The 60,948-nt window shown below is 37.8% G+C and overlaps 1 protein-coding gene across 4 annotated transcripts; it reads left to right on the forward strand.

Moving 5' to 3' along the window:
* Positions 1-24,076: 24,076 nt before the first annotated feature.
* Positions 24,077-59,409, forward strand: LOC150078248 (pantetheinase-like). 4 transcript variants are annotated; one of them, XM_090384194.1, is made up of 3 exons: positions 24,077-24,346; positions 47,233-47,446; positions 57,897-59,409. In XM_090384194.1, the coding sequence occupies exons 1-3, from the start codon at positions 24,333-24,335 to the stop codon at positions 59,220-59,222; spliced, it is 1,554 nt and encodes a 517-aa protein (XP_090240320.1). In that variant the 5' UTR covers positions 24,077-24,332; the 3' UTR covers positions 59,223-59,409. The 4 variants fall into 4 exon arrangements, with proteins under 4 accessions (XP_090240320.1, XP_090240319.1, XP_090240322.1 ...); XM_090384193.1 differs by lacking the exon at positions 24,077-24,346 and adding an exon at positions 27,290-27,381; XM_090384196.1 differs by lacking the exon at positions 24,077-24,346 and adding an exon at positions 27,420-27,448.
* The last annotated feature ends 1,539 nt before the right edge of the window (positions 59,410-60,948 follow it).

A 60,948-nucleotide genomic window follows, 5' to 3' on the forward strand; every position in this document is an offset into this window, starting at 1 on the left:
AATAAAAAAATGAAGAAACAAACTTCGATTATGAGTTATTTTTCGCCCAGCAACCCATGTTCTTGATATGTTTTTGAAAGGTTTGTTTAAAATGTCTAATAAATATGTACAGTATTACATTTAATAAATTGTTTCTTATTTTCATTTCATGCCTTATGCTTGTATTTTTCTATGTACTCTCTACGTTTGTCTATGTACATAGTCATATTATGTAGGTAAATACACATAATACGTACAGACAAAATTTTAGACTAATTTTTGTTATATATTTCATACTTTGGAACGGAACCCTTTTATTACTATGGGCGCCACAACTCAGTATTCGCGTTTTCTGTATTCGCGGAATTTCTCAGGAACATAACACCTGTGAATAGCGGGGGGTTACTGTGTATATATATATATATGAAAGAATGCTAAATTACTTAGTTAAAGATAATAACTAACTCAGTAATAAGGCAGTCAAAATTTAGCCACAGATAATTGTGTTCCAAATTTTCCATTGATTCCTGATTCTTTGTATTTTTGTGTAGTATACAAAAAAAAAAAAAAAAAAAATTATTAGTGGCTCTGGTTAGCAGTTAAATGATACAGAGTTTTTTTAATAGGATGCCAGGCTGAAAATAATAAATAAATATTATTTATTATTTTAGTGTGTAGAAAAGAATTAAATAAAAATTAAAACCGAAGTCAAAAGAAGTTCAGTTCATTAAATCAAAACCTAAAACAAGAGTTACCAGATGTAGATTTATGGAGTTAAGATCAAATAAGTAATATTTTAAAATATAATGGCCAGACATTGGCTAAAATGCAGCCTAGAAGGAGTTTAAGGTGACAGTCATGTGTGCCAGTTGCAATAAACATTAATAAATAAAGAATTTATATATATACTACTGTATGTAAAATTGTGGATAATTATAGCAGGTTTCAGTACAGTAGTAGTGTCATTGTACTGAAACCTTTTATTATTACATACCTGAACCCAGTAGCGTGTACATAAAATTCTGCATTTATTAATCTTTATTGTAACTGGCACACATGACTGTCATCTTAATCTCCTTCGAGGCTAGGTGATAGATGACTTTCATCAACCGGTGAAATACCACCACTTTGCTTATTGGAGGCTTGAAGTGGTGAAACCCATGTTTAGTCTCTAGAGCAAAGTTTCCAGCACCCCCCTTCCCCCATACTTCTCCTTCAACCCATGCACGGTACTAAGTACTATAGGTTTTGATACCTTTCTTGTTTGGGGTTTTCATAAAAAAAAAAAAAAAAAAAAAAAGCTACATTTTAGCCAAGTGCATCAAAAGACCATTAAAAGTATTTCTAAAAAATTACTTATTAAATTATTATATATGTGTGAAAACATAAGCAAATGCATATTACACTGAAGAAATAAATATGAAGTATGAGAAGGAGAAAAAAGGGGGGGGGTGAAAAAATGTATGGGTGAAAATAAATGGATTTGAACTGAGGAAGGGGAAACCCCTGTCTGCAATGTTCCCACACTACTATCATAACCGTTGTTTCGAAGACGAAAGAAGATATTTGTTGACATTAGACTTGAACTTCTGTAGACTGTAATTTTCAGAAAATACATACGAAGGAAGGTTGTTTCAGAAAACAGCAGTTGAATGCATTAACGAGGAAGATAAAAAGTTGTTTCTGTGAGTTTGAAGTTGGACAGTAAATGGATGTTGGCTGGTGGTGGCACGTGTTTGGACTGTTTTGAAAGAGAGAATTATAGAAGCCAATTAAGAAGAATAGTGCCCATGGAAGTATCTGTAGAGAAGGCATGCGGCAGAAACAGTACATCTATGAGACAGAGAGTGGAGCAACTCTGTTAGAGATGAATCATTAATTAATCTAACTGTCCTCTTCTGAATGGAATCTAGACGCCTGAGAGAGGTTTTGGGGGCACTGCCCCAGATGTGGGAACAATATTCCATGATAGCACGTATTTGCAATTTGTATAGAGTGAACAGCTGTTTGGAAAAAAAAGTAATGCCGAGAGTGAAAGAGAAAACCAATTTTTTTAGATGCAGAGGAAGCAATATTTGTAATGTGCTTGTGCCAAGAGAGATTAGAAGTCAGGGTAATCCCCAAAATAGATATATCATTTTGCCTAGAAATCAGAGTGTCATCAAAGATAAGCATAGGAGCAGAAGAATCCTTTTTGTGAGATATAAGACAAGACTAAGTTTTAGAAGGATTGAAATCAATCAAGTTGTCTTTGCCCCACTGGAGAATTACCTGAAGATTGGCATTTAAGGAATTGGTAGCGGATATTCGAGAAGTTGAAGCTGACTGAGCAGGGCAAGGTTTCTCAAAATGGAAAATGGAATGCAATGCGCTATCATCGGCAAAGCTATGGATAGGATTTCCAGTCAATGGAAGAAGGTCATTAATATACAAGAGGAAAAGAGTGGGGGAAAGAACTGAACCTTGGGGGAAACCAGCATTAGTGGAGAAGTTAGAAGACAGAGAGCCATCTACCATCACCCTCAGTGAGCAATCAGAGAGAAAACTGGATAACCAATTACAGAAAACAGTTTGCAAACCATAAGATGGAAGCTTGTTTAGAAGACCTTTATGTCAAACACAATCGAAAGCCTTTGAGATGTCAGGAGCAACTGCTTGTGTTTCATCGAACTTTTCCATTGAATTTGTTCATAAATGGGTAACATAAGCCAGAATATCACCAGTGGATCGACACTGACGGAATCCATACTGGCGATCATTGATCAAACTGAAGGTTTCTAGGTAGTTTAAGAGTTGGCGGTTAATTGATTTCTCCATTACTTTAGAAAGAGTAGAAGTAATTGCAATGGGACGATAATTGGAGGGGAGGGATTTGTCACCCTTCTTAGGAACTGGCTGGATATGAGCAAATTTCCAAGCAGAAGGAAAAACACCTTTGGAATAAGAAAGTGAAAAAAGGCGGCAAAGAACAGGAGCAAGTTCAGGAGCAGAGGTTTTTAAGAGCAAGTGGGGAAATATCATTAGGACCTGAAGCTTTCTTAGCATCAAGGATCATCAAAATCCTTCTGACATCCTTTCAACGGAAGACCATAGGAGGCATTGAATGGAGTGTGTTGGGAAGGTGGGAGGTGTTTTAGTTGCTAATGCTCCTAAAAATCAAATAACAAACAAACTACAGTAATATATATGAATTATGTTAAATTTATAAAATAACTTATAATATTAATTATATACTTACAGAATTACACAAATCAAAAAAGTTAAAGGGTGATACTTATTCCCCACACTGATTTATACACTGATATGTTAAAACTGGTACAAAATTTTACTCGTTTTGTGATGAGAAAAACTGTTAAACTATTTACCTGTTCAAAAATAAATAAATGCACATGCTTAATTAAAACAATATAAACAATAGTTTCACTACGAATTTAAAAGAAAAATATAAAAAATGAAACCACTCAACTGTATTTAGCAGAGTAAAAAGTGGCCCCACTGCAGCTAGTTCATGTACACTCAATAGTTTTGCAATACAAATTAAAAAAAACCCTGATGATCACAGTCTTTTTAGTTTACAAACTAAAAAGACCATGATAGTCAGAGTCCATTTAGTTTGTAAGGAAATTTGTTTCTCTAGATAATCCAGAGCAAAATTGGATATTAATTTTTTTTAGCTTGTCAGGATGCTGACTAGAACAATAAATCACAAACCTGAAACTTTATTCAAATATATAGTTTTTGCATTTATACTCTTCTTCAAAAATCAATCATTTGGATGATTTCTGTATGATTGGTTTCACGAACATTACAAAGTTTAACATTGGTAGAATCAACCATTCAGAAACTGCAACTACTGGAGACATGGTAAATTGTCGAGAAACACTGCAATTAAATTTTACAGTCAGAGCCAAGATTTCAAAACTATGCCCTTATATATAAAAAAAGATAAAATAAATCCTACAAAAATGGTTTATGTATTATGACACAATTCCGTACTCCACGGAGTGTTGCATACATTATCGGAGCCACTCCAGCCACACCCTGGTCCCAGCTTTGTTTTCTGCAATCTAAAATTCTAAATTCAGGAATGAACCCATCTTTCCAAAAGAGAATATAATGAAAATTTTTTTTCATACACTCTCACAATAATTAAGTCATTAATAAAAATTTAAAAAGTATATAAAAATTTATTTTTAAAAAGAGATAAAAAAAAATGCAAATCCACAAATATATGGTTGTTAAACCAATTCAAAAAAAGTTAAAACAAAACCTCCCCATAAAAGTTCCTTTCAGTCCTGCAGATTGTGCAGGACTGAAAGGAAATCATATCCCTACTTTACATTCCTACCCACATGCAATCTCTGATAGCACTAACATGAAGATGATGCCATTCTCTCTATCTACTGACTATTCTTTCTCTAGAGCAACAAGATATTACTGAAACACATGCAACCTACCCCCTCCCCAAGCTCACCCATAAGTAACAACTGGCATCACACTTCAGTTATGTTTAAGATTTGAGTGTGTTGCCCAAGTAATACATAAATTTTGGTCTCATAGAATGCATTTTCCAGGATTCAGTAAAATTCCCACCTTTTATAGCAACGAATAAAACATTTTTCTAGAATGTAGGATAGCAACATTCATTCTCCCAGTTACGGTGCATATATCATGGCCAACTCATCCAACCTTTTAGAATTTTCCACTGCTTATTTCAACACATGATAATGTATATTCTAAGAAAAAGGATATTACAAAACCTAATTTTGTAAAAAAAAAAAATAAATAATTTGTATATCCTCAAAAGTATCATTAGCAATTCAAGTGTGCAGCCACCACCAAAATTTGATACTTCTCGATTAGGTTACATTCAGTAATGCTATTAGCTACAATAAAAAAAATAATAATAATAATAAAAATAGAATTGATAGTTTTATTAAAAGAAACATGATGAGCATCGGTGCAAGAGCTTGGCTGTTCACTGGGTTAAATTTAATTCACTAACTTGTTTCAACTATCATCCTTGTACTTCACTTTTACCTTCTCCTTTGGTTTATAAATAACATAGCTTCCATCAGTATTTCTCTGGTACTTTTCAAAATAACCATCTGACAAAAGATTTTTGTTTCTTGATAACTTTAAATAAAACAACTTCTTCTTGAAAGCACTGAACATTACTGTCACTTGATCTTCATGGTTTTTCTGAAATAAAAAAAAAATTAAAAAAATCTGAGGTAAATAACCTATTATAAAATTCACACACATTAAAATGGCTAAATTTTTATACAGCATGGCAAGTATCAAAGGGGTCTTCTTTTTTATTTTTAACTGGCAACAGCATCATTTTTGTAACATGAGCAGTATTGCCTATCCTGACGGTCCAGGACTTTTAATATTTAGAAAAGTATTCAAGTTTGTTGAATTGTGTTAGTGTAATAAAGCATGACTTTTTATCAATAAATTGCAATTCTTTTATTTTTTTATGATAATTCAAAATTTTGTAAATGTGTTTTTAGCCAGTGAAATACTCACTTTTAATTTGAAAAAGTTTATTGATTATGCTTAAAATTTTACAAAAATGTTGATAACATTTTTTTTCAAAATAACAGAGAGGAAGAAATAACATACAACTTAAGAACGGAAACAACCTGAAGATTCTGCTTTTTAGCAAAGTCACCAAACAGAAAAACATAAAATAACAGGCACCAAAACTTAGTACTACCTTCCTATAAATATCAATAATGCCAAAACACTAAACCAGTTCAAAGTGCTACTAATGGAACACAATACCAGGGATTCCTGATTTAAAATTAGCTTCTTACCAACTCCTTAATTTTCAGTAAGGTAAAGCAAATGTGTTACCAATATTAAAATAATGTAAATATGTTGGTTAACTGTACAGTGGTCAAAAATTTTTGAAATTGTAAATGCAGATATTTCATCATTTTAAATTGTGGATACTTCATAATTCTGGTTGTAAAAAATGTTTGCAATTTAATTGTAAATAACCTTTTCCTTCCCACTCTCATAACTTTTGACTCCTCAATATCTGTCACAACTTTCCTTTAGCCTATTACGTAATTTTTGCAATCCTTCCTTGGAATCTACCACCAGTGCCATATCACCTGCAAATCTAAAACTCTCAATAACTTTTCCCCTCATTTTCACCCCATATAATTCTCCCTCATTCATATTTCCTTTAACAAATGCTTCTTTAACCATTTCTTCTACATAGACATTAAATAAAATAAGGAACAGAAAACAGCCCTGTCTCTCACCTCTTACTATTTTTTTTTTTTTTTTTTTGGCTGCATAAGCCTCAGGCTTCCTTGCACCATATGGCTATTAATAATAATAATAATAATAATAATAATAATCTCTACACTTTACAGTGTTACCTTGTTATACTATTACTTTTTGGCCCCATTTTAATCTACTAATCATATTTCCATCCTTCCAATTCTCTATCCTTTCCAACATATTCAATAATTTAACCCAGTCAAATCAAACAAAAGCCTTCTTCAATTCTATAGAACATACACCTTTGTTTTTCTTTCGCTCTTCCCCTACTGAAATCAAACTGTACTTTTCCCTACATTTTCCTCAGTCCTTCTTAACATCCTTCTGTTTAATATTAACATTATCTTTGCTTCATGTGGTACCAAATTTACAGTTCTAAAATCTTTGCATTTCACTGCATATACAGTATACCGATATTTATAATGACAGTTCCCTTTCCAAACAAACCCACTGTGGCAGAACAAAGGCATCTAGTTATACTGAAACTTACTTGGTCACAGTCGATCGAAATTGTTAAAGAAATATGACAGATGCTGATACTTTTCTGTTTCAATAGATGTGTCTAATAGAGTTAATGAAATGTGTTTTCCTTTGGTAGTAACCTATTTCGTACCTGAATAAAAAACTAAGAGGAAAATTTTAGATTTTTTAAGCAGACAATTATCAATCCTCAACAGTCATTTATAACAAGATTATGGGATGTTTAAATGAGCTGGATTTGTTCACAGACAATGTAACTGCATTTATTTTTGTTGACAATGAGAATAATTCAGTGTTCCAAAAAATAATTTTCCCTTTATAACAAAGGGAAAAAAAAACCCTTTGTTATAAAGCTATTTGCAATTGCGACGTTATTCATAACGCTGCAAAACATGTGCAAAGTTATCGTTAGATTTAGAAATATTCATCAATAAGATTTACTCAGAGTTCGACAACAACACCGCACACAAAAGAAAACTGAAACACTGTTTTGATTTTTTTTACAATGAACTTTGCCTAAATTATGAAAAATGTACAAACCTGGTAGTTCAGTTTAATCAAAGCAGTGGACAGACTCATTTCCTCTTAGCCCTCTATTAAACTTATTTTCTACAACAGGGAAAAGAAAGCTGTGGTCCCTTCCTTTGGAATATATTTATGGAATTAAAAGATGAAATAGAAGAAGATATGAATTACCATCTATCTACGAACTCCATATTTTGCTTCACTTTTTAAACTTAATGAATGAATATATTTTAATTTAGAAAGCTTACATATCATCAATTTTAATTTAGAAAGATTACATATCATCAACGGAATTGCATGACATGATACGAAATCTAAAATAAGAACTGAGTATAACTTTTTTTGTGGAAAATGCTAGATTTTATACCAAAATAAGAGTAATACCAAAAAGAAAAAATTTATCTGAGAAGTGAGCGGAGTCTACACTTGATTATTTATGTCGAAAGCACAAATTTGAGTACTATGGGTAAATATATTCAAATCAATGGAAATAATAGGTGTTAAAATGATTGCTGAAAAGTCATGAGTAATTTATTCCCATAAGCAATGCATTTTTAGAAAGGATATTTTCCATTAATCTACGAGTATACAGTGCCTTTTTAATGCAACAAAGAATGAACTGTATTAAGGTGCTAGAAACACATGTTTAGGGTTGCATCTTGCATGCCTCTTGCTGTTCACACAAAGCATACTACTTTTCTTGCTACTAGTAGTAGTAATTAGCAATAGCATTAGTAGAGGCATATGATGCAAGAAAGCAAGCTTATGCAGCATCAGCCAAAAATAAAAAAAAAAAAAACACTTACACTTCTCACCCCTCCGTTCGTTCGAAATACGTGTCCAGCTGAGCCTTAAATTTATTTAGGCTATCAATTTCCACGACAAGGGATGGAAGTCTGTTCCACCAACCAACTACCCGCTGGCTAAAGGCAAATTTCCGCACGTCTATCCTACATCTGTCTTTCCTCAATTTGAATTTATGCCCTCTCAGATGATTATTCTGAGCAATAGGAAGAATCCCATCAGCATTGAGCATACTCAAACCATTCAAGGCTTTATACACCTCTATCAAATCACCTCGCTGGTGCAGTCTCCAGACACAGTAATTTGCATAACTTAAGCCTTTCTTCGTAAGAGTGCCCCTTTGTTCCATTCACTAATCTTGTTGCCCTTCTCTGTACTCGTTCCAGCATCTCTACATCCTTCTTGAAATGAGGCCTCCAGACCTGTATACAGTACTCTAGGTGCGGTCTGACCATTGCCTTATACAAGGGAATAATCACCTCCTTATCCCTGCTAGAAAAATTCCTGTATATCATTGACAAGACACCATGAGCTACTCTTGCAGCACGTCTGCACTGATCAGACAACTTCATATCTGCCTGTACAATTACCCCCCAGGTCCTTTTCATTCTCTACCACTGTCAGTGTAGTACCACAGAATTGATACGTTGCTCTGGGGTTTCTGTTTCCCATATGTAGTACTTTACATTTGTCAATGTTAAACTTCATTTGCCACTTCTCAGCCCATCTGCTCAACCTTTCCAGATCCTGTTGCAGCAGCATAGTGTCAGTAGTGTCCTTGACAACCATGCCAACCTTTGTATCATCTGCAAACTTGGACATTAAGCTTGATATACCATCATCAATATCATTTATAAATACAGAAACAATAATGGACCCAAAACTGAACCCTGAGGGACTCCACTAATAACATTAGTCCAAAATGAGCATTGTCCATTGATTACCACTCTCTCAACAATTTGACTCCAATGCCACACTGCTCCAATTTGTACAGCAGTCTTCCATGTGCAACAGTATCAAAAGCCTTTCTAAGATCCAAGTATATAATATCAAAGTTATTCCCTGCATCCAGTTCTTTTCTGACTGCATCATAGTATCCAATCAAATTGGTCAGACAAGTCTTCCTCTTAACAAACCCATGCTGTGTCCGAGCTATAGGTGAAGTCTTGTCTAGATGATCCTGCAGTGCTTCTTTAACCAGTGCCTCCATTAATTTTCCTGGAAGTTAAACTCACAGATCCATAATTACTTTGTCGGCCTTTGTGAATCGGAGTCAAATTCCCACATCTCCAGTCTGTGGGTACCTCCCTTGAGTCCAAGGAAGCTCTCATAATTATGGCTAAGGGTTTGCTTACTTCCTTTGCTGCCTCCTTTATTATAACTGGATAGATCCCAACCATCTCAGGTGCCTTTCTTGTGTTTATCTTCAACAATTTCTCCTCCAATTTACTCTGTTATTACAAGATTCTCTAGCTTACTGCCAGAGTTGAATACACCTCTGTTGAATTCATACCCTTTCTTCTAGAGCTTACATAAGTAAAGAACTCTTTGCTGTTTCTCTTTGCATCCCTTGCCAAAGATTTCTCGTAATCTGCCTTTGCCTGCCTAACCTCCTTTGTAACTTGGTTACAGATCAACTCGTATCTATCATAGTCTTCTGTGTCACGTGTTAATTTATATGTATCCCATGCATTTTTCTTCTCTGTCATATGTCTCATTAGTTCATCTGACATCCATTTAGGCCTAAACCTTGAACTATATTTCTGAGTTGGTATGTAAAGCCTAGTAGCTTCCAAGTTCTTTGAATGCTTCCCATTTTGAATTTGCTGTTTGTAACATCTTCAGTTGGTTCCATTGTATAGAATTTAAATACTGTCTCAGACCATCGTAGTCACCTTTACGAAAGCAATAACCCTTCCCTTTACCCCTGATGGTAGTTACCTCTTTGAGTAAATCCCACTTCAGCACACTGTGATCAGTGCCACCTAGTGGTTCCTTTATCTGCAGATTCTTAATGCATAAAGAATCACTACTGATAATCAAATCAAGAGTATTACTCCCTCTAGTTGCCTCCCGAACATGCTGATGTAGAAAACAGTCATCCAATAAATCCACAAAAGCCTTGCTAGAGTGTGAGTGACCAACCCACAAATTCCAGTCAATATCTGGGAAATTAATATCCCCCATTATAAGACTCTGATGTACTGGCCCACTCTATTTCCCTGTACAGTTTCTTATTATACTCATCAGAGTCATTAGGCCTACAGCACATTCCTACTCCCAATTTTCATCTCCCAATGCTTATGTCACACCAAACTGACTCGACACTGCATTGTCCAGTGATGTCGACTGGCTTCACTTCCTTGGATTTTATGCGTTTCTTAACTAACAGCATAACCCCTCCTTCCTTCCTATCCTGTCTATCCTTTCTGTAGACGTTGTACTCCCCAAATTCCAGTTCTGCATTCCTTATACCTGTGTGACACGTCTCTGATATCCCAACAATATCTGCCTTTGATGCTTTGAGCAATACCTGAAATTCATCAAATTTATTTACCAAACTCCTAGCATTGGTGTACACGCAAGTATACATGCACCTGTTTCTATTCTTAGCTACCCTAACACAACCCATGTGTTTACTTGTACCGCAATGACTCCCAGCAGTCTCTGAAATATCCTGCATCTTGTTTTTCAGGCTTCTACTCATTCCAATAGAAGCAGTACAAGAATCACTTTCACCTCTGCCAGTGGCTACTGTTAATCTATTAGTCTTTGTATCCCCCCAATCTAGCAGTTTTCCGACCCACCTAACACTGCCTCAATAGGATTAGCAAATATTCTTGCACCCTTTCTATTTAAGTGTATCCCATTTCTGTAGAAGCAGTCTCTCCTGTTAACAAGTACGGTCGAGGCTGAAAAAAATTCTACCCCTTGAGCCTTGCACAATCTTTCCAGGGCCGAAATGATCGACAAGGCTCTCATCATATACTCCATCCTATCGTGTCTGGGCAGAATTGCAGACACTCTCAATTTCAACCCTAATTCACAGCTTTTTTTAAAAAGTGACCTGTACTTGTTAATTAATTCTGCGGTTTTCCTACTCTTGATATCATTAGTGCCAACGTGTACAACTATATCACCTTATTGTGCCCTTAAAAGATGATATCCACTCTACGTCATCAGCCTTTGCCCCTGGCAGACATCCCCTCACTAATAGTGGCATGTGATGCAAGAAAGCAAGTGTATGAGCTTATGCAGCATCAGCCAAAAAAAATTCGCACAACCATTCCCTCTAAATGTTTGTCCAGTTCCTAATTAAATTTATTTAACCTATCAACTTCCACAACAACAGATGGAAGTTTGTTCCAGCAATTAACCCGCCGCTGGCTAAAGGCAAATTTCCGCACACCTATTCTACATCCGTCTTTCTTCAATTTGAATTTATGCTCCCTTAAGTTTGTAATCTGAACAAGTGGAAGAATCCCATCAGAATTCAGCATGCTCAACCCATTCAAGGCCTTATACACCTCAATCAGATCACCACGCAGGTGCCTAGTCTCCAAGCGCTGAAATTTGCAGAACTTAAGCCTCTCTGTTGGTAATATCATCCCTTCATTCCCCTCACCAATCTTGTTGCCTTTCTCTGTGCACACTCAAGCAAATTTACATCCTTCCTAAAATGAGGCCTTCAGACCTGTATGCAGTACTCAACCGTGGCCTGACCATTGCCTTATACAGAGGGACAATCACCTCCTTTTCCCTGCTAACAAAATTCCTGTATATCATTGACAACACCCCATGACCTGCCCTGGCAACCTGTCTGCATTGCTCAGAAAACTTCATATCTGACTTCACAATTACTCCCAGATCTTTTTCATTTTCTACCACCTTAAGTGTTGATACACAGTTGATACATTCCTCTGGGGTTTCTTCTACCCATATGCAGTACTCTGCATTTGTCAATGTTAAAATTCAGTTGCCACTTCTCAGCACATCTTCCCAAATTTTCTAGATCCTGTTGCAGTAGCACACTGCCATTACTGTCATTAAAAACCCAATGAACCTTTTATATAATCTGCAAACATCGACACTAAGCCTGACATACCTTCATCAATATCATTGATAAATATACAAAACAACAGTGGACCCAACACTGAACCCTGTGGGACTCCACTAATAACATTAGTCCACGAAGAGCAGCACCCATTGATTACCACCCTCTGTCTTCTCCCACTCAACCAACCTTTTATCCATTGTAGCAACTTACCCTTAATACCACTCTGCTCTAATTTGTACAGTAGTCTTCCATGTGCAACAGTGTCAAAAGCTTTCCTGAAATCCAAGTATATGATATCAAAATTATGGCTAAGGTAAAGAAAGCCCACGCGAGAAGCATGCAAAAGTTCAATGAAATTTACCGGTTTGGTTTGGTTTGGGTTTTATTGGCGCATCAGCAACTGAGGCTATAATGCGCCAAATACCGGTCATATGTAAAAGGTTAAAACATTCAGTGACCTAAGTAGTTAGGCCACCATGTCCAGATATATAATAACAGATATATAAAAAATAAACCAATAAAGAGATAACAATAACATAAATTTTAAATACAATTAAAAACTTTTATTGATTTAAAATAGCTAAAAACAGCAGGCACGTTTTCATTGTCGGATAAAATCTGACTGGGCGTATAAGGCTCAGTCAGATGACTAAAAGCGGTAAAATGGATGCTGCTAAAATCTGGACAGTCAATTAAAAGGTGTCTGATCGTTAAGATTGTGCCACAGGACACACACATAGGAGGGTCATCAGCCCTCAGCAGAAACGAATGAGTTAAATGACTGTGTCCTATGCGGGTCCAGGCAAGAACAACTTCCTCCTTACGATTCCTGCGCAGACTAGACTGCCACGGTTCAATTACAGGCTTTATATGATATAATTTATTCGCAGTCTGTCTATTCCACGAATCCTGCCATTGGGAGTGTATCTTCTCGTGTATTATTTGCCTGTAGTCTGTATAGGGGACTGACAGCAGCGATTATTACTAGGAATTGCTGATTTGGCTGCGGTGTCAGCCAAATCGTTTCCCATAATCCCAATGTGGCTGGGAATCCAGCAGAAGAGGATATCATATTCACGTTCATGGAGGAAAGTGAATCTTCTGCTGAATGCTAGACAGAACTGGATGAGAATTATATCTCACAGTTATTAAAGCCTGTAACACGCTGAGAGAGTCAGAATATAAAATGAACCGTTGGTATTGGCATTTACTGATGTGATCCAAGGCTAACTCTATAGCGTGCAGCTCTGCAGTAAATATGCTGCATTCAGAGGGAATCTGCTCCGATGTAGTGCTGTCTGTAAAGACAGCAGCAGATCCCACATATGATTCCGACTTCGAACCGTCTGTGTAAACTGGCGCGAAGTCAGAATGTTCAGCTCGGTGTGCTGAATAAAGCTGCAGGTAGACTGATGATGGAGTGTCCGACTTTCCCCAATTTCTAAGGGATAAGTCACATGCCGGGACATGAGCATGCCAGGGTGGAAAGGGTTGCTTTGGTGTTTGGGCAACCTTGTCTACCTTGATATTAAGTTCTTTGAGTAGCTCTTGGAGACGAATACCAAAAGGACGATTGGCAGTCTTACGGGTATTGTACAAATTTTCCCATCGTGGCTCAAAAACGAATGGCCACGTTGGATGGTCTGGCAGGGATTTCAGTTTTTTTAAAGCGTACTTTAAAGACAACTGCTTACGTCGAAGCGATAACGGTGGTTCGTTTGCTTCGACGTATAAACTCTGGACAGGAGATGTTCTATATGCTCCAGTAGCGATACGGAGAGCTTGATGATGGACAGGGTCCAGCCATCGAAGGGCGCTGTCTCTGGCTGAAGAATATACCTGGGACCCATAATCTAATTTGGATCGCACAAGTGCACGGTAAAGCCGTAAAAGGGTGCATCGGTCTGCACCCCATGATGTAGAGGAGTGCGAGCGGAGAATATTAAGGCCTCTTGTGCACTTTGTGCGGAGCTGACGGATATGATCCAGAAAGGTCAGCTTTTTGTCAAATCTGAGTCCCAAGAATTTTGTGTCCGCTGCTACTGGAATAGCATTTTGTCCGAGCCTTAATTCAGGTTCGGGATGAAGATTACGCTTACGACAAAAGTGTACGCAAATGGTCTTCTCCGGCGAGAACCTGAAGCCATTTGCAAGTACCCAGGAGTTGAGGCGATCAATGGATTTCTGCAGTTGTCTTTCAATAACCCTCATGTTGCATGACTGACAAAGATGCTAAAGTCATCAACATAGAGGGCACTGTTTACAGTTGCAGGAAGTTGTTCTGTGATGGAATTTACTTTGATGGCAAAAAGTGTGACACTTAATACTGATCCTTGTGGTACTCCCTCCTCTTGGCTGAAGGGACGAGAGAGTGAGGATCCCACATGAACTTGGAAAGATCGATTGGCTAAAAAGTTTTTAATAAAAATGGGGAGTTGCCCCCTAAGACCAAGGCTATGCAGATCTTTTAAGATGCCAAATCTCTAAGTTGTGTCATACGCTTTCTCCATATCAAAGAACACCGACACCAAGTGTTTGCATTTTAGGAAAGCATCCCGGATAGATGTTTCCAGTCTAATAAGATGGTCCAAAGTGGACCGGTTCCTTTGGAAGCCACACTGAATGTTGGAGAGAAGGTCATTTGATTCTAAGTACCACATTAAACGAGAATTAACCATTCTCTCCAGGATTTTGCACAGACAGCTAGTCAGAGCAATAGGACGATAATTGGCAGTGAATTTCGGATCCTTTCCTGGCTTAGCAAAGGCAAGAACGATTGCCTTGCGCCAGGAATCCGGAAACTGCCCTTCAATAAAAATTCTGTTATATAGAAAGAGCAGATAATCCATAGATTTTGGTGAAAGATGTTTAATCATTTCATAATGGATGCCATCTGGTCCAACAGCACTTGCTCTGGAAAGAGCGAGGGCTCTTTTCAGTTCCTGCATAGTGAATGCCCCGTTGTAGGGATAGATGCTCTTAGACTTAAAATTAAGTGCTTGTTTTTCTAGTTTATGTTTCAGGACCAGGAACTCTGAGGAATACGAAGATGTTGCAGAGATGTTAGAGAATGTTTCCCCAAGAGAATTGGCTATTGCATTTGGATCTACAATAGAGCATCCATTATAATCTAGGATTGAAGAAGGGTGGGATGTATATTTTCCCTTCATTTTCCGGATTTTATCCCAGACTACCTTAGAGTTGGTAGACTGGTTAATAGATGAGGTAAAACGGATCCACGATTCCTTTTGACTCTGACGGCAGATATAGCGTGCTTTGGCTCGTGCACGTTTAAAGGCTATAAAATTGGTCGTGGTAGGATATCGGCGGAATATCCCCCACACTTTGTTTTGAGCCTTTTTTGCTGCTGTGCATTGGGAATTCCACCAAGGTTTGGGAAATGGTGGAAACCGGGTAGATGTTTTTGGAACAGTATTCGCAGCTGCTTGGACGATAATTTCTGTGATGTACGTTACTGCATCATTGATCGGCTCCTGACTGACCGTACTGAGGTCAAAATTTGCCTGATGTTGGAAGGCACTCCAGTCAGCCTGATCAATCTTCCACCGTGGTAACCTGAAGGGAAGGCATGGGCTCCCACTGTGTAACAAGGTTATCACAGGGAAGTGATCACTTCCGTATGGATTCTCCTCCACTTCCCAAGTGAGTGAAGGGAGTAGAGAAGGGGAGCAGATAGAAAGATCAATGGCAGAAAAGGTACGGGTAGGCATGTGGAAGAAGGTATTTGTTCCAATATTTAGAAGGGAAAGGTCATTGTCATTGAGCATACACTCTATGACTTGTCCCCTTCCATTGATGTTAGCACTACCCCACAGGGTATTAGGTCCATTAAAATCCCAGAGAAGTAAGAAAGGGGGATCCTGCATTACAAGATCATCAAGGTCTTCCTGGGAGATGTCAGTCCCAGGTGGCAAATAAATAGAGCACACGGTTAATAAAAATCCCACTGTAAGGCGAATTGCAACAGCCTCTATGCTGGTTGTAATTAGCAAGGGCTGAACTGGGGTCTGATTACCCACAAGGATAGCCACTCCTCCATGAGCAGGACCATCCGCAATTCTATCCTTACGAAAGATTGTGATGTTATGCATGGTGGGATCATCATTTGCCTTTAGATAAGTCTCCTGCAAGCAAAAGCAAACTGGCTCGTGCTTTTGCAGGAGGGCCTTGATGTCATCAGTATTTCGCCGGAATCCACGACAATTCTATTGTAGGAATTTAGCCATTACTTTTGGCTTGGTGGGTCCATCAGGCGGCTTCCGAAGTGCTGAGGGCTTACTTTTATCAGTCTTGGCTTTATCTTTTTTGGGGAAGAATGGACACTGTCCCGTGTCCATTTCTTCCTCCGCAAAGAGTTCCAAGACTGATTCATCCTGTACCTCCTTGTTCTCTACATCCATTGTTTCTGTTATTACTGGAGGCTCTTTACCACTTGGTTTTGGTAGTGCACTAGGAGGTACGGATATAGGAGTGGCAACTGACTGTGTTTTTTTGGTGGGCTTTTGTGAACTCAATAAATAGCGTGCAATCGGGGTGAATGACTCTTTTGGTGGTATAGTCATCTCAGTTTGTGTCCCGACAATGTACTTAGCAGAAACCTTCTGGGCATATGAAGGTTTCCCGCTATTTACTGGTTGGATACATTTTCTGGCCTCTGGGTAGGAGATATTCAGCTCTGTTTTTAACTTTTGGATCTCTTTTTCATCCTTCCACCGCTGGCATGCTCTAGAGTAGGTGGGATGCTCTCCTTGGCAATTGACACAGATAGGTTTTGGAGCTGAGCATTCCTTGCTCTCGTGGTCTTTAACACCATATCGAGCACAGGCAGGGTTACCACGACGAGATGTTTGTGAGTGGTCGTATTTTTGGCATCTAAAGCACCGCAGTGGGTTTGGGATATAAATCCTCACTGGGCAGTTTAGATAGCCTGCCTTGATGGAACTTGGAAGCCGTGGGGCGTTAAACGTTAGGATGAAGAACTCGGGTAGGGACGAGATTCCCATCCTTTCTCATTGATATTCTTTTGACAGCTGTCACTCCTTGTTCTTTTAATTCAGAGCAGATCTCTTCTTCAGAAACATGAAGAAGGTCCCACTCTGATATGACACCTCGTGAAGAGTTCAAAGTTTTGTGGGGGAGTTACGATGATAGGTATTCCCCCTATTGATGTGGCTTTTAGGATTTTTTCGGCCTGTTTTATATTTATAGCTTCAACCAAAAGATCGCCAGAACGCAGTCGTTTTACAGATTTGGGTGATCCTGCCAACCCTTCTAATCCTTTCTGGATAAAGAAGGGTGACATCTTCCCAATTGACTGCTCTCCAGTCGAATGGAGAATGAGGAAAAGTGGTGTTACAGATGGTGTTTTATCCTCAGTTCTGGCTCTTTTGACAGAGGTGTTGTCAGTGTTATCGTCTCGGTTAGGTAGGGGCCTTGTTAGGGCCCCAGAAGAAGTAGAATTTAAATTACTCATGAGAGTAAAAAAAAAAATGTCTGATGTCTAAGTACCTCACCCACCACGGAGCCCTACGAGGGGATGCCCACTCGTGAACTAGCAGGTACTGCGTACACGAATGGGACGCTGGGTTTGCTTAGAAGCACCATACCCACGTTACCAATAAGTCTTTATCCCGTCCCAGGACCATAGGGAGGGAGACTTATTGGGAACGCAGTTGACCCTAGCAGTAAGAACCACCCGCCGATTGATCCCAGTCGGGCCGGTCCGGGACCACCTGTCTTGTCGAAGCAGGGGCCAAAGTGGTGTATTAAGGCTGGGCCCCTCAACCACCAGGATCCCCCTTTCCGAAATCCACGGGTCGCGGCGCACGGCTGCACACGCCGGATTCCACAGATGTAACCCTGGAACCAAGGTATGGGCGAGATCCCAGCGATGCTAGTCTGGAAAACCAGCAACATCACTGGGAGGTCCCCTCACCACGTACAGGTGCCCACGCCGAGGGGGAAATTTACCGGTAAAAGTACTTTTCCGTAACAGCATTTGTATTGTTGCTCGCTCAGACTGTGGGTGTTATCGGTCTGGAGTAGAAGTTGAATCCCATGGGAGCCTGAAACCCTCCTGAAGTGAGGTAACCTGACCCTTTTTCTTTATTATCACTAATTGAATTAACTAATTTAATCACGAACAGAGTCATATTGGAAGGTCTGGCGTCATAAAAAATGTTCGCAACGTAGTTTCCGATAAATTTTTTCTAAGTTTGCCATGCTTCTCGTGTGGGCTTACTTTACCTTTGCCTTTTTTTTTTTCTTAATAAACAATTTATCCACTAGTCCACCAGTGATTCTAAAGAAAAAAGTTCAGGTTACCACCTCCACTTCGGGAGGGTTTCAATTTCTACTCCTGACCGATAACATCCACTATATGTTTACTGAGCAAGCAACAATACAAATGCTATTACAGCAAAGTACTTTTACCGGTAAATTTATCGAACTTTTGCATGTTTCTCGTGTGGGCTTTCTTTACCTTCACCAAAATTATTTTTTGCATCCAGTTCCTTCGTAACCACATCAAAATATCCAATCAAATTTGTCAGACAAGACTTTCCCTTAACAAACCCATGTCTAAATTATTGCTGCAGTCTTGTCTAGATGATCTTGCAATGCATCCATTCTACTCTTCTAGTTTAGTCTAGAAAATTGTCATTTTTTTTTCACCTTATTTTTAGCTGTTTTTAATACATCACAAGGTTCTTCAACACCTAGGTCATTTTTCCGTTTTAGCCTGTGGTTTCACAAATGTGTGGTATTTTCAACATCCAGTTGTTTCTCAGTCAGTCGTGACAGTCATATGTTCAGTATCGTCTTCAGTCATCTGAATAATGACAAACAATAACTAATATTAAAAGAAATCCTAATGGGAGTTTTATACATAATAAACATTAACATTTTTTTTATTTTATGTTTTTTTTTTAAGCGCTTTCGACATGCGAGAAAACGTGGCTACAAATTGCCTAAGATTTCAATGACAAGTGGAATTTACCTCTTCGCTGTTGTAGATGCGAATTATTTATTCCAATATGCTATTAACAATGGGGAGTTGCATTTGCCAGAGCTGACTGAACTTCGAAGGACTGATTTAAGTCTGTATGTGCTAGTGGCTTACGAAGTATTTCTGGTTACAATTATAGTTTCATCATGAAACTATTTTCTACAGATTTGCCCAAAGGATCTCCACAAAAAGTAAATAATTATCGGTTGTCAAGAGGAAGCCATTTTGTGGAAAGTGCATCTGGTTTGTTAGTGTCAGTGTCCAGAATATTTCTTAAGCCATTTGCAGTTAAAACTTCTACAGCTGAAGATATTTTGCTAATTTGCATAAACCTACACAACTGTACAGCCCACCGGGGAACACTAACACTAGACCAGAAAAAACATGGATGAGGGCTCGTTGATAGGTGTTTGGAGGAAGGTTATTGAGAATGACAACAGGATTAAAAATCTACAGAGAATACCAAGAAAATCTAGTAATGATGCTAAAATTATTCCAAATAATTTCATGATTAATTTTATGTTAAACGAATTAATTGCCTAAGAGCGTGTTTTACCACACTGTCATGTGTTGTTTCTTTTCCGGTCCGTAGCTCATCTCCCTCCAGTAAAAACAGAAGTCATTTTGAAGCGAACCAGCTGGATTTGCAAACATAAGCAACAAACTAACCCAATGTAGTAAAAATCAAGTTAAAAGGAATAAATTAAATCCCCATAAACACCTCCGAAACACATCACACCATACGAACTGCCGCATTATGACCCACGTACACCATGCGCCACTAAACTTCAATACAAACAAACAAGCTGGATTTCCAAGTATATTATAGTTTTCACTTTTTTTTTCTTAACCCAAAAACTAGTGTTATTCAATATGTTGCAGAGAGAGATTCCCAACTGCACTGGAATGTGTAGAAAAAGGTACCTGTATTCTCATTCTCTCTCTCTGCATGTTGCCGAGAGAAAGCACTGTCATGGCACGATTAATGTCGCGCAGTGCCGTACCTAGGTACGAGCCGTCGCCCGGGGCTGTAGGGGACCCGAATTTCGATATATATATTTTTTTAAATATAAAAAAAAAAAAATGTTTCTTTATATAATACTTTAATTATACATAGAGTCTGACCTCTATATAATTTAATTGACTGTTTGCTTTAAAAATTCGTTAAACAGAAATTTCGTTATAACGAAATAGATAATAAAGAAATAAAGTGCAATATAAACAAAATGGCAACACCTTATTATTATTATTATTAGCCATATGATGCAAGGAAGCCGCAGGCTTATGCTGCACCAGCCAAAAAAAAAGAAAAATTTCTGAATTACCCCGAGAGAGAGTTAGAGAGAGAGAGAGAGAGAGAATCACCAAGAAAATGAAGATATCCAGCTCAGGACCCTGGGTGTACCAAGCCCATACTCACCAGATGCGAGCCCCTGGGGTTTGAAGGAATTCTCACTGGCAAAGACTTCGATGCCAAAGAGTTACATCAAGAAATCCAATCAAGAAATCCATCAAGAAATCCAACGTAGTTTCCGATAAATTTTTTCTAAGTTTGCCATGCTTCTCGTGTGGGCTTACTTTACCTTTGCCTTTTTTTTTTTTTTCTTAATAAACAATTTATCCACTAGTCCACCAGTGATTCTAAAGAAAAAAGTTCAGGTTACCACCTCCACTTCGGGAGGGTTTCAATTTCTACTCCTGACCGATAACATCCACTATATGTTTACTGAGCAAGCAACAATACAAATGCTATTACAGCAAAGTACTTTTACCGGTAAATTTATCGAACTTTTGCATGTTTCTCGTGTGGGCTTTCTTTACCTTCACCAAAATTATTTTTTGCATCCAGTTCCTTCGTAACCACATCAAAATATCCAATCAAATTTGTCAGACAAGACTTTCCCTTAACAAACCCATGTCTAAATTATTGCTGCAGTCTTGTCTAGATGATCTTGCAATGCATCCATTCTACTCTTCTAGTTTAGTCTAGAAAATTGTCATTTTTTTTTTCACCTTATTTTTAGCTGTTTTTAATACATCACAAGGTTCTTCAACACCTAGGTCATTTTTCCGTTTTAGCCTGTGGTTTCACAAATGTGTGGTATTTTCAACATCCAGTTGTTTCTCAGTCAGTCGTGACAGTCATATGTTCAGTATCGTCTTCAGTCATCTGAATAATGACAAACAATAACTAATATTAAAAGAAATCCTAATGGGAGTTTTATACATAATAAACATTAACATTTTTTTTATTTTATGTTTTTTTTTTTTTTAAGCGCTTTCGACATGCGAGAAAACGTGGCTACAAATTGCCTAAGATTTCAATGACAAGTGGAATTTACCTCTTCGCTGTTGTAGATGCGAATTATTTATTCCAATATGCTATTAACAATGGGGAGTTGCATTTGCCAGAGCTGACTGAACTTCGAAGGACTGATTTAAGTCTGTATGTGCTAGTGGCTTACGAAGTATTTCTGGTTACAATTATAGTTTCATCATGAAACTATTTTCTACAGATTTGCCCAAAGGATCTCAACAAAAAGTAAATAATTATCGGTTGTCAAGAGGAAGCCATTTTGTGGAAAGTGCATCTGGTTTGTTAGTGTCAGTGTCCAGAATATTTCTTAAGCCATTTGCAGTTAAAACTTCTACAGCTGAAGATATTTTGCTAATTTGCATAAACCTACACAACTGTACAGCCCACCGGGGAACACTAACACTAGACCAGAAAAAACATGGATGAGGGCTCGTTGATAGGTGTTTGGAGGAAGGTTATTGAGAATGACAACAGGATGAAAAAACTACAGAGAACACCAAGAAAATCTAGTAATGATGCTAAAATTATTAGAAATAATTTCATGATTAATTTTATGTTAAACGAATTAATTGCCTAAGAGCGTGTTTTACCACACTGTCATGTGTTGTTTCTTTTCCGGTCCGTAGCTCATCTCCCTCCAGTAAAAACAGAAGTCATTTTGAAGCGAACCAGCTGGATTTGCAAACATAAGCAACAAACTAACCCAATGTAGTAAAAATCAAGTTAAAAGAAATAAATTAAATCCCCATAAACACCTCCGAAACACATCACACCATACGAACTGCCGCATTATGACCCACGTACACCATGCGCCACTAAACTTCAATATAAACAAACAAGCTGGATTTCCAAGTATATTATAGTTTCCACTTTTTTTTTCTTAACCCGAAAACTAGTGTTATTCAATATGTTGCAGAGAGAGATTCCCAACTGCACTGGAATGTGTAGAAAAAGGTACCTGTATTCTCTCTCTCTCTCTCTGCATGTTGCCGAGAGAAAGCACTGTCATGGCAAGAGTCTGACCTTTATATAATTTAATCGACTGTTTGCTTTAAAAATTCGCTAAACAGAAATTTCGTTATAAAGAAATAGATAATAAAGAAATAAAGTGCAATAGAAACAAAATGGCAACACCTTATTATTATTAGCCATATGATGCAAGGAAGCAGTAGGCTTATGCTGCACCAGCCAAAAAAAAAAAAAAAAAAAAAAAAATTTCTGAATTACCCCGAGAGAGAGTTAGAGAGAGAGAGAGAGAGTTAGAGAGAGAGAGAGAGAGAGAGTTAGAGAGAGAGAGAGAGAGAGAGAGTTAGAGAGAGAGAGAGAGAGAGAGAGTTAGAGAGAGAGAGAGAGAGAGAGAGTTAGAGAGAGAGAGAGAGAGAGAGAGAGAGTCACCAAGAAAATGAAGATATCCAGCTCAAGACCCTGGGTGTACCAAGCCCATATTCACCAGATGCGAGCCCCTGGGGTTTGAAGGAATTCTCACTGGCAAAGACTTCGATGCCAATGAGTTACATCAAGAAATCCAATCTTTGCAGCACGTTTTAAAAGGGTGCGGGAATGCGGTTTGCTTAGAATTACTGACATTTATTCAAGAATAAAACTTAGTTGAATTATGTCCCAACATCGCCATTACTCTTCGGATATTATTAACGTTACCAATTATGGTTGCATCAGGAGAGCGGAGTTTTACAAGGATAAAAACATATTCCAGAGCAACAATTGGCCATTATGTCAATAGAACAAGATGTACTAAAAATATATATAAAAATATCAGACGTTAGACAAATTTATATAAAGCAAGTTAACCCCAGGGATTCACATCTGGTGAGTATGGGCTTGGCACATCCAGGGTCCTGAACTGGATATCATCATTCTTCTCTCTCTCTCTCAGGGTAACTCAGGAATTTTTTTTGGCTGGTGCAGCATAAGCTTCAGGCTTCCTTGCACCATATGGCTAATAATAATAATGTACTTGTCGGGCCCAACAAGTCTAGGTCCGGCACTGATGTCACGTGATCAGCTTGCGAGGGCAACGTGCAGTTTGGGGGGTTCTCTCGGCATACACTGTAGTGCTACTCCACTATCATACTTGGAATGTGTAGAAAATGATACCCGTATTCTCTCTCTCTGCTTCTCGCCGAGGGACAGCAACTGCATGTCGGCAACTGAGGGAAAGCAATTGATGTCACGTGACTAGCTTACGAAGGCTAGGCCGTTCCCTTGCCACAAGTGTCATCACGCGATCAGTTGGGAGGTGCTCCGCTTGCATCATGACACGCCTTCGGAAAAATCCACTGCAGGAAAACCCGATTGGAAAGCTTAACCAAAGTAAGAAGATGTGCAATTATAAGCACATCTGAAATTGATTGTCATTTATTAGCTTTCAAAGAAAAAGATCATGTCCCGAGTTCACAGATCGCCGAGTATGAAGCACGTGAAAAAATAAATGTCGTAAATTTTTGAAATATTAATAATTTTGTTTTAATCAATCTACTACAGACCACAGAATTACTACTCTGTGATACAGACTAAGAATAAGAAAGGAAATTGGACTGAAAATAATCTATATGATGCCAATATTTTGGCAACACATTTAGGTTAAGATCAGAGATCAGTTTTGGAAAGCTGTGGACGGAATTTTCGAAAGTTTTCGCCAAATGGCATCTTTGAGAGCATGCTCCAAGGGATCACGCGGTGCAATGTGCTCTGATGCACAGAGTAATAACATATCATGTGTTAAAAGTAAATAATGTGTATTACGGATCATTTTATCTGTCGACTTCGTTTGGTCTAGATTCTAGCGAGCAAGTATTTTTCATATAACGTAATATTTGTTTCAAATGATGGAAAACAGGTAAGTAAGTTCAATATTTTTAAAAGTAATAAATTATAACTCAAATCAGATACATGTTAAATATGTTTAGATCTATACAGTATGATGTCCGATGTAGCCCTCCATAGAACGTCGATCGGCAACCTATGACATCGCAATTTAGCTGACCAGATAATTAAAAATTCCAGTCAGAAAAAAATAAATAACTGTAAAATATTTCTATATTGGAAAATATAAAAACTGTACACCGAAGGCGGTAAACTTTAGAACAGGGTCCCCCCCCCCCCTTCCAAAATAGCGGCGTGAAGAAGGCAGTGATCAGGTAATCCTGCATTTTAGTGTCGTGAATCATGGTCAGCCCGCCAGTCACTGCAGCTCGGAAATGTCGTGAATCGTATTCTGACGGGCAGTTCCGACTTGACTGAGCATGCGCAACACTCACTCTATCTGGCGGTTGCCGCTGTATCTGCCTGTCTGTGCTGGGAATTGTCACGGAGCATGCGCGACACTAACTATATCTGCTGGTCTATGTGTATATGTGCTGTGAATTGTCACGGAGCATGCGCGACACTCACTATACACCAGCAATGTACTACATACGCGCAGTATTTTTTTTTTTTTTTTGTTTTCAGAAAGAATAAAAACAATTTTCTGACTACATAAAAGAATATGATTAGAAAAATAAAAGTAGAGAGTGATAAAAAAACAATAATGGACAAACATATATACTTTTTTTTTTCGTTTTCAGAAAGAATAAAAAATCAATTTTCTGACTAAAGAAATTGATTTTAAAAATGAAAATAATATGAGTATATTTTGTGATTATTTATATATATTTGTAATAATTTGTGCACATTGCACAATTAACGTATAGGACACACTTTCCTTTCAATCGTAAGGTCCTTGTCCTTCTGTGGGCGACACTTACCTTTCTGTCTTAAGGTCCTTCTGAGGGGAAAAAAAAACACTTATAATAACTTTGTACTTAAATTTAATGTATAGAGTCCCGTTAAAATTAAGTTCAAAGGGATATGCTGAGGCAATTCAGCATAGCCAGTTCTGTGTGTTGTGGCATAGTGTTTGGGTCAGGCGCCACCTGTGGTCTCCCACGTCTGCACCATCAGTAAAAGCCAGAAAAGTGTTGTGTAGTTTTGTGTAGATATGTAGATATGTGTAGTTTTGTGTCGGGTTCTGACTGGCTTCTTGGCCGCAGAGCCCCTAGTGAAACTCCACGTTGTCCGCCACCATCGTTGGAGGTGAGAGCCAGGCTGTCCACAGTACTCTGGCTGCTCTACGTCAGGGATCGCCTGAGCTTCCTGACGGACAACAGAAAAAAAAAAAAAAAAAAGAACATTAGTGAAGGAGTTAGCTGAAAGATGGGGGTAAAAAGGCGTCAACTGCGAACACTGTATTTTTCTTCGCTTTAAACGTTTGAATTAACGAAATGCTGTTTTTCCCTAGGCTAGTGGAGAAAAGAAAAGCAAAGAATAAAGATACTTTCTTTGCCTTCATCGATTTAGAAAAGACTCCGTTCCAAGAAAGGAATTATGCAAAGCCTTTCAAAATATGACAGTTGACCCAGAGTTTGTGGAACTGATTAGGGTAGCGTTTCCCAAACTTTTTTAGTCACGGAACACTTTTCATCTCGCTTTTTTTTCTTTTTTTTTTTCATCCCACTTTCATTTCTTTCTTCTATTTACGGAACATTTACGAAACGCAAGTTTTTTTTTTAGTGGAATAATAGTAATAATAATAATAAACTGTTGGCTAAAATTTTTTTTGTCATACGACGCACTGGTCGTCCAGAAAGAGCATCTTTATTTCCAACACATGTAAAGTCGAAATTCAAATAAAAATGTTCTTGTTTATACTCCGGCACGACATCAGAAAAAGACTTTTGGAAATATGTTTGCTGAGAAAAGTACCCAAATGTAAAAAAAAATTCTCCTGACGACCAGTGCGTCGTATGTCAAAAATATTAGCAAAACGTTCTTTCGCTTCTACTAAACTTGTATTTCTTAAGTGTTCCTTTAATATATTGTAAGATGAAACGTGTTCCGTGACTAAAAAAGTTTGGGAAACGCTGTCCTAATCAGTTCCACAAGCTCTGGATCAACTGACATATTTTGAAGGGCTTTGCATAATTCCTTTCTTGGAACAGAGTCTTTTCTAAACGGAGCCTTTTTCTAAATCGATGAAGGCAAAGAAGGTATCTTTATTCTTTGCTCTTTTTTTTTCTCCACTAACTTAGGGAAAAACAGCATTTCGTTAATTCAAGCGTTTAAAGAGAAGAAAATACAGTGTTCGCAGTTGAAGCCTTTTTCCTCTTCTTCCTTTTAACCCCCATCTTTCAGCTATCTTCCTCACTAATGCTCTCTCTTTTTCTTTTCTTTTTTTTTGTTCTCCGTCAGGAAGCTCAGGGGATCCCTGACGGAGAGCAGCCAGAGTACCCTGGACAGCCTGGCTCATCTCCCAGCGGTGGTGGCGGACAACGTGGAGTTCTACTAGGGGCTCTGAAAATAACAATAATTACATATTTCCTTTATTGTTTTATAACTGTTTACTTTCATTTTTAAAATCGATTTCTTATGTAGTCAGAAATTTGTTTTTTTATTCTTTCCGAAAACCAAAAAGGTTTATCCATTATTGTTTTTATCACTCTCTATTTTTATTTTAATAATCAAATTCTTTTATGTAGTCAGAAAATTGTTTTTTATTCTTTCTGAAAACGAAAAAAAACATAAATAAATACTGCGCGTACCTAGTATATTGCCAGTGTATAGTGAGTGTCGCGCATGCTCCGTGACAATTCGCAGCACATAGACCAGCAGATATAGTTAGTGTCGCGCATGCTCAGTGAAGTCTGAACTTCTCCGTCAGGATGCTCCGTGACAATTCCCAACACAGACTGGCAGCAGAGTAATTTGCGCATGCTCAGTCAATTCGGAACTGCCCGTCAGAATACGATTCACGACAGTTCCGAGCTGCGATGACTGGATGGCTGACCGTGATTCACGACACTAAAGTGCATCATTACCCATGCCTAACCCGCTAAGGTTAGCGTAGTTCAGGTGTTTATCCCTCCCTCCCCTCCCGGGAACTCTTTTGAAATTTTAAAACGAGGTGAGAGAATAAACAACCTAAGACTGAGGCAGTCTGGAGGGGAACCCAATTCTTAATTTCAGGCGATTTATTAAAGCTCCCATAAATGAGCTTCATTTATGGAAAACGTGATTATCGAAACTTTCCGAAACTGAATCGAGTACTGCAGTTTGGGTTGCCACTGTATTCCATTACGCTGAACTCATACTGTGGAATTGTGCAGCGCGCCATAAATCGATAAGCTGAGCAACATTATAAAGATACTAAAGTAGTAAGAACCTTAATTTTAAGTTATGGGCGACTTCAACTTATCTCTTATTGACTGAAAAGTGTGGACCAGCAACACAGTGAGTAGATCAATTTTTTAATCAACATATTTACGCCCTACCAGCGCTAGTATGGGGCAAGGAGGAAACGATTTTAATACCTTTGACCTGGTGCTTCACCAGTGACCAAAGCTGTATCACAAATATGTCAATAGAGGAGTCATAATAACATAAAATGGGTGGTATACAAAGAAATTTTCATGGTCAAAAGTTAAAGTATGGATTCCAGTTTATGGGGGATTGAGTTCATTAGCTGGGATCATATTTCTTGTAATGCATTTTCATATACATTACAAGAGATGTTAAAGATATTTATTGAGCTCATTAGCTGGGATGATATTTCTTGTAATGCATTTTCATATACATTACAAGAGATGTTTAAGCAAATTATATCTTGGATGCCACAAACATTCGTTTCAGACTATCCTGTGATACTGATTCATATATATATTTTAAAGAACATGTTTAATAAAACCACTGATGGGAGCAATGCAAGTGAAACTGAACATAAGAAATCACCAGGCGAAGAGAGCTAAGAATGCAGACAAGAATGCGAGTACAAAACAAGAAAATAATAAATCAGATAGGGCCCTTACAAGATGAAAACATCAGAAACATAATCGAGTTAAGCTGTAGATGAGTTGTTTATCCTTTCTGTACACATTGTACTCCCCAAATTCCAATTTAGCACTGCTTATGTCTGTGACACCACGTCTCTGATATCCCAAAAATATCTGCCTTTGATGTCTTCACCAACACCTCAAATTCATTAACTGTACTCCTAGCATTGGTGCACATGCAAGTATACATGCACGTGTTTCTACTCTTAGTTACCCTAACACATCCCATGTATTTACTTGTTCCACTATGACTCCCAGCAGTCCCATTGCCTTGCTTTCCAGGCTGTAGCTCAATAGAAGCAGTGCAAAAATCACTTTCACCTCTAGTAGCGGCTACTGTTAACCTATTAGTCCGTGTATCCCCCCAAGCTAACAGTTTTCCGACCCACCTAACTCTGCCTCGGTAGCATCAGCAAATATTCTTGCATCCTTTCTATTTATGTGTGTATCCCATCCATGTAGAAGCAGTCTCTTCTGTTAACAAGCACAGACCAGGCTGAGAAAACTTCTACCCCCTTGAGCCTTGCACAATCTCTCCAGCACCAAACTGATTGGCAAGGCTCTCGTCATATACTCCCTCCTATTGTGTCTGGGCAGAATTGCAGACACTTTCAAATTATTATTATTATTATTATTAGCTATATGGTGCAAGGAAGCCTGAGGCTTATGCTGCACCAGCGAAAAAAAATTCCCAAGTTACCCAGAGAGAGAGAGAGTGAGAAACAAAAGTAGAAAGGAATCACCAAGAAAGAGAAGAATGATGATATCCAGCTCAGGACCCTGGGTGTGCCAAGCCCATACTCACCAGATGTGAGTCCCCGGTGTTATGAATATTAAGTTGCAACTTATAAAATCATTAACTAAATTAAAAGTTAGCTAACATATGTGATTTGGAAAATTAAAACATTTATAAAGCACAAATTAGTATGTTAAGTTAATTTAAAACAAAATTTTAAAGAAAAGAACAGGTGACTGACAGAAAAATAAAAAGGAAACAAGCAACTACCAGAAAATTACAGAGGAATTAAATACAACACTGAAATTGTATACCAAGACAATATCAGAAACATTAAAATTATACATTTTAGTGATGGAGTTAAGAAAAACCAGATCATGCATAGATGCAATATTTATGATAAAGCAGATAAGATAAATCAGGATATAATAGACCTTTGTGTTTTATAGATTTAACAACACTTTTTGATAGAAAAAATAAAATGTGTAACAGAAATTTTTCAATTACATAAAGTACCTCAACAATTAAGAAGTATTTACATATACAGTAACCTAACATTAAAATCCAGACACTTCTTCACTGATAGTTGGTCAGATCACACACAAGCACTGTGTCGGAGAAATATATATACAGGCAGTTTCCGACTTCATGAGTTAATTTGTTCCTAGCATGTGCTCAAAGCGAGAATTTATCTCCCATAGACATTAAAAAACATGGGTTACGTTCTCAACAGTGAAATTTGACCATAGTAATATTAAACAAGGTCAATAAAACAATTTATGCTTAAACAATGAGTCATTGATTCAAAGAAATGAAAACATAGCCTTTAAAATCAAGCAAATGATAATAATAAAGAAATTATTTATGTCATACAAATGTTAAAGAATATTTATTCTTCATCATCATCGACTAAATGCCCACTCGCTGATGATTCTTCACTCATTGTTGCAAGATAGTCTTCTCTTTTCTTTATAAATTTCATGATAGCATGCATAAGCATTTTTTTTTTTTTTTTAAATCTGTAGCAACTTTTCTAGTGCACTCAAAATAATTTGAAATTAGTGACTTGAAACTTTCAATTGTTTTTTTCTATGTGTTGAAAAGATTCGTCAAGCCCCATGAGAGAGTGAAGGAACGAACAGGAATTTCAGTTGTTAAATCTTCTTCCTCAGCTTCTTCACATTTTGCCATTTCAAGGAGTCTTCCTTTGTGAGCACTCTATGGTGTGTTTGAAGCAGATCAGCCCTAACTCATGGCTTTTTTTCAACATTGACCTGTACTTGTTAAGTAATTCAGCCGGTCTCCTACTCTTAATATCATTAGTGCCAATGTGTACAACAATATCACCCTTTGTGCCCTTAAAAGATGATATCTGCTTTACAACGTCTACTAGGCTTTTCATAACAACTAAGAAATATAAGTAACGGATGTAGAGCGGTTGGAACGAGTACAGAGAAGGGCAACAAGATTGGTGAATGGAACAAAGGGTTTAGGCCTAAATGGATGTCAGATGAACTAATTAGACATGTGACAGAGAAGCCTATGATAGATGTAAGCTAGTCTGTAACCAAATAACAAAGGAGATTAGACAGGCAAAGGCAGATTACGAGAAATCTTTGGCAAAGGACGCAAAGAAAAACAGCAAAGATTCTTTACTTATGTAAACTCTAGAAGGAAGGAAGGGGATGAATCAGATTGGTCCACTTGATATCAATGGTTCAACTGTTGATGATCCTGCTCAGGTAGCTAACAAACTAAATGAATATTTTGCATCTACATTCACACATGGGGAGTTATTTAGGGAAGGGAATGCCAGAGATGTATTAAACTGTGGCAGTAAGCTAGATAATCTTGTAATAACTGAGAATAAAGTAGAGGATAAATTGTTGAAGATAAACATAAGAAAGACACCTGGGGTGGATGGAATCTATCCAGTTATATTAAAGGAGGCAGCAAAGGAAGTAAGCAAACCCTTACCCATAATTATGAGAACTTCCTTGGACTCAGGGGAGGTACCCACAGACTGGAGATGTGCAAATGTGACCCCAATTCACAAAGGAGGATCAAAGGCTGACACAAGTAATTATAGACCTGTGAGTTTAACTTCTGTTCCAGGAAAATTAATGGAGGCACTGGTTAAAGAAGCATTGCAGGATTATCTAGACAAGACTTCACTTATAGCTCGGACACAGCATGGGTTTGTTAAGAGGAAGACTTGTCTGACCAATTTGATTGGATACTTTGATATAGTCAGAAAGGAACTGGATGCAAAGAATAATTTTGATATCATATACTTGGATCTTAGAAAGGCTTTTGATACTGTTGCACATGGAAGACTGCTGCACAAATTGGGGCAGTGTGGCATTGAAGGCAAATTGCTGCTGTGGGAGAAGACAGAGAGTGGTAATCAATGGACACTGTTCTTCGTGGACTAATGTTATTAGTGGAGTCCCCCAGGGTTCAGTGTTGGGTCCATGTTGTAGTAGTAGTAGTACTGGCACATGATGCAAGAAAGCAAGTGTAGGAGCTTATGCAGCATCAGCCAAAAAAAAAAAAAAATCACACCATTCCCTCCAAATACCTGTCCAGTTCCTCCTTAAATTTATTTAACCTATCAACTTCCACAACGACAGAAGGAAGTTTGTTCCAGCAATTAACCACCCGCTGGCTAAAGGCAAATTTCCACACATCTATTCTACATCTGTCCTTTCTTAATTTGAACTTATGTCCCCGTAGGTTCGTAATCTGAACAAGTGGAAGGATCCCATCAGAATTCAGCGTGCTCAACCCATTCAAGGCCTTATAGACCTCAATCAGATCACCGCGCAGGTGCCTAGTCTCCAGCCACTGCAATTTGCAGAACTTAAGCCTCTCTTGGTAAGAGAATCCCTTCATTCCCCTCACCAATCGTGTTGCTCTTCTCTGTACACGCTCAAGCAAATCTACATCCTTCCTAAAATGAGGCCTCCAGACCTGTATGCAGTACTCAAGGCGTGGCCTGACCATTGCCTTATACAGAGGGACAATCACCTCCTTTTCCCTGCTAGCAAAATTCCTATATATCATTGACAAAACCCCATGACCCACCCTAGCAGCCTGTCTGCACTGCTCAGAAAACTTCATATCTGACTGCACAATTACTCCCAGGTCTTTTTCATTTTCTACCACCTTAAGTGTAGTACCACACAGTTGGTACGTTTCTCTGGGGTTACTTCTCCCCATATGCAGTACTTTGCATTTGTCAAGGTTGAACTTCAGTTGCCACTTCTTAGCCCATCTGCCCAAATTATCTAGATCCTGTTGCAGTAGCACACTGCCATTACTGTTATTAACAACCCTGCCAACCTTTGTGTCATCTGCAAACTTCGACATTAAGCCTGATATACCTTCATCAATATCATTGATAAATACACAAAACAACAGTGGACCCAACACCGAACCCTGTGGGACTCCACTAATAACATTAGTCCATGAAGAGCAGTACCCATTGATTACCACCCTCTGTCTTCTCCCACTCAACCATCCTTTTATCCATTGTAGCAACTTACCCTTAATACCATTCTGCTCCAATTTGTACAGTAGTCTTCCATGTGCAACAGTGTCAAAAGCTTTCCTGAAATCCAAGTATATGATATCAAAATTATTTTTTGCATCCAGTTCCTTTGTGACCACATCATAATAACCAATCAAATTTGTCAGACAAGACTTTCCCTTAACAAACCCATGCTGTGTTTGAATTATTGCTGCAGTCTTGTCTAGATGATCCTGCAATGCATCTTTAACCAGTGACTCCATTATTTTACCCGGAACAGAAGTTAAACTAACTGGTCTGTAATTGTTTTCTGTATTCATTAATGATATTGATGATGGTATATCAGGCTTAATGTCCAAGTTTGCAGATGACAAAGGTCAGCAGGGTTGTTAAGGACGCTACTGACGCTATGCTGCTGCAACAGGATCTGGAAAGGTTGAGCAGATGGGCTGAGAAGTGGCAAATGAAGTTTAACATTGACAAATGTAAAGTACTACATATGGGAAACAGCAACCCCAGAGCAACGTATCAACTGTGTGGTACTACACTGACAGTGGTAGAGAATGAAAAGGACCTGGGGGGTAATTGTGCAGGCAGATATAAAGTTTTCTCATCAGTGCAGATGGTCTGCAAGAGTAGCTCATGGAGTATTGTCAATGATATACAGGAATTTTTCTTGCAGGAATAAGGAGGTGATTATGACCTCGATTAAAGCAATGGTAAAGCCACACCTTGAGTACTGTATACAGGTCTAGAGGCTTCATTTTAAGAAGGATGTAGAGCTGCTGGAACGATGCAAAGAAGGGCAACAAGATTAGTGAATGGAACAAAGGGTTGCTCTTACAAAGAAAGGCTTAAGTTTTGCAAACTACAGTGTCTGGTGACTAGGCACCTGCGAGGTGATCTGATTGAGGTGTATAAAGCCTTTAATGGTTTGAGCATGCTCAATGCGGAGGGGATTCTTCCTCTTGCTCAGAATAATCACCTGAGGGGGCATAAATTCTAATTGAGGAAAGTCATTTGTAGGATAGATATACGAAAGTTTCCCTTTGGCAAGCGGGTGGTTGATTGCTGGAACAAACTTCCGTTTGTCATTGTAGAAGTTAATAGCTTAAATAGATTCAAGGCAGAACTAGACAAACATTTGGAGCGAGTGGATGGATCAAGTGATTATGGGATGAATGAAATGATTAGGGTTTTTTATTTTTGGCTGATGCTAAATAAGCTTGCTTTCTTACATCATGTGCCTTTACTAATGCTAATGCTATACATGCCCCTGTTCTTACTCTTAGCTACCCTAACACAGTTCATGTTTTTATTTGTTCCATGATGACTCCCAGCAGCTCCTGAAACCCCCAGCAACTTGCTCTCTAGGCTGCTGCTCATTACAATAGAAGTAGTGCAAGAATCACTTCTGGCTTTGTTTGTGGCTATATTAATCTTTTATTTTGTGAATCAACCCAAGCTAGCAATTTTCTGACCCACATAACACTGCCTCGATAGCATCAGCAATTATTCTTGCACCCTTTCTATTTAAGTGTATTCCATCCCTGTTAAAGCAGTCTCTCATGTTAGCAAGCACAGACCACGCTGAAAAAAATTCTACCTCATGACACTTGCACAGTCTCTCCAGGGCCGAATTGATCAACAAGGCTCTCATCATATACTCCCGCCTATCGTGTCTGGGCAGAATTGCACTTTCAAATTTAACCCTAACTCGTGACTTTTTTTCAGCATTGACCTGTACTTTAGCATTAGTAAAGGCACATGATGCAAGAAAGCAGCCTCCATAGCCAGATGGGCAGGAGCAGCAGTGTGTAGCACACGCTTCTTGATTAGACCGGGGTTCGAGCCAGTGACCACCAAATATGGAGGATGCGGAAAGGTCAGGGAATGACCACCGCATATCCCCGGAGCAATATGGCCTTAGTTGCTAATGCTCCTAAAAACCAAACAAAAAAAAAAAAAAAAAAAAAGCAAGAAAGCAAGCTTATACAGCATCAGCCAAAAAGAAAAATTTATGTAATTAAATACCAGGTACATAATGAGTTGCTGCCGCTCTACTCTGAGACTCATAGTGTCACTGATAATGTCACAGCGGCAGCCATTAAAAACATCTTTACTGCAGCGACCCATTATGAAACTAAAATTATGTGTAAAGTTACCATTTCTTGCATATGCTCATGAAGTCATGTTGTATTATAATTCCGATACCAAATTATTTTAGAAAATTGTCTTTTCACCCATCCCCCATTTCATTTTCAATAATGAGCAGTAAATTGTGCAAGAGTTATATTTTTTAATGTTTTAGCATTAGCATTGGCATATGATGCAAGAAAGCACGCTTATTCAGCATCAGCCAAAAAAAAAAAAAAAAAAAACCCTACTCCCATTTCACCCCTCCGTTCGTTCGAAATACCTGTCCAGTTGAGCTTTAAATTTGTTTAGGCTATCAACTTCAACAACAAGTGATGGAAGTCGGTTCCACCAACCAACCACCCGCTGGCCAAAGGCAAATTTCCGCACATCTATCCGACATCCGTCCTTCCTCAATTTGAATTTATGCCCTCTGAGGTGATTATTCTGAGAAAGATGAAGAATCCCATTGGCATTGAGCATGCTCAAACCATTCAAAGCCTTATACACCTCTATCAGATCACCTCGCCGGTGCCTAGTCTCCAAACTCTGTAATTTGCAAAACTTAAGCCTTTCTTCGTAAGAGCAACCCTTTGTTCCATTTACTAATCTTGTTGCCCTTCTCTGTACCCGTTCCAGCAGCTCTACATCCTTCTTGAAATGAGGCCTCCAGACCTGTATACAGTACTCAAGATGTGGGCTAACCATTGCCTTATACAAGGGAATAATCACCTCCTTATCCCTGCTAGAAAAATTCCTGTATATCATTGACAAGACACCATGAGCTACTCTTGCAGCTCGTCTGCACTGCTCAGAGAACTTCATATCTGCCTGCACAATTACCCCCAGGTCCTTTTCATTCTCCACCACTGTCAGTGTAGTACCGCAGAGTTGATACGTTGCTCTGGGGTTACTGTTTCCCATATGCAGCACTTTACATTTGTCGATGTTAAACCTCATTTGCCACCTCTCAGCCCATCTGTTCAACCTTTCCAGATCCTGTTGCAGCAGCATAGCGTCAGTATTGTCCTTAACGACCCTGCCAACCTTTGTATCATCTGCAAACTTGGACATTAAACTTGATATCCCATCAATCAATATCATTCATAAACACCGAAAACAACAACGGACCCAACACTGAACCTTGAGGAACTCCACTAATAACATTAGTCCACGTTGAGCAGTGTCCATTGATTACCACTCTCTGTCTTCTGCCACTCAACCATCCCCTTATCCATAGCAGCAATTTGCCTCCAATGCCACACTGCTCCAATTTGTGCAGCAGTCTTCCATGTGCAACAGTATCAAAAGCCTTTCTAAGATCCAAATATATAATATCAAAGTTATTCCCTGCATCCAGTTCTTTTGTGACTACATCATAGTATCCAATCAAATTGGTCAGGCAAGACCTGCCCTTAACAAAACCATGCTGCGTCTGAGCTATAACTGAATTCTTGTCTAGATGATCCTGCAGTGCTTCTTTAACCAGTGCCTCCATTAATTTACCTGGAACAGAAGTTAAACTAACAGGTCTATAATTACTTGTGTCAGCCTTTGATCCTCCTTTGTGAATTGGGGTTACATTTGCACATCTCCAGTCTATGGGTACCTCCCCTGAGTCCAAAGAAGCTCTCATAATTATGGCTAGGGGTTTGCATACTTCTTTTGCTGCCTCCTTTAATATAACTGGATAGATCCCATCCACCCCAGGTGCCTTTTTTATGTTTATCCTCAACAATCTCTCCTCCACTTTCCTCTCAGTTATTACAAAATCATCTAGCTCACTGCCAATGTTTACTTTACCTACATCATTCTCCTTCCTGAATAACTCCTCATGCGTGAATGTAGATGCAAAATACTCGTTTAGATTGTTAGCCACCTGAGCAGGATCCTCAACTGTTGAACCATCAATATCCAGTGGACCAATCTGATTCATCCCTTTCCTTTTCGAGTTCAAGTATGTAAAGAACTCTTTTCTGTTTTTCTTTGCATCCTTTGCCAAGGATTTTTCATAGTCTGCCTTTGCCTGCCTAATCTCCTTTGTGACTTGGTTACAGACCAACTTATATCTATCATAGGCTTCCATGTCACCCATTAATTTGTATGTATCCCATGCATTTTTCTTCTCTGCCACATGTCTCATTAGTTCATCTGACAACCATTTAGGCCTAAACCTTGAACAATATTTCTTAGTTGGTATGTAAAGCCTGGTAGCCTCCAAGATTAGTTCCTTGAATGCTTCCCATTTTGAGTTTGCTGTTGGTAACATCATCAGTTGGTCCCACTGTATAGAATTTAAATACTGTCTCAGACCATCATAGTCGCCTTTACGAAAACAAAAACCCTTCCCTTTACCTCTGATGGTAGTTACCTCCTTGAGTAAATCCCACTTCAACACACTGTGATCACTGCCACCTAGTGGTTCATTTATCTGCAGGTTCTTAATGCATGAAGAATCACTACTGATAATTAGATCAAGAGTATTGCTCCCTCTTGTTGCCTCACGAATATGCTGATGTAGAAAACAATCATTTTTAACCCAGTTTTTCATATTTATCAAATTTCATATTTATCATGTTTAACCCAGTTTTTCATATTTATCAAAAATACTATCTTTGCATATATCCAATGACTCACTGTCAGCACAATTGTTGTTCATCCAATTCAGTTTTTGATTTACATAATTTCTGATGCTCAAGTGGCCATACCATTGGCACGTATTCAATCGTTCTTGAAGACACGGACATTGGGTATCGTAATAAATACCAATCTGCCTCTTGTGAACTCATCTCCACAGAATTCAATACATCTACACTTAATGCTTGTGTTAGATCACTTATATCCATATCTGGATATTTTTCTTGTAGTGCTATAATTTTCCTTTGCAGGTTGCTTATTCCTCTGTTAGTTTTATTCACATATTCAACCACATATGCTGCACATGAATATTCTGCTATGATAAATTGCAAATCCAAATTAGACTTGAGCACCCCTAAAATCCAAGGATTGTAATTATTCATAAATTTCTATTCTATCTTGCGTTTAAGAAATGCACGTGGTCATTTGATACCAGCCCTCAAAATATTTAGATATTCTTCTGGTTGGTATTGATTTGATTTAAGGAATTCTTTGAAATTAACATGATTATCCAATTCTAATGAGTCGTGCATTTTACAATATTTTTTGCAATAAGCCAATCTTCGATTGCCATTTGTGGCCATCAGTATCAATATACAATAAGACCCCCGTATCCATAGGGGATACATTCCAAGACCTACCATGGATGGCCGAAACCGCGGATATAAGCGAACACCTGCTGACCCCATATATAACATGATTTTCTTGTACATACATACATACGTATAATAAAGTGTAATTGATAAATTAAACACACCGTAAGACGTTACGAACATTAAATATGGTAATAATATACGGTAATAATGAAGTACAGCAGACTCTTGATTTACCGGGATTGGATTAACCGGGACACTTCAAGACTCCAAATTTAAAAAAAAAGAGACCAAATGTTTAGTGCGTTGCATCAATTTTGTGTTCCGTTGCACCGCAAAAGGACAAATTTTGTTTCATTATTTATGTCAGGAATGTCGGATTTTTTTTTTTTTTTTTGTTTGTTTAGAAATCGTGAAAATGGGCAAACGCAAGAGTTGTGCTTTCAATTTAAACAAAAACTTGAAATTATTCAAAAGTTTGAAAATGGTGCATTCGTTAAATCTCTATAGAACCATTATATTGTTGGTGACCAAACCGTATGCGACATGGTAAAATATAAAGGGAAGCTATTAAATTTAAAATCGACATCGTAAAAAATAAAGGGAAGCATCACATTGGACACGCGAATAGTAAGTGTTAAGTTTTTTCGGTTTTTTTTCCGTGGTTAACCGCGGGTAACTGAATCAGTAGATATGGGGGCACAACTGTACAAGTCTGCAACATTGGCCAAAAAGGTGCTTCAAATCGACATTCGTGTCAGTTTGCATTATTATTTTTATAACAAGTATGTTTATGTAAATTTGAATAATCTGAAGTTTTTTCTATAGAACATAATGCATCTGTCATTTGGATTGCTTCTTCTATCCCACCTTCTTTTTCTTCTAATGGTGCAGAGGGTGCATTGTTCATCCATAATAACATATGTGCATGTGGACTTCCTCGATGTTGAAATTCAATGCATTTAAAGAAATTAATAACATAATATTTCCCAAAAGGACCATAGGTTTTCGATTTTAAAATTGAGTATACTCTCAACAATTTTATTAAAGTATATGGCATATGTTACAGGGTCTTCATTTATTAATGTAGCTCTTTCCATGTAAGGTAGATCCATTCATTAGTTGTAATTTCTCGTTTATATCTGAATTTGTAGAACCTACATAGTAATACGGGCCATGTTGGTCACACGCACTCAACATCAAGAACATTGTAGGTTTTCCTAATTTACGAATCATGGCAAACACATTTCGTTTACATTGACTCCAATAATATGCTGAATTGGGAATTGATTTTAGAATGCCAAGTTAGACTCTAATGACTTGTTTATAAATTCTTTCGAATCCAAAATAGAATAAGTAATGTTAGCTGTTATTCCTACTGATTTAAATGCAATTTGCAAATTTTCTGCAGTACGCATTTGCATAATTTTCATTGCCATATACAGGGTGTTTCAAAAGTGATGGTTAATAATTCAAAGGTGAACTGTACAGACTTCAATATGCAAAAAAAGCCTAGTAAGCATGGGTCCTTAAGTGAATTGTTTTCGAGATATTGCACATTTCTAGTTGGGATCCACAACTGACAAGGTGAACTGCACAGAGTTGGGATCCACCACTGACTTGTTTGTTTAGGTTAAGTTATACTCATTCTTTCCCTTTCCCCTTTCTCAGAGACGTAGCAGGCATACCAGTACTTGTCAAAGGATAGTCAACATGGAAAGAGGTTACAGCAACAAAGGGTATGCGGACATGCACTTCATGTATGGTAAAGCCGATGGCAGTGCACTCGAGGCTGCGCATTTGTACCAATAAGCATTTCCCCGCCAAAGGCAGCCAAACAGTGCACATTCATAAGGTACATCAATGCCTTAGAGAACATGGGCACTTTGCACATGGAGTACGAGCAGGTAGGCCCAGAAGCGTAACAACTGATGTTGAGGAAAGGGTGTTAGAAAAAATAGAACAAAATCCAGGAATTTTGACAAGGAGGGTTGCTCTGCAAGAGCGTGTACTGAGTAATAGCAGTGTGTGGCAAATTTTACATTGCCAATTACTGTACCCCTACCATATCCAGCGTGTACAAGGTCATCAATACAGACTACCCTCCCAGAGTGTTCCTTTAGTCAGTGGCAGATCTTAACAGAAAATGTGCATTATCTCGAAAACAGTTCATTTGTGGCCCGATGTTCGCTGGAACTTTTTTGCTTCTTTTAGTTTGTACTTTTCCCCTTTAAATTATTGACTATCGTTTTTGAAACACCCTGTATAGCAAATGTTCGGTAGTTACTCCACAACAATCAGATCTACGAATTTCACTCGATGCCATCATAAAGGGAGTAATTTTCAATCCATTTTTAAATTTTCATGCATGTACCAAATATATAGCTGGAAAAGAAAGTTCTTCTAAATGTGTATCAAATATGAAACTTCTTGGAGATGATTTCTGACCTGGTGCTATACATAAATATTTATTTTCAGACCATAATGATATTTGTTATTGAATTATCAATAGTTCATCATCATTGCTGACAGGTTCCACAGTTTCATCTGAATGTTCCTGTTCACTATCATCATTTGTCCCCAAGAAATCTTCACTCACTTTTATGCCATAGAATTTATACAAATGTGAATTTATCAAATACCGTAACCATATTTTCATCATTTTCTTCTGCACACATCCTTGGAGATATGATGATTTATGTACAAGTCTTCATTTTATATGTACAGTAATGGCATAATCGTCATCTAATTCTCTAGGTAATTGATGAACCATCGTATTTACGTTAACTGGTACATTTATTATTTGTCCAATGATCCCTTATTGTCCATGTTGCAAACCCTTGGCCATGGTTATGAGAGCTTCCTTGGACTCAGGGGAAGTACCCATGGACTGGAGATGTGCAAATGTGACCCCAATTCACAAAGGAGGATCAAAGGGCGACACAAGTAATTATAGACCTGTTAGTTTAACTTCTGTTCCTGGAAAATTAATGGAGGCACTGGTTAAAGAAGCACTGCAGGATCATCTAGACAAGACTTCAGTTATAGCTCAGACACAGCATGGTTTTGTCAGGGGAAGTCTTGCCTGACCAATTTGATTGGATACTATGATGCAGTCACAAAAGAACTGGATGCAGGGAATAACTTTGATATTATATATTTGGATTTTAGAAAGGCTTTTGATACTGTTGTGCATGGAAGACTGCTGCACAAATTGGAGCAGTGTGACATTGGAGGCAAATTGCTGCTATGGATAAAGGGGTGGTTGAGGGGGAGAAGACAGAGAGTGGTAATCAATGGACACTGCTCATCGTGGACTAATGTTATTAGTGGAGTCCCTCAGGGCTCAGTGTTGGGTCCATTATTGTTTTCTGTATTTATAAATGATATTGATGGTGGTATATCAAGCTTAATGTCCAAGTTTGCAGACGATACGAAGGTTGGCAGGGTTGTCAAGGACACTACTGACACTATGCTACTGCAACAGGATCTGGAAAGGTTGAGCAGATGGGCTGAGAGGTGGCAAATGAAGTTTAACATTGACAAAATGTAAAGTAGTACATATGGGAAACAGCAACCCCAGAGCAACGTATCAACTCTGTGGTACTACACTGACAGTGGTAGAGAATGAAAGGGACCTGGGGGTGGTTATGCAGGCAGATATGAAGTTTTCTGAGCAGTGCAGACGGGCTGCAAGAGTAGCTCATGGTGTATTGTCGATGATATATAGGAATTTTTCTAGCAGGGATAAGGAGGTGATTATTCCCTTGTATAAGGCAATGGTCAGACCACACCTAGAGTACTGTATACAGGTCTGGAGGCCTCATTTCAAGAAGGATGTAGAGATGCTGGAACGAGTGCAGAGAAGGGCAACAAGATTAGTGAATGGAACAAAGGGGTGTTCTTACGAAGAAAGGCTTACGTTTTGCAAATTACAGTGTCTGGAAACTAGGCACCAGCGAGGTGATCTGATAGAGGTGTATAAAGCCTTGAATGGTTTGAGCATGCTCAATGCTGATAGGATTCTTCCTCTTGCTCAGAATAATCACCTGAGAGGGCATAAATTCAAATTGAGGAAAGACAGATGTAGGATAGACGTGAGGGAATTTGCCTTTAGCCAGCGGGTGGTTGGTTGCTGGAATAGACTTCCATCCCTTGTCGTGGAAGTTGATAGCCTAAATAAGTTTAAGGCTCAGCTGGACAGGTATTTCGAACGAACAGAGGGGTGAAGTGGAAGTGGTTATTTTTTATTTATTTATTTATATGTTTTTTTTTTTTTTTGGCTGATACTGCATAAGCTTGCTTTCTTGCATCAAATGCCTCTACTAATGCTAATGCTAATGTTCATAACATAAACGACGAATTTGCATAAAGGGTAATCGGGGTGATATCAAACGCTCAGTTACAACATCCAGTGGAGGCAAATGAGTAGGATATGTTGGATATATAAATCTATTTCACATGGCCATAGTTAGTATCCGTCCCTCTTTTAATGAAGTATGACGTGTATTGCCCATCATGAAAGTACTCACTTCTTGTAAATGAAATTCATTTTGAAGTAATTCATATAAAGTTGTTGTAAATGGTTTCAAATATAATTTAAACCATAAAAGATCACAAACATTACAACTAAATCTAAATGGGTTTTTGTACACTAGTTTTTCAAACTCACTGTCGGCTCGTGTAGACACTATAGGGATGTAATCAGGAATCTCATTATTAGCCATTTCTAATTTTGCTTTTTTTTCATGCATGATATTCCTTCAATCGTTCTGCTGGCGTTTTAGATTCCTGATAAGTAGCAGGCATAGTAGAACTCTGTGGTTGAATTTCATTATGATTCGGAATAGTTTGAATTTCTAATTTCCTTTTCTTGGTTTCCAAGTTTTTTTGGGTGCTGTTTGAGAACTCCCAGGCATAACAAAATACTCTTGTTGAATTTCATCTGGATTCACATTTCTGTCCAACTTCCCTTTCTTTCTTTCACTATATTCCTTTGAATGCTGGGCTGCAGATTTTGGCACAGTCACTTGTGTATTAATCATTATACTGATATAACAGTATAACATAGCACGTCACTGCTGAATTGTACTTGTTGTGTCACTGCAACTTGTTGAGTCACTGCACTTGTTGTGTACAACTGAGTTTTCTTGGGTGCATGTGTTATACTTGTTGCATCAGTGCACGCAACAAGTGCAATGCATACGCATAAGGTTTCGTGATGATTTCTAGGTAACATAATGCTTTTTTCCAAATAACGCCGCTAAAAACATTTTTAATGTAAAAAAAACCCTTTTCATTTCACCCATCCACTTGCTCCAAATGTTAGGAAAGCTTTTGATATTGTTGCACATGGAAGACTACTGTACACATTGGAGCTGTATAGCATTAAGGGCAAGTTGCTATAATTGATAAAAAGATGGTTGAGTGGGAGAAGACAGAAAGTGGTAATCAATGGACACTGCTCTTCATGGACTAATGTTATTAGTGGAGTCCCCCAGAGTTCAGTGTTGGGTCCATTGCTGTTTTCTGTATTCATTAATGATATTGATGATGATATATCAGGCTTTAATATTCAAGTTTGCAGGGTTGTTAATGACAGTAAGGACAGTATGCTGCTGCAACAGAATGGAGAAAAGTTGAGCAGATGGGATGAGAGGTGGCAACTGAAGTTTGACATCAACAAATGCAAGTACTGCATATAGGTAGCAGTAACCCCAGAGAAATGTGGAGAATGAAAAAGACCTGGGGGCAATTGTGCAGTCAGATATGAAATTCTCTGAGCAGTGCAGACAGGCTGCAAGAGCTCATGGGGTCTTGTCAATGATATATATGAATTTTGCTAGCAGGGATAAAGAGGTAAATATCCCCTTGTATAAGGGAGTGGTCAAGCCACACCTTGAATACTGCATACACATCTGCAGGCCTCATTTCAGGAAAGATATTGAGCTACTAGAACAGAGAAGAGCAATGAGATTAGCGAATGGAACAAAGGGTTGCTGTTACCAAGACAGGTTCTGCAAATTGCAGCATTGAGACTAGGCACCTGCGAGGTGATCTGATTGAGGTGTATATGCAATGGTTTTGAGCAAGCTCAATGCTGATGGGATTCTTCCTCTTGTTTAGATTCCACACCTGAGGGGGCATAAATTCAAACTGAAGAAAGACAGTTATAGAATAGATGTGCAGAAATTTGCCTTTAGCCAGCATGTGGTTGATTGCTGGAACAAACTTCCATCTGTTGTTGTGGAAGTAGTTGCAGCTTAAATAAATTGAAGGGTGAACAAACTTTTGGAATGAATGGATGGGTGAAACGGGAAGGGTTTTTTTTTTTTTTAAATCCTTTGGCTGATGCTATATAAGCTTGCTTTCTTGCATCATATGCCTCTATTAATGCTAAGAGGAAAAGAGTGGGAGAAAAAAAACTGAACCTTGGGGAACACCAGTATTAGTGGTGCAGTTAAGATGACAGAGAACCATCTGCCATAACCTGCACTGAGAGGTTAGAAAGAAAACTGGATATCCAACTGCAAAAAGCATTTGGTGATCCATAAGATGGAAGGCTGTTCAGAAGACAGTTATACCAAACACGATCAAAAGTCTTAGAAATGTCAAGAGCAACTGTTTGAATTTCAGCAAACTTTTCCATTGAATTTTTCCATAGATACATGCTAAGTCAATACATCACCAGTGGATTGAGAGAATCCATATTAGCAATTATTGATCAAATGGAGGGTTTGAGATAGTTTAGGAGTTGACAGTTAATGGATTTTGCCGTTACTTTGGAAAGAGTAGAGGTAAGTACAATGGGACGAGAATTGGATGGGAGGGATTTGTTACTGTTTTTAGGAACTGGCTGGATGTGAACAAATTTCCAAGCAGAAGGAAAAACACCAGTTAAATAAGAAAGTGTAAAAAGTCAACACAGAACTGGAGTAAGCTCAGGACCACAAGTTTTAAAAGAACAAATGGGCAAATGCCGTCAGTACCTGGAGCCTTCTTGATCAAGATTATTCAAAATTCTTCTGACATCCTTTTGACACCATACCCAGTATACTGGTTGGTTATAATAGGAGATGGTTTACTAAGATCGTCAATACAAGACTTAGAATGAAAACAAGATAGTAGTAAGCTGTCTTTATCTTTAGATGAGGAAGCAGTAAAAACCATTGGGTTTAACAGAGGTGGGAGTATAGACGGGCAAGAGTTGCGACCAACAGCTTTGGCAAGAGTCTACAATACTCGGCTACCATTTGGACAAGAAACAGGTTTTTTACTCTCAGTCTCTTAAAATTTATTTTGAACCAATTAATAACTGCCTTATAATTGTTGCAAGCTTTAAGTGTAGGCAGAAAATTAACCCAGATATTTGGATGTGAGCCAATTGCAATAGGCAACATTCTTATCTTGAACAGCCTCAGCACATTTAATGGAAAACAGGTTTAGGCAGAGGATGTGATTTTAAGGTGGGGTGTAGAATAAGGAATTTTATCCCTAAAAGAATGATTTCACTGAAATCGTTGAAAGTACCATTGAGCAGACATGACATCAGAAGATTTAAAACAGTAGTCCAACCATAAATGACAATGATGAAGGGACAGAGGGTGTAATGTCAATTTTCAGATGACATAAAGATTGGGACAGTCATCAATGATCAGCCAGGCAGTGCTCCATCAGGATGGCTTGAACAGGCTTCAGGAATGGACAGAAAAGTGGCAGCTATGTTTTAATACAACAAAATGCAAGCTCTTAAATTCAGGGGATAGTAACTCCAAAATAATTTTGATGCACTCTGGTGGGGTTGAATTAAAAACAGTAGAGGAAGAAAGGATCTTGGAGTTATGCTACGGGCAGATATGAAGTTCTCTAAGCAGTAGACAGGCAGCCAGGAAAGGCCATGTTGTCCTACTGATGATTAATCAGACAATAATTTGTAGAGATGGGGAGGTCATAAACCTCCCCATCTCTACAAATGGGGAGGTATAAGGCAATTGTAAGAACTGCATTTGGAATATTGGGTCCAAGTATGGAGACTTCATCTGAAAACAGATATTGAGCTTCTTGAAAGGGTGCAGAGACCAGGGCCAGCCACAAGCATGTTCAACTGGTTGTTGGACAGGGCCCTGCACTCAAATGGTCTTAATAATAATATCATCCACATCTTTTCCACATTTCTATCAATGCTATCTTAATATCTAATTAACCACATTATCGTCATTCCAAGAGCACTTGCGCAAGTCCAATCGAAAATTTCTAAAAGTGGAATGTATACTCTATTCACAATGTGTATGTTTCATTTGATATCAAACATAGGACGTTATTTAAAAATGTAATTTTTATGTTATACTCACTTTCAATAATATCTATATTGTTTAACTGCTGGAGGTAAGAAAATAACAAACAGAGCCCTGCAAATTTTGGGGCCTGCCGTGGCAGAGACAGATAATTCACATGGAAAAATCTGCAAAAGGGCAACCATATTGAGATAAGACTAATTATGTGAGCTACAGAGCTTGGCATTAGGCACCTTGGAAGGTTCCTGATTGTGGTCTATAAGGCTCTGAAAGTGGTTAGCAAAATGGATGAAGGCAGAATTTTCACTATAATAAAGAATTCCAGAACTAGTGGCCATAAATTCAAATTACTGGGGAAGACGTTTTCTTTTAGCCAGTGAGTTGTTGAATACTGGAACAAATTGCCTCTCCAGGTAATTGAGGCTGACAGTTTGAAGAAATTCAAAAGTATACTGGATAATTACCTACGTGAGGAGGAAAGCACAAAATTTGTATTTTCTTATGTACTTATTATTTTTTTGGCTGGTACAGCAAAATTGTATTGCTGGTAAAAAAAAAAAATTTTTTTTTTTTTTTTTGCATGTCTTAAAAAAATGGGATATACAGCTTATTTGAGGCCACAGGTATCCGTTAAAATATGGTAATTTTAAAATATATGTAAACATCCAAGTGTAAATTTAGTGAGCAAATCTTTCTGGTATTTACAGTAGAGCACCTTGCTATTTAAATATGTACATTTCTCTACTTCCAGAAACCAAGTTAAATTTCATGATACAAGTATTATCCTATACATGTGATTTGGTGCATTTATTTGTCTAACTTTTTTTACAGAATAAGTAACAATGTGGATAAAGATTAAGGCTAAATTAGTAGTTAAATTACTTATTATTTTTAAATAATGAACTAAATTAAAGAACTGATGAATCTTTAGATGGATCATGATGGTTTTACTGCTTGTGATGGTGACAGGAATATTACATGAAGCAAATTTCTATGCAACCTGTATGAAGACAGACAACGGCCATTATACTGCTGCAGTTTATGAACATGTACGACTGGGAGATAGTGAAGTTGATAGCCCTGCAACATTTGTTGCAAAAAACTTAGATGTTTATTCCCGAGTAGCTTTTGTTGCCTCCACTAAGGTAAGATTACATAAATGCTTAATAATAAACAATACCTGGTGATTTCAGTAAAAAGTGTATATTTTTTTTTTATCTAAAAACGAATACTTAATCAAATGTAATAACTATATTCTAGTTAGTGAAACCATACGTGCTGACATTTATTTTTTTTTTTTTAAGAGATTATTCCTATAACCTACTACGTGGGACATCAGAACTACATGAGCAGTTTTACATATTATGGAACTACACCATGAAATAACAAACAAAAGAAAGAAGAATGAAAAAATAAATGATGGTTTTATTACAATATAATTTATTGAAGAAGTACAAATCATTTATTGCTCCAACAGTTCTGCAGACTTTATATATGTCACAAAACCTGAAATTAGCATTTTTCATGATTTACACAAACATAGAGAGAGAGAATGGAAGAGTTCATTAGACACAGTATTATGGTAATGTACTTACCACAATATTAATATAATGATTCTATGGGGAAACAGGGATTAGGTCAACCACATCAGATTTTATAAAATTTCATTTTTAGGTAGCATTAAAAGGTCTCGCAGTTAAATCACAGTTACAGAAGGCACTCTTCCACACTGCAGAAATGAGAACATTTTTCTCAAATTTTTTTTTTTTTTTTTTTTTTTAACACTTTCACTTCTACAGTCTCACTATAGAAGTGAGAATTGAGAATAAAAAAAAGTCTGGGTTCAGTTTTGTTTCAATTCAGTTTGCCTGGTGAAACTGTAGATAGTGATGAAGGGAATTATGGGTTTCTTCACAGTTATTTCTGACCAAGTTAGATATTTGCATGGTTTTGTTTTTCCTTCCTGAAAACTGTTTTTCTTTTTACCCCACAAATAAACTATAGAATACAAGAAATAAATACTGACATAAAATATATTTACTTGTAAAGACTACAATGGGTTCACTTATAGAGTGACTCAATTAGAGAAGTGCTGTCTCCTTACTCTATTTCCTATGATGGTCTTTTCTCAAACACATAAAACAATCACAAATAAACCATCAAAATTCATTATGTTAGCCTAATGCTCGATCTGAGAACCACAGGACAATCACTAATGAGTCAATATTTTTCTCACAGATAACAACCAACAATCCTGTGTCTTACCAAATTTTTCCATATTATAAATTAATTAGAAAATGCAATTATGCATACATTCCTTAATTCTAAGGGCAGTGCTAGATAACTAGTGTGTTCAACAAATATTTGGCACTTGTATATATTTTCCATGTCATGGTACCTATGGATTTGAGATATGCAAATGTCTCACTTAATCATGGGGAAGTAAAGAACAAGATGATTAATTACAAACCTGTAAGCTTGACTTCTGTTCCAGAGAAAATAATTGAGTCACTGGTTAAACAATTGACAGGAATACATTTTATATGGAGATACAGCATGAATTTGTTAAGGGAAGATCTTATATGATCACTCTCAGTAGCTACTATGATGCAGTAACAAAGGAACTAGATGCAAACATAATTTTGATATCATATACTTAGATTTCAGCAAAGCTTTAGACACTGTTCCATATGAAAGACTGCTATACAAACTGGAACAGTGTGGCATTAGGGGCACCTTATGCTATGGATATTCTGTAATCAAAGGTTAGTTGCATGGCAGAAGGTAGAGGGTGGTTATTAATGTGCATTGCTTTTCTTGGACTAATGTTATTAGTGGTACTATTTAAGATTCGGTTCTTTGCTTACTGCTGTTAGTATGTATTAATTATTGATGAAGGCATATCAAACATTGTCTAAGTCAGTGGTTTTCAACTGGGGTGCCGAAAACATTCCAGGGGTGCCACATAATTTGGGTTTAAACTTTTTTTTTTTCAATTTACATGTTTATTTCATTATAAAAAGGTGTACAGTATCTTTTTAATTTTGTGGTGATCTATAATTGATGTTTACTTAGTACCTTTATATAAAGAATAAAATTATTATATACTGTATATATATAATTTATATTATGAAATGTAATTTTTATAATTATATTATTGCAATAACTATCATATAACATATATATATACACACCTATACAACACAGTTTATAAATTGTATCTACCCTTGTATGACACTATCGTGGTTTTGATATAACGCAATCTACAAATTGTTGTATCCAAAAATTCAATTTGTATATAATCAGATCCAACAGGCAGAAAATTGAGTAAGGGTTCCGCAAAATAAAATAAATTTAGGGGTGCTGTTATTAAAAGAAAGGTTGAAAACCACTGGTCTGTTTTGAGATGTAGAAGTTGGCAGGGTGGTTAATGACAGGGATCAAGACATACTACTGCAGCAAAGAACAAGATAAACCATATCAAATTAGGCAGATGGGCTGAGAAGTGGCAACTGATATTTAAAATTGGTAAATGGAAAGGCATACAGGAACAGTAATTCCGTGTGTAGTCTCAGCAAGTGGAAGAATACCATTAACATTCAACTTACTCAATCCAGTCAAGGCTTTAAACAACTCAGTTAGATCTTCCCACAGGTGCCTGGTCTCCAGATGCTGCAATTTGCAAAACCGAAGCCTTTCTAGGTAAGAGCACCCTTTTGTTCCCTTCACCAATTTGGTTGCCCTTCTCTGAAACTGTTCCAGCAGATCTACATCCTTCCTACAGTGAGTCCTCCAGACCTGTATATAGTACTCAAGATGAGGCTTAACCATGGCCTCATACAAAGGGATAATCACCTCTTTATCTCTGCTAGCAAAGTTTCTGTATATCATTGACAAAACTCCATGACCTGTCCTAGCAGCATGTCTGCACTGCTATCAGAGAATTTTGTGACTGCACAATTATCCCCAGCAGTGGCAGATTTAGCACTTGAGAGGCCCCAGGCGCAATTCAATTTTGAGGCCCCCCCCTCTAAATATTTTCGGTACCACTACAGTGTACCACTACATTCTACACGCACGTTTTTACTATAGCACGCGCTCTAGATTTGGTGTTGCGGTTTTAATCATTTTGGTTGTGCAATTCTTTCATACATATTTTACTAATGTTTAAATGGAAAAATGGCACAACTAAGCATTAATGATAATACGTATTCTACTTCAGATTCGCATAGATATTTCATATAATATGTAGGGATATTCGCATAAGAGTTTACTAACTTCTCATATTAAATTATAGTTTTATTCAGTAACGGTAATAATGATGAGTGTAAAAATTAAAAATGAAACAATTTTTTTTTTTTTTTTGAGACCTGAGATTTGAGGCCCCCTCTATTTAAGAGGCCCCAGGTGTTTTTCATTCTCCACTACACCACGTGTAGTACCACACAGTTGATAAGTCACTCTGGGGTTACTGCTACACATGTGCAGTACCTTGCATTTGCCAATGTTAAATTTCAACTGCCATTTCTCAGCCCATTGACCCATTTTCCTAGATCTTGTTGCAGTAGCTCACCCTGATGACTGTCAGTAACCCCCTGCTAACCTTTATATCATCTGCCAACTTAGACATTAACCCCGATATACCCTCATGAATATCATTGATAAATATTGAAAAACAACAGACTCAGCACTGAACCCTGGGGAACTCCACTAATAACATCAGTCCATGAAGGACAGTGCTTAATGATAACCAATCTGTCTTCTTCCACTTAATCATCCCTTTATCCATAGCAGTAACTAGCCCTTAATGCCACATTGGTTCAGTTTGTATAGAATTCTTATGTGCAACAGTATCAAAAGCCGTCCTGAAATCTAAGTATACATAGTCAAAATTATTTTTTTCTTCAAATTCCATGGTCACTGTATCATAGTAACCTATCAGATTAGTTAGACAAGACCAACATGGTTTTGTCAGGGGGTGCCTTGACAAAGGTGACATTACTCATGTCACCTTTTGATCCTTCTTTATTAATTTGGGATATACTCACACTTCTCCAATCCATATGGACCTCCCCTGAACCCAAGAATGCACTCACAATTATGGCTAAGGATTTGCCTACCTCCTCTGCTGTCTCCCTTAATATAATTGTATAGATTACACCCCCCCCAGTTGCCCTTTTTTTGTCCATTCTCAATAATTTCTCCTTCACTTTCCTTTCAGTTATTACAAAGTCATTTGGCTCCTCGTTAGGATTTAATAAACTTCTCGCATCCCCTTCCCTAAAGAATTCTTATATGTGAATGTTGATGCAAAATACCTATTCAATTTATCTGTAACCCGAGCAGGGTCATCAGCAGTTAACCCAATGTGATTCAACCCCTTCTTCCTATATATATAGGGGTAACCCTCGTATAACGCGGTTTATAAATTGTGGCTACCCTTGTATGACATGGTCGTGGTTTCGATATAATGCGATCTACAAATTGTCGTATCACTTCTTTTCACACACTTTTACCATGCGACTTAAAAATCAAACTTTATGTTCGTTAAATTTGTGTCTGGTCGTATAACGAGTGTAGTTGCCAGAACCGAATTTATATAAGGGGAAAAACGCAAGTACGTACATACATATTTTTTTGTGTGGTATCAATTTTTTACCTTATAAAGAGTTAATTGTTGTGCAAGTAGTTATAAATAGTGAATTTATTCGGGGAATACCCCTTGGCAAATAAAAAATTTATTTTTTTTTTTATAGTAATGGCCACCAAAACTGCAAAATAAGAAAATAAACCAACATTGAAAAGAAAATTCATTTCTCTCGAATAAAAAATTAAAATCTTGGATCAGTTGAAAAATGGAGAAAAACAAGTTGTTGCAAGGACTTTGAATTTAAATAAATCAACAATTCCGTACAATCGACCAAAATGAGCAGAATATCAGAGATAGTGTTATTGCTGGGGTAACGATAAGTGCAAAGCATGTTGCTCATGTGCGCAATGTTTTAATGGAAAAAATGGAGAAATCTCTAATGGTTTGGATTGAAGATTGCACTCACAAGAAAATGCCTTTGAGTGGAAATCTTATTAAACAAAAAGCCCTCAAAATTTATCAATATTTAAAAAAACTTGAACAAGATTTTTCAGAAGAAAGCTCTCAGCATGAATTTTGTGCCAGTAAGGGCTGGTTCAAAAATTTTAAAAAGCAATTTTCTTTGCATAATCTTCAGCTCGATGTAGATGCTGCCCGAAAATTCCCAGAAGAACTTTTAAAAATCATTGAAGAAGATAGATAGATAGAGACCAGGTATTCAATGCAGACGAATTTGGGTTAAACTGGGAAAAAAAAAAAAAAAAAAAAAAAAAAAAATGCCACAACGTACCTATATATCGAAAAATTAAAAAACAGCTCCCTGGATTCAAAGTTTCTAAAGACAGAATTACTCTACTGCTTTTGTAGTAATGCGTCAGGTGATTACATGACAAAACCAATGTTAATTAACCGATCTTTAAATCCTCGTGCTATGAAAGCGATTGACAAGTCCACCCCTCCCTGTTTATTGGAGGCCAACAAAAAGGCATGGCTTACAGCTAGCATATTTGAAAATTGGTTTTTTAACTGTTTTGTGCATGATATAGAAAGATACACAAAGAAAAGGAATATAGACTTTAAAATTTTACTAATAGTAGTAGTAGTGGCATGTGATGCAAGAAAGCAAGTGTATGAGCTTATGCAGCATCAGCAAAAAAAAAAAAAAAAAAAAATCACACCATTCCTTTCAAATGCCTGTCCAGTTCCTCCTTAAATTTATTTAACCTATCAACTTCCACAACAACAGACCCATCAAGCTCTCAGCTGCCCACACCAATGCCAGAGCTTGCACTTGGTTATCACGCAACACAGCGGCAGCCCCCAAGGCAGAATGCACTGGTCCCAAAGGAACTAGTAGTTGTTGGTGACTCTATTGTCAGGGAAACGGGAAACATGCTTTGTAAAAAGGATAGGTGGAACAGGACCAGGGTATGTCTGCCAGGGGCAAAGGTTGATGACGTTGTGGGGCGGATATCATCTTTTAAGGGCACAAAAGGTGATATAGTTGTACACGTTGGCACTAATGATATTAAGAGTAGGAGACCGGCGGAATTACTTAACAAGTACAGGTCACTGTTGAAAAAAAGCCGTGAATTAGGGTTGAATTTGAAAGTGTCTGCAATTCTGCCCAGACACGATAGGAGGGAGTATATGATGAGAGCCCTGTCGATCAATTCGGCCCTGGAAGGATTGTGCAAGACTCAAGGGGTAGAATTTTTTTCAGCCTGGTCTGTACTTGTTAACGGGAGAGACTGCTTCTACAGGGATGGGATACACTTAAATAGAAAGGGCGCAAGAATGTTTGCTGATGCTATCGAGGCAGTGTAAGGTGGGTCGGAAAACTGCTAGATTGGGGGGGATACAAGGACTAATAGATTAACAGTAGCCACTGGCAGAGGTGAAAGTGATTCTTGCACTGCTTCTATTGGAATGAGCTACAGCCTGGAAAATAAGATGCAGGATAGTTCAGAGACTGCTGGGAATCATTGGGGTACAAATAAACACATAGGTTGTGTTAGGGTAGCTAAGAAAAAGAACAGGTGCATGTATACTTGCGTGTACACCAATGCTAGGAGTTTAGTAAATAAATTTGATGAATTTGAGGTATTGCTCAAAACATCAAAGGCAGATATTGTGGGGATTTCAGAGACGTGGTGTCACACAGATATAAGGAATGCAGAACTGGAATTTGGGGAGTACAATGTCTACAGAAAGGATAGTTAGGGTAGGAAGGGAGGAGGGGGTTATGCTATTAGTTAAGAAATACATAAAATCCAAGGAAGTGAAGCCAGTCGACATTGCTGGACAGTGCAGTATCGAGTCAGTTTGGTGTGACATAAGCATTGGGAGATCAAAATTGAGAGTAGGAGTGTGCCATAGGCCTAATGACTCTGATGAGTATAATAAGAAACTGTACGGGGAAATAGAGTGGGCCAGTAAATCAGAAAGTCTTATAATCGGGGATTTTAATTTCCCAGATATTGACTGGAATTTGGGGGCTGGTCACTCTCACACTAGCAAGGCTTTTGTGGATTTATTGGATGATTGTTTTCTACATCAGCATGTTCGGGAGGCAACTAGAGGGAGTAATACTCTTGATTTGATTATCAGTAGTGATTCTTCATGCATTAAGAATCTGCAGGTAAATGAACCACTAGGTGGCAGTGATCACAGTGTGCTGAAGTGGGATTTACTCAAAGAGGTAACTACCATTACGGGTAAAGGGAAGGGTTATTGCTTTCGTAAAGGTGACAAGAAGGACTGAGACAGTATTTAAATTCTATACAGTGGGACCAATTGATGATGTTACCAACAGCAAATTCAAAATGGGAAGCATTCAAAGAACTTGTCTTGGAAGCTACTAGGCTTTACATACCAACTAAGAAATATTGTTCAAGGTTTAGGCCTAAGTGGATGTCAGATGAACTAATGAGACATATGGTAGAAAAGAAAAATGCATGGGATACATACAAATTAACACGTGACACAGAAGCCTATGATAGATACAAGTTGATCTGTAACCAAGTTACAATGGAGGTTAGGCAGGCGAAGGCAGATTACGAGAAATCTTTGGCAAGGGATGCAAAGAAAAACAGCAAAGAGTTCTTTACTTATGTAAACTCTAGAAGGAAGGGGATGAATCAGATTGGTCCACTTGATATCGATGGGTCAACTGTTGATGATCCTGCTCAGGTAGCTAACAAACTGAATGAATATTCTGCATCGATATTCACACATGAGGAGTTATTCGGCGAGGGGAATGCCAGAGGTGTATTCAACTCTGGCAGTAAGCTAGAGAATCTTGTAATAACTGAGAATAAAGTGGAGGAGAAATTGTTGAAGATAAATACAAGAAAGGCACCTGGGGTGGATGGAATCTATCCAGTTATATTAAAGGAGGCAGCAAAGGAAGTAAGCAAACCCTTAGCCATAATTATGAGAGCTTCCTTGGACTCAGGGGAAGTACCCTTGGTCTGGAGATGTGCAAATGTGACCCCAATTCACAAAGGAGGATCAAAGGGGGACATAAATAATTATAGACCTGTTAGTTTAACTTCTGTTCCTGGAAAATTAATGGAGGCACTGGTTAAAGAAGCACTGCAGGATCATCTAGACAAGACTTCAGTCATAGCTCAGACACAGCATGGTTTTGTTAAGGGGAAGTCTTGCCTGACCAATTTGATTGGATACTATGATGCAGTCACAAAAGAACTGGATGCAGGGAATAACTCTGATATTAGATACTTGGATCTTAGAAAGGCTTTTGATACTGTTGCACATGGAAGACTGCTGCACAAATTGGAGCAGTGTGGCATTGGAGGCAAATTGCTGCTATGGATAAAGGGGTGGTTGAGGGGGAGAAGACAGAGAGTGGTAGTCAATGGACACTGCTCATCGTGGAGTTCCTCAGGGTTCAGTATTGGGTCCATTATTGTTTTCTGTATTTATAAATGATATTGATGATGGTATATCAAGCTTAATGTCGAAGTTTGCAGATGATACGAAGGTTGGCAGGGTTGTCAAGGACACTACAGACACTATGCTATTGCAACAGGATCTGGAAAGTTTGAGCAGATGGGCTGAGAGGTGGCAAATGAAGTTTAACATTGATAAATGTAAAGTACTACATATGGGAAACAGCAACCCCAGAGCAACGTATTAACTCCGTGGTACTACACTGACAGTGGTTGAGAATGAAAGGGACCTGGGGGTGGTTGTGCAGGCAGATATGAAGTTTCTGAGCAGTGCAGACGGGCTGCAAGAGTAGCTCATGGTGTATTGTCGATGATATATAGGAATTTTTCTAGCAGGGATAAGGAGATGATTATTCCCTTGTATAAGGCAGTGGTCAGACCACACCTAGAGTACTGTGTACAGGTCTGGAGACCTCATTTCAAGAAGGATGTAGAGATGCTGGAACGAGTACAGAGAAGGGCAACAAGATTAGTGAATGGAACAAAGGGGTGCTCTTACGAAGAAAGGCTTAAGTTTTGCAAATTACATAGTCTGGAGACTAGGCACTGGCGAGGTGATCTGATAGAGGTGTATAAAGCCTTGAATGGTTTGAGCATGCTCAATGCTGATGGGATTCTTCCTCTTGCTCAGAATAATAACCTGAGAGGGCATAAATTCAAATTGAGAAAAGACAGATGTAGGATAGACGTGAGGGAATTTGCCTTTAGCCAGCGGGTGGTTGGTTGGTGGAAGACTTCTATCCCTTGTCGTGGAAGTTGATAGCCTAAATAAGTTTAAGGCTCAGCTGGACAGGTATTTCGAACGAACAGAGGGGTGAAGTGGAAGTGGTTATTTTTTATTTATTTATTTATTTTTATTTTATTTTTTTTTTTTTTTGGCTGATGCTGCATAAGCTTGCTTTCTTGCATCAAATGCCTCTACTAACACTAATGCTAACAGATGGAAGTTTGTTCCAGCAATTAACCACCCACTGGCTAAAGGCAAATTTCCGCACATCTATTCTACATCTGTCTTTTCTTAATTTGAATTTATGCCCCCTTAGGTTCGTAATCTGAACAAAATATTCATAATTTGCCTTTAGCCAGCGGGTAGTTGGTTGGTGGAACAGACTTCCATCCCTTGTTGTGGAAGTTGATAGCCTAAATAAATTTAAGGCTCAGCTGGTATTTTGAACAAACAGAGGGGTGAAATGGAAATCGTTTTTTTTTTTTTTTTGGCTGATGCTGCATAAGCTTGCTTTCTTGCATCATATGCCTCTACTAATGCTAATTCTTTCAGAACTTCACCAAGCTTCTCCCCTAAATTTGTTAAATTCTAAATTTTAAGGAATGTATTGAAACATTTTATTGTTGCTATTAGCCTGGTAGCACAAATTGTATAAGCTGTAACATTCATCTCAACTGTTTGCTCCATTTTTTAACATGTGAAGTATGACAATAATATAATTTGTCATTATTTTGAAAAATTTATTGTGCTGAACACCTGCTCATGTCTTGAACTGATTGGACATTAATCAACTGTAATGGTTACCCCCTCCCCCTTTTTTTTCTGAATATGTAATTTTTTTTTTTTTTGTATAATTATTTGTATATTTGTTTAATTCTATACATCTGTATATTTTTGAATATGCATTGAATAACTCTTAAGTTTTCTGTATAATTTCTTGTCTCAAACAGTTTGTATAACTTTTTGGATAATTCCTTCTCTTGCAGACAGTTGAGTGGTTAACTATTTCAGGTTTTCTAACTCTAAACAAAATTTCCTTCAATCTGAATTCCTAATGTAACCTGAAATGGTTTCCTTCCTATTTACTTTGTTATTATACCTACAGGCATCTTCTCTATCAAAGTTGAAGTTGTGAAGTTGAACTGATGTTCCAGGTGCCACCATTCATCAGCCACTACTACAATACTACAACTACAATATATATATATATATATTGTTATAATATGCCCAGATATTAAGTTAGCAATTTTTAATAATCGAATAATTAACTTTTTTTTTTCTTTTTTTTTTTTTCTGTTTAACAGAATGCAGATATCCTTGTATTTCCAGAATTTGGACTTGTACCCAATGAAGACAGCAGAAAAAAAATGAGCCCTTACTTAGAGAATATTCCAGATCCAAGCAGTCAATGCTGGAATCCTTGTAGGCAGAAAGAATCATTTAGAAATAGACCTATCCTTACCACACTATCCTGCATAGCTAAGAAGTATAGTTTTTATGTCTTGGCTAATATGGGACATACTGAACCATGTACACAAAGAACAGATTCCAGCTGCCCTCAAGATGGAGTTTATCAACACAATACTAATGTAGTATTTGATCGAAATGGAACACTAATAGCTCGCTATTTTAAAATCCATTTATTTGCAGAAGATGGATTAGATGTTCCAAAAATTCCTAGTTTTCCACTAATTGCAACAGATTTTGGAACTTTTACTACTTTCACATGTTTTGACTTACTCTTTGAGGAATCTGTACAGGCTGTCAAAAATCCAGATATAACTGGTGTTCTTTTTAGTACCTGGTGGTTTAATGAAGCCCCTTCACTTACCTCAATTCAGTTGCAACAGGCTTGGGCCCTGATCAATAGAAAGACATTTCTAGCATCCAATATTCATAATCCAGGGGTAAGTTCATTGGGAAGTGGTATCTATAATAGTCACTCAGGAGCACTCAAATATACGTTTAATCCTGATAAATACTCAAAATTGGTGGTGGCCCAGGTTCCACAAAATCCTACAGCTCCCATGAATGAAGGTGATGTAACAGTACTTGAAAATGGACAGATAATAGAAGTAAATGAAAGCATGAGCCAAGTACAGTGCTCCACTCATCTTATTGGTCCGCTGAACAGTAATGCATCAGAATATCATTGCTTAGAAGCAGACTTTTCTAATTACACTTTATTAAGACTACATAAACTTGAAGACAATATAACTGCTTGTAACAATGGAATGTGTTGCTCACTTTCTTATTCTGCTGCTGCCCTGGAGGAAGACTTTTATCTGGCTGTCTTCAATGGAACTCGTAGTTCTTTACAAAGATACTTTTGGTGTGAAGAAATATGCACAGTTGTCAGGTGTGATCCATTTCAAGATAAACTATGTTCTGTCTTTCCTCTGCAGTCCAAGACTGTATTCAGTCATCTTCAGATAAAAGCAAACTTTACTACTGAATATGTTTATCCATCTCTTATCCAATCTAGTATTATACTGGCACCACTTTCAGAATGGAAGTTCAACATTAAAGATGGAGCTGGGATTCTAACAGTACACGCATCACGTAATCCTGTATTATTTGCAAACATGTATGGACGATGCTACAAACGTGATCCACCATACCGCCCATAATAATAACATTCAGTTTATTCACGAAATGCAACTTATAAATGTATACATGAACAATTATACTATACCAATATATACCATATGACATGTACTAAACTAGCAAATGATATGTACTAAACTGCACTGGCAAAATGATGCAAGGAAGCAATCTTATGTATCATAAATCAAAAAAAAATAATAAGAAATGTAACCCATCACTTCCCTTTACTTGCTTCTATTACTTTTTTTCTTCAAAAGGATTTGTCCAATCTTATGAATTAGTGAGAGTTTATTTTGCACATTTAAATTGATGAGTCTGTTTAAGCTCATCAATTAAAATGAAATTCAACAATAATTCGATAAATTCATTTTGTGCTTTGGTTTGCTCAGTTGTTTTCTGGTTAAAAGGCATCAAACACGTTTAAGTACATGTTTTTACTTTATTCTGTCTTTATCACTTGCAATTGAGACATGCAAAGTCACTGCGCTGGTAAAGCAGGCCATAACAGAAATGCAAGCATTCAGGCATTTTTCTCAGTGGAAGGTGCTCTATGAACAAGTACTTATGATGGCTCTCTAAACCTTTCTTTTGTGCTGTTTTTCTCTTAATAGGCATTAGAAATGCAAGCATTCAGGCATTTTTCTCAGTGGAAGGTGCTCTATGAACAAGTACTTGTGATGGCTCTCTAAACCTTTCTTTTGTGCTGTTTTTCTCTTAATAGGCGTTAGTGTTTATTCATGGATGGTGTAGGGTAGGGTAGGGCATCCCAGTCAGCATCGTGCTTAACCGGGCATGGTCCCTTACCACTGTGTGTCTTGCTAATTTAGTTTCCAGTTTTTTATTCTGCAGTTTCTAAAGATCTTTAATTGTTTATTTTAATTGCTTGGTTGTGTAAGCATCTTTCACATATCATTTGTTGCAGTTAGAAAGAGTTTCATACATATAAAACTGTTTTATTTTAGTATTAATACACATTAGTATTAATATTAGTGGTGGCAAATTATGCACGAAAGCAAGCTTATAAAACATCAACCATTATATATATATATATCTGAAAAAGAAAATAATGGCATCAGCTTTGAACCTGCTCAATCCATCCAAAGCCTTAAAAAACTTCAATCAGATCGCCTCGCAGGTGCCTAGTTTCTAGGTGCTTCAATTTGCAGAGCTGAAGCCTTTCTTGATAAGAGCCCCATTTCTTCCCCTCACCAATTTCATTGCCCTTCTCTGCACTCATTCCAGCAGATCTACATCCTAAAATGAGGCCTCCAGACCTGTATGCAGTACTCAAGTGCAGCCTAACAGTTGCCTTGTACAATGGGATAATCACCTCCTTATCCCTGCTAGCAAAGTTCCTGTATATCTCTGGCAAAACCACATGAGCTGACTTGGCAACCTATCTGTACTTCTGAGAGGAATTCATATCTGCCTGCACAATTACCCCAAAGATCTTTTTCATTTTCCACTACTCTGAGTGTAGTACCACACAGTTGGTATGTTAATCTGGGATTACAGCTATCTGGATTCTAGATTTTGTTGCAGTAGCTTATTTTGATTATTGTCATTAACCACTCCGCCAAACTCTGTATCATCTACAAACTTAGACATTAAGCCTGATACACCTTCATCAGTATCATTAATAAATATAGAAAACAACAATGGGCCCAACACTATTTTTCATTTCACCTTTTAAAGAACACAAATGAACTGAATAATTCTTAATATCACTCTCAGTGAGAGGTTCATTGA

This window comes from Mastigoproctus giganteus, chromosome 11 (genome assembly GCF_048544385.1).
Source record: "Mastigoproctus giganteus isolate SK-2022 chromosome 11, ASM4854438v1, whole genome shotgun sequence".
Lineage (NCBI taxonomy): Eukaryota > Metazoa > Arthropoda > Arachnida > Uropygi > Thelyphonidae > Mastigoproctus > Mastigoproctus giganteus.

What these genes read in the sequence shown, in the direction of transcription:
- LOC150078248 (XM_090384193.1), top strand. An exon ending in CTTTTGTTGCCTCCACTAAG is followed by an intron (nt 47,447 to 57,896) that starts GTAAGATTACAT and finishes TCTGTTTAACAG; the next exon opens with AATGCAGATATCCTTGTATT.